The sequence below is a fragment of the Chelonia mydas genome, chromosome 26 (genome assembly GCF_015237465.2).
Source record: "Chelonia mydas isolate rCheMyd1 chromosome 26, rCheMyd1.pri.v2, whole genome shotgun sequence".
NCBI lineage: Eukaryota > Metazoa > Chordata > Testudines > Cheloniidae > Chelonia > Chelonia mydas.
Genome location: NC_057859.1, coordinates 7,976,396 through 8,048,484, shown reverse-complemented (window position 1 = coordinate 8,048,484; position 72,089 = coordinate 7,976,396). Strand labels below are relative to the sequence as shown.

At 43.7% G+C, this 72,089-nt stretch overlaps 1 protein-coding gene across 1 annotated transcript; it reads left to right on the top strand.

The window, feature by feature from the left end:
* The first annotated feature begins 22,716 nt into the window (after positions 1–22,716).
* On the top strand, positions 22,717–63,877 carry ADRA1A (adrenoceptor alpha 1A). The gene is made up of 3 exons (XM_007065507.3): positions 22,717–23,014; positions 24,495–26,208; positions 54,088–63,877. The coding sequence occupies exons 2-3, from the start codon at positions 25,326–25,328 to the stop codon at positions 54,606–54,608; spliced, it is 1,404 nt and encodes a 467-aa protein (XP_007065569.2). The 5' UTR covers positions 22,717–23,014; positions 24,495–25,325; the 3' UTR covers positions 54,609–63,877.
* The last annotated feature ends 8,212 nt before the right edge of the window (positions 63,878–72,089 follow it).

Sequence of the window (72,089 nt, the reverse complement as noted above, 5' to 3'; positions counted from 1 at the left end):
GGGACCACAAGCTATAAGGAAAAGCACCGTGGTTTGCCTTGTATAGAAGTAAAAGGAGGATGTTTCCCAATGTGGCTGAATTGCTTAATAGCATGGAAATGGGGGAGCTAGCAAAAGCAGAGGAATTAAAATCAGGTCCATCTGCTTGGAATTAGCTTCGCACTGATAGGTTGTACTAAAGGAGAATGGGACTGCAGATGGGTGAATTCGAGCCATTTGGAACATTGTCAACTTAATTAAATTTCACCTAAATATGCTATTTTATGAAAGCCAAAACATTTCATGGAGACGTATCCGTTTTGACCAAGTTTTAATCAGGAAGAGGTGTTTGGTATAGGACTCTCTGATCACTTCTGATGAGAGAAAGACAGAAGATGACCCGAATCAAAAAGTTCAGGTTCTGATCCAACAGATGTTTTGACACAATCCCATTTTGTGAAAACCTTCAGAAAAAGCTTGGTTTTCATTCCAATGTGGAAAACAAATTTTGAAACCTCAAAAGTTGCTGCAGAATGGAATTATCATCATTTGGACACTTCTAGTGTGAATGTTCCAGGGCTTAGATTGTGGAAAGGATCACAAACTGATCTAGGTTTACATGGATATTGGAGATCAGCAAGCCCCCCCACCGCCCTGCTCTCTCAGCTAGTGCCCAGATCAGTAGGAAAACTAGGGACCTTAGATGTCTTCAGGGAGGCAGGTTTGGAGATTTGTGGGGGGAGGGTAGAGGAGAAGCAAGATGAGCCATCTCAGGGATAAGTGAGTGTTTTCACAGCTCTGCCTATGGTCACCAAACTTTCCCAAGCAAGGGGGTTCAAGAATATTTCACATAGCTTCGTTAGAAGCCCAAATTTACCACTGCCTACATTGGAAAATAAATCAGGACGCAGAATAATTAACTGGGGTAATTGGGACTACTGTGCTCCGGAGGGAGAGGTGGTCTGAGTAAAGGGCTGGAAGCCGGGAAGTCCTGAGTTCTAATTCAGTTTCTGAACTTGAGCAAGTCATTCAATCTCTCTGTACCTTAGCTTCGCCCATGTAAACTATGGATCTTACTTTGTCTTGCAGATGTGTTGATTGTTTTGTAACGGATTATCACATAGGATCTACAGTGTTGGGTCTCAGCACCATTATCCATCGAACTATAAACCCAAGGCTGGTTTTCTGGTATTCAGGCCTCGTTTAGAAGGTAGTGCGCTGTGCCAAACTCGTAGTTTCTGACAGAAATATTGCAGGAGCTAACAAAGTGCAGCTGGCATATCTTCCTCTTCAGATCAGACCCCGATTCTTTTCCACCATCTCTGAGCATCGCCTGTAATTGTGGGCCTCTCTAGTTACTCAAGGCTTGTGCCATAGGGAGCACATAGGGGGAAGGGGGGAATCTCAAGGAGCGACTTGATTTCATTTCTAGCCTCTATATCACAAAATCCCTTATAGTTCAGCATTGCTAATATAGTGTCCCACCTCTTCCCCGCCCCCCCCCCCAAAAAAATGAAAAAAAAAACCTCAGTTATCATCATCCAAAAGAAAATCATAATATAGCTTTCATTACTAATACATAAAGAGATTGTGTTTTTATTGCAAGTGAATAAGAAGAACCTGCAGGAACCAATTAACTTTAAATGATACGATTGAAAGGAAAAGCTTTCTGTACTTATTAACCAAACCACAAAATTGCCGCGAGACGGTTTTTAACATCAGTTTAACATCTTGTGCGGTTGTTTTTAAATCCAGGAAGAGAACTTGGCCTTTGCCTAGTACCCGCTGTCTTGTGTGTTGCTTTTGTAAAGAAGAATAGTCTAAGAAAGTCACACTAGGTCATCATCATTGGCTTCTTGGGCAGATAAAGTAAATTAATATACCGCTTTTCTCATTAAGTTCCTCTTCTCCTCCTTGCCACCCTCCTTGCTAAAATGAGTCAGAGTTTAACACACAGTAGGATGGTAGCAAAATTAGCACCAGGTTCAATAATATTGTGCTACAGGATTAAAGAACCACAGTTATCGTTAGTTTTTCTCCTTAGCCTAAATTGCTCGAGCATCGACAACAAAGAATTGACTTGCTCTCCCACCTGCCATATACACGCCGTTTTGGGTTGGTAAATCAAACAGGAAGAACAAGAAAACCTTTCTGCCTCTATTTTTCCAAACTAAAATCTTTTCCTGATTGATCTCCCTCTTATTAGCCTGCTGGGACACTATGGCTCCATGCTGCAATGACTGATCTTAACTCAAAGTTCTCACATGGACACAGCACATTCTGTTTAGAGCCTGTCAAGGTTCTTTCCCCACTCTGAACTCTAAGGTACAGATGTAGGGACCTGCATGAAAGACTCCCTAAGCTTATTCTTACCAGCTTAGGTTAAGAACTTCCCCAAGGTACAAACTTTGCCTTGTCCTTGAACAGTATGCTGCCACCACCAAGCGTTTTAAACAAAGAACAGGGAAAGAGCCCACTTGGAGACGTCTTCCCCCAAAATATCCCCCCCGCCCTGCCCAGCCCTACACCCCCTTTCCTGGGGAAGTCTTGATAATAATCCTCACCAATTGATACAGGTGAACACAGACGCAAACTCTTGGATCTTAAAAACAATGAAAAATCAATCAGGTTCTTAAGAAGATTTTTAATTTAAGAAAAGGTGAAAGAATCACCTCTGTAAAATCAGGATGGTAAATACCTTACAGGGTAATCAGATTCAAAACATAGAGAATCCCTCTCAGCAAAACCTTAAGTTACAAAAAGACACAAAAACAGGAATATACATTCCCTCCAGCACATCTTATTTTACAAGCCATTAAACAAAAGAAAATCTAACGCATTTTCTAGCTAGCTTACTTATTAACTTTACAGGAGTTGTAAGGCTTGCATTCCTGATCTGTTCCCGGCAAAAGCATCACGCAGACCCTTTGTTCCCTGCCCCCTCCAGATTTGAAAGAATCTTGTCCCCTCATTGGCCATTTTGGGTCAGGTGCCAGCGGGGTTATCTTAGCTTCTTAACCCTTTACAGGTGAAAGGATTTTGCCTCTGGCCAGGAGGGATTTTATAGCACTGTATACAGAAAGGTGGTTACCCTTCCCTTTATATTTCTGAGAGCGCCATGGCAAACTTTTGTAACAAAATCCTAAAGTGCGCGTTGATTTTCTTGAAGCTTATGAGCTGGATCCAGTTTACGGTTTTTGCATGGAAAACATAAAAGTCAAACAAAACTCAACGACTGGGGTTCGGCGGGTTTTTCAACTAGAACCTTATCCCAAGCCACAAAGTTCAGAGAAGATGTGGATCCAACTTACTTCCCCAAAGTTTGTGGATGTTCAGATAGAGGGTTTTGGTTCAGGCTCATTTTTCAGTATAAAGAGAACTTTAAAATCCCACATCCCTGCCAAAAAAGGAGTCTGCACAACCATCTCGCAAATCAAAGGCCCCGCTCTTACAAAAGGTTGAGCGCACTCAACTCTTATTGAAATCTAATAGCAAGGTGATCGCTACATTAGAAATTCACAGGTGCAGGCCCCTAAAATTGCTTGAGTTTTGCAAACTCTAGGGAGCAGGGATTTTCTAAGGCACAAATAACTCGAGTGCAATTAATTTGCGGAAACACCAGTAAACTGAATGGGTTTACAAACGCAATTCCCATTTTGATTGATCACTGTTGGCAGGTCAAGGGGGAATAATGGTTTCTACTCACAGGAAAACGCTCATCTCAATATGTCAAAAGACTTGACCAACATTAATTAATCCGTAGAACACCTCTGTGAAGTAGATACTTATATGTCCTTTCCCTAAGGCACAGAGTTAAATATCAGTCACTGACACAGCTGGGAGTAGAACATAGGAGTCCCAACTACTAGGCTCAGATCCACAAAGAGATTTAGGCATCTAAACCCCACTATGATCCACAAAATAGTCAGGGCCCAGAGAAGTAAGAATGACACTCTAGCATGGTGGCTTAGGGCACCCACCTGGGAGCAGAGGCACACCTGGATTCCTGTCTCCTGGTTCCAAATATAATTATTTAAACTAAATGATTTATTTAGCGTGTGCATCGTTGTCTAGCCAAGCGATGGCATCTTCAGTGGCGTGATGCAGTTCTTCTAGGCCACCGCTGAGCCTCGTCAGCAGACATTCATCGACAACGTGCAGCATCGTCTGTGTCACGCCATAGCTGCACAAAGGGCTGTCACGAAGGCCCCAGCGATACTGGTTGGCTGCACAGAGACCTTGCCCGGTCCGGAACCTGTTCAGCAGGGACCACTGGCGATGGGGCAAGTCAAAACCAGGCAGGCAAATTGTGGGGTCGGCGATGAGAGACTGGTTGGGGATTATAACAGGTATCCATTCCTCTTGCCAGAGTATTTCTGCCCTAACATCCTGGCGTGGCGGATGAGACCATAATGGGCGATGTGACAGCAAACGTGCACCCAGTGGCTTAAAATGAAACAGCTTCAACAGAAGAGATTGAGGGAGACTCACATCTGACTATCCCGTAGTCCAGAGGTTAGGGCAGTGTCCTGAGAGATAGGAAACCCCTATTCAAATCTTTTCTCTTGCTCCTCCTGCGTTTCTTGCAAGAACGGAGCTAAGGCCATCTGACTCTTGCAGACAGGTCCCCAGTTGTGGATCGCAAGCAGAGATAGGTGCCTGCCTGTAATCTGGATTTTGGCTCCTAAATCCCTGAGCGGGATGAGGTTTAGGACACACCCCTTTTGTCGGCATCTTCCATTGCCTAGCTCAGGCAGCTCCCTGCCTAGCATGCTGGCTTTTGTGGATCCCATAATAGGTGCCTATCTTTCCCCATGCATTGCGTCGGGAATCTAAGTGCCTAACTCCGGGTTTGTGGATCCCATTGTTGTTCCAGCTGTGCCGATGCCGTGTTTGAAGTGTAGACCTGCCCTCAGTGTCACAACGCTGAAGTCCTCTGTGGACCCTAGAGCCTGATTCTCCATTGCCAGGCATCTTGTATAGCTACTTCCCCCTGTGCAGCGTCAGTGTAAAACAATGATGTGGTAGCATTTTACTGCAGCCACTTTGCACTTGCATTGCACAGTTGTAAATGACTACACAAAGACAATCAGATCCCCATCCCGCTGCTCTAACCACAAGGCACTCAGTACCTACTAGATAATTCCCATTTGTTATCACTGTGAGTGGAAGACTGATTCCTTTTATATTTCGAATGGGCATTTAACATGTGGCCTGAACTTACAAGAGTTATTCCTTAGAAAGAATCTCTGAGCAACTAACTAAATTAATCAGCCTTTCCTCCATTGACAGAATAAGAGAATTCGTATTTCTTCCCTCTAATTGTGCCCTTAGTCCCTTCAGTAGCCAGCTATTTGTGATTATGGTTGGGTCCAGAGAGTGATAAATAGCACAATACATCATTCCTTCTTTATGAACTATATAATGCTTTTCCACTGTAACAAACAGCCCATTTCTTTTCACTCCACTATAGCACGGGTAATATGCAATTTCAAATTTAAACTGCTTTGTAATCCATGCGACAATGAAAGTTGTTAGGAATAAATTGTGTTCTCCTGGACTTTCATTCGTTGGCAATAGAAGGAAAATGTCGCACATTTAACCATACCCTTTGGTATACAAGCTGACATTCCCAATGGTATTTGTTCTTCATGCTGATTAGTAGTACTACATTCAAAGTGTCACAGGAATATGAGAGACACGAGGTAGGTGAGATAATATCTTTTATCTAAGCAACTTCTTTTGGTGAAAGAGACAAGCTTTTGAGCTACACAGAACTCTTCTTTCGCTTTCACTGACAGACGTTGGCCCGAAAAAAGATAATATCTCAGCCACCTTGTCTCTCTCATATCCTGGGACCGACAGGGCTGCAACAACACTGCAAATAATAAAGTAATTTAAGAAATCTATTAGAGCTTCCAGTCCTCTGTAAGGTCATCCCTGACAAGGACAGTGTTTTAGCATTTTCTATTGTTCTGTTCTGCTGGGTTTTAAACCACTTTCTGTTCCATACGACTTTCCAAAACAGACACGGATAGGCCCCATTTTCAAACTCTGGCATCTTACAAATCAACTCAGACTTAAGCACATACATGTCAGTTTTAGATGCTGATTTAAATGCCCAAATGTGGGATCTGGACATGCTCTGCTGGGGAAGGGCTTTGCAAAATAGACCCAGTGTATTTTACTGCTAGCTTCTTGAATTGCAAATGAATTTTAAACAGCAAAATACTTCAGGGCCCAAACTAGTTTCATTTGTGTCTTATCGAATGACAAGTACATTAACAAAGCGGGGATCAGATCCAATTACTAACACCCTCAAGGTTTAGGTGTGTTTGGATTCAGGGTTTTGCTTTAATCTATTATAGCAGTAGGGAACAAATGTAACATTTGGAAGTGGAGTTGGCATTTTTACAGCTGCGTACTCGTGAGTATAAAGTATCTCCGTGCGGCTAACCCACAATATTTAAAAAAGGTTTGAGCCGAGTCCAATTCTAGAAAAGGGTGAAGGTTGAAGGAGAAATCTTTTTTTCCCTTCTGAACTTTGTTCGCTCCTTCATTATGTAAACTACTTTGTTTATTGGAGTGTTTTACAACAGATATATTTAAATATCCAATGTGCAGAGCTATAGATAAGATAGAATATTAAGGTTGGAAGAGACCTCAGGAGGTCATCTAGTGCAATCCCCGGCTCAAAGCAAGACCGCACCAACTAAATCATCCCAGCCAAGGTTTTGTCAAGTCAGACCTTAAAAACCTCTAAGGATGGTTTTTAAGATATGCACCCAGTCCAAAGAAAAGAGTCTAGGCACTACTCTTCCAGTAATTTACCTCTCCTTCTGGCATCCACAAAACAGAAGCTAGAAATGAATAGCATCCTGTGATGAATGTGGGAATTTTAGTAATATTTTTATGATTCATGCATGCCTCAGTTTCCCCAGGTGTGTTGTATTGCTACGAAGGAGTGTAAAGGGAAAGGCCCGGGTGTTTGACTCACATACCCACATGATGGGAGACCAGCACTGAACTGAACAGAGGCGATGCATGTGCCTGGAGGAGCCAGAAGAGACAATGGAAACTTCAGATGGCTGAAGGTTATCACCTGCAGAGGTAGCTGAACATGTGACCACAGCACGGTGAAGAGGTGTCTGTGATAAAAGCTGGGCTCACAGAGACACACCAGCTCCCTCCTGGGACTAAGAAAGAACGAGCTAGAGCCAAGAGAGATTCTACAGCAGCTTCGAGTGGTGGAACCCTGACTTTGGCCACTCTGAAGTCTCTAAACCTCTGGCTTCTCTGTGCTGACCAAAGGACTTCTTGATGTTGTATTTCAGTTGACGAATAAACCCTACTCTGTTCTGAAAAGTCTGCACAGAGTCACTGCAGATACTTGCGAACGTGCATTGATCCCTGAAAGGGCTAAAGTCTCTGAACAGGAGTCGGTGTCACTCAGACTCCCTGGGCAGAGCTCATAGTAAAGAACAAGAGTGCTGGAGCCCAAAGGCTCAGCCTTGGAGGTGCTGAGGACACATGGCCTACCCTTGTGGAAGAGAGTGACCCCTTGGGAGACCATCTATGGTCCGGGACATAGCACAGATCCTGTAAATCCATGACGCCCCCTTGGTGTTGCAACATGCAGAATTAAGCTATGGGCTCCAGCTGCAAACTGAGGCTCCATATCTGGACTTTGAAGCTGTCTGCTCGCTCTATACCTCCATGTTCAGAGGGCGCCAGTGCTGGAGTTGGGTTTCAACCCACTATATATTATTATATATATAGGAACCAGGTTTAGCTGCTGAATAACCCCCTCTCTGAACTCCCATAGAGCTTAAGGCGAGAAGGAAGCATTCATCTGACCTCCTGGGTACCACAAGCCATCTATTTTCACCCAGACACTCATGCATTAAGTCCAGACGCTTTGGTTCTACTAAAACATTTCAGCGCTTAGGCAACTGAACTGTGTGTCACAGGGAGAAAACAGGAGATACCGAGGCACCACCGGTCCCCCAGGCCCCTGCAAAGGCAGGGAACTGATGAGATGCGATATACCCACCTGATCCGAGCAGAGAGCCAGGTCCCTGTACAGAGGAAGATGGAGAAAAACCCAAAGGTCCCAGCCAATCTGACGTAAGGAAAATGTCTGGGGGTGTTCAGATCTGCAGGCTTTGATTCAATTCCATTTGTATTCAGACAAAAAGGGACCAGGATAAAAAGCTGCTGTAGTCATCTGCTCATTAGAGCTGGCTAAGGCTGCACTTCAGGTCACTACCATGTTTTAATTTTCTGTCTCACACTTACAATGGTACCAATTATCTACTGAAATAAGGAGACCATTTCTGCTTTGCAAGTCTCCTTGGGAAGAAATACTCTGAGCTTAGGAAAAATACACAGCACTGTTGCATTAAAGTCCCGGCTGGTGTCAAAACATTTTGCCTTTACAAATCTAATTAGTTGTTTTTGCCTGCTGAGGTTTTTAAGCAGAGTAGTTAAATATCATTCAGTCAGGAGGGTTGGTTATTTGCTTTGTTTTTCATGAAATGTTAATTTGCAGTAAATGGTATTATACAAGCATAAGAATCTGGCTCTGAGGAAGGGAATTACTGATGTGTGTATTTGAGCAATAATGGCCAGAGAGCTGGAAAACCTAAGAAGAGGAATACATTACTAAAATACTCACATCTTTAGGGAGAAGTCACAACCTGTTTGCTTTAAGGGTGTGAAAATGAGCATCAAGCCTGCCTCGAATCCCTGCAGCCACAAGCGTGCCACTGAGATGTAAATCACATTCATGTTTTTGATAAGCAGAGTTGATAGCAAATTAGTGGAAGAAAACCAAGAAACCAGCTTAAATACAGAACTGACCCAATGAGTTTGTAACAGCACTAGGAGTCTGGAAGTTGTTGATTAATTCTGCTTAGTGCCATTTGGCATCCTTACATGAAAGAGCTTATAAAAGTGAAAACAGTAAAGAACAATTATTTAGCATTTGTATTCTAGTGATACCTGCATATCCTAATCAGCACCTGACTTACTGTACAGAAATGAAGTAAAAAGGCAGCTCTTACCCCATATCGCTCCGGTTTGTGACAAAACACAATAGACAGATGAAGAAGCAAGCGGATGTCAGAAGAAAGAAGCAAGCTTTGCCCAAGTAGTCAAGACAGAATAATCACCGAGAGGATTTTGTTGGCAACACAGAGTTGAATCTGAAGGAGGATGAAGCAAGGTCTTTACAGATTTTTTTTTTTTTGAGCGGGGGGAGAGAGTTTTTCATGTAAAAACCTCCGTAAACCTGCTTTAAGTCTGTGTTGTCTAGTGGTTAGAGCAGGAGCCTGGGAGCTGTGCATATTCCCCCTGCATAATACCATTTGTGCTTTGAGATCCGTAGCGCTATAGAAGTGCTGAGAGCAAAGCTGCAAATCCCCATGAAATCCCAATGAAAACTCTCTAGTAGTTTAGGGCAGAGAGCGGAGAGCCACGATTGCTGGGTTGTGGGCGCTACAGAAGTGCAGAAGATTCTAACAATAGAGAAAAATACGCTTAGGGCTCTCTTTAAAAAAGGAAAGCAGTTATGGGACTTCCTCTTGATCGATGCCACAGAGTGGGATGGGCTGGGGGGGCGGGGGGAGAGAAGAGAGTCAGACTCTATATTTCCCCCTTGCTCTATTTCTTTATCACTGTGAGGAGGAGAAGGCTCCTGCCTCCTTGTCCTAATAAGCAGATCAGAACTGTAATGCACCTGGGATCAAACTCTTCTCTTCAAAAAGCTTGATGTCACAGGACCATCTCTAGCACCTTAACCTGGATGATACCAACAGGAGCCAACCTATCAGAAAAGCCTTGTCAATAAGGACAGTTGAAAATGTTCTGGTTCTCTAGCCTATTCATTGGAAAGGACTCCCAAGCAGTAAGACTAAATGAGAAAGCATCGCAGTGTTGATTGTTAATGAAGACCAGCAAGTGCAAACTTGTCTGTTTTTTTCCCCCTACAGCCATGTCAGAGGGGGTCATTTAATCAATGGGAATTATCACAGAGGTTCAAGGCGGGGATTGTGGATACATCTAACCCAAAATCCACAGAAATAAAATATCACATGTAGTCTAAACAATGTGAGCAAAACTCCCCTGCTATTTTGGGATGATATTCCCCCTTCCTGTCCCCTCATTGACTCTCCGCCACATCTGAAATCATCTACCTATGTTTTTTGTTCGCTTTGCTGTTATTTTACTATTTCACTGTATAAAATCATCAACGGGATAGAACTCAAATGCCAGGCTCTGTTCAAAATTAAGCTGTATTTGCCCCTTTAAGAAGGATTACACTGTTGCCAACTCTTGCGGTGTTTCTCCTGAGCCTTGGGATATTTGTTGTTGGTTTCTTTTCAAGCCCCAACTTCTGGAGCCCTGTGATTATGTGAGACTCTCTGGAAGAAAGCTTGAAAAAGGTGAACCCTAACAACTGAAAAACCAGAAGGCAAGTTAAAAAGAACTCAATGTTTGTTTACAATGACGGGCGGGGGGGCAGTCCTGACTCATGATTTTTGAATGCTTGGGACTGGCAATACGGTATTGTGGCACATCACAAAGTCATCCTTTCATGTTGGTATTGCGCATGGCCTAGTGGATAGTGCACTGGACAGGGACTTGCACTCCAGGTTCTCCTCCCAGCTTTGTCACTGGCCTGCCGGGTGAGCTTGGACAAGTCACTTCCCCTCCCCATGCCTCAGTTTCTCCATCTGTAAAATGTGGATAACAACACTGACTTCCCCTGAAAAGCACTTTGAGATCCATGGATAATTTCCTAGCTTTCTATTTGTATTAGAGCTCTATTAGAGAATAATGGGCTGCAAGTGGGTGTGCTTTGAGAACGGCTTGGAGAATGGAAGTCGAAAAAGAAGTTATTCTTAGGTGTGCTGCTCCCTGTGTGTGGAGCAGCTGCTATTGTTATGCAAGAGCGCTGGGTGTGGCTGGAGAGTTCAAAGACAAAGTACTCTCAGCAGAGTTTCCAGGGTTCCAGATGTTGACTTCAATGGGTTTGGGGTCATATACTCCGTCCAAGGGATCATGCTGCCATCAAAAAGTTGTACGCCACCAAAATGACTTACTGTTGTCATATTTCTTTTAAAGCTGCTGACTTTCATAGTCATCTGCTGGGTTCTCTTCTTGTTTATGAGAGTCTGGGACAAGATATATGGTCAGTAAATAATGGAAAAACATACTTCTGCAGAAAGACTGGTAAATCAGTAACACCATACATCCTTTTCACATCCCCTCTTAAACACCATTGTGCAATGTTGCTGGCAGAGAATCGCTGCCTGGAGGTGGCAGTGGGTAAAAAAAACTCTGCATTTACCGTCTACAAAGTGCCGGGGGGAAGGGGGCCTCTAAATGAAAGGTCCTATCGATCAAATATAAGTTGTGGTTATGGTCTAAATTGCTTAGGAGGGAAATTCAGGCAAAAGTTGCTGTTCAAACACAACAGGGAGATAGGGACTTATAAGAGATGACAGAACAATATACTAAATTGCACGGCAACCGAAATAGAGGATGGCAGCCCAAGAAGCCCTGGCTCTAGAATGATGATCCCAGCAATCACTGTGACATGAGAGGATAGATAAAACTCAGATTGAATTCCAGCTCCAGGCAGCAAAAGGCATCTGTACAACCAGAAGAGAATTTCTTCCCAAAAAAGTATTCCAAGTTGTGATTATTTAACGTCATCAGGTGATTGTTGTTTTGGAGAGGAACGTAAAGTTGCAGACTTATAACAAACTGCCATAACACACCTAAAGCTAGTTCTGTATGGGGAGCTGATGAGTAATACGTTATTATTTCTACTGCAGTATTACCTAGAAGCCTGAGCTGCAATCAGGACCCCACTGTGCAAGGGGCTGTACATGTAAATAATAAGAGAATAGTCTTTGCCCCAAAGAGATTTCAGTCCGAATGGACAAAACCAACAAAGGGGGTGGGGGGTAGAAAACAGAGGTAAAGTGACTTGTCTACAGTACCAAAACAAAATCAGAAGCAGGAACAGAACCCAGGTCATGTAACTTTGTGTCTGGTATACTATGCACTGGGCCACCCTACTCCTTGATACATGTAAGTGACTATGCAATATACAAATACCTCATTAAAGTGACCATTTTAAGATACACTTCTACAAGGTATGGTGCTCTTTCCAGGTATGTATATATTCCCCCACACTAGAACAATTCTTTTAATATAATACCTTTGAGCCCAAAAGGATCCCAAAGTGCTTAACATACAGAAAGCTAAATTCAAGCTAGAGCAGAGAAAGTGGCACAGAACCCCACCTTCACTGTGAAACAACTTTGTGGAAAAGCCACGTTACTATTGCAGAGACATTGAAGCTGGAAACCTGGGCTAGACGCAGAAGATAAACAAGAAGGGGGGTTGCGGGGGGGGAAGAGAGACACTGAAGTAGATTCTCAGCTCCTGATCGATGTTCTTCAGCAGTAGGTAAAAAAATCAATCTTCCTGAGGTTAGCAATAGGTCTCTCTGTGGTTGGATGTTACTCATTTGAGTCGTAAGTTATGCCAAGAAATTCATTAAAGCTATTCTTCCTGAGTTCCACGCAAACAAACATAGACAAATATCTGTTGGTCAACCTTCAGACCCACAGCGATCACACAATATCCTCTGGGCCAGCTCCTCAGCGGGTGGAAATTGACATAACTCCATTAATTTCAATGGCCCTCTGTCTCTAAATATATCTCCCCCAACCTCTTGTCTCTGTTAAATTAGGGGAGCGAAACCATTACAGGTCGATGCTAGTGGCTCACTTCATTACTAACATTTCTAGGGTGTTCCACAGATGCCTGGAAAATAAAAGTATTTTGCTTGCGTGATTAGCTGTTTTAGAGATGAGGCCACAAATCAAGGGTTGTGTGTTAGACTTGGAAATGGACCAAGTTTGGAGGATGGACCCAGCTTTCCCAAAGGTGGAGCATGTTCCAATCCAGAGCTAGTCTTAAATTCTTTAACAGTGGGATTTTCCTAGGCACAAGTCCCATTGACTTACACTTTTGCCTATGCCATCTTGAACTCCAGGGCTGAGATTTCCAAACACCCATTTCCCGTTGGGGTGAAGAGGAGTTGGGCCTCCAAATCGAGGCTGCTTGGAAAATTTCAGCTCTCGTCTTTTATCAAAGACATTGGTAAAAATCCCATCATTGTTCTTGTGAGTAATTTCCAGCACTAAGTGCTGCTGTCCCGCAGAGAGAATAACTCTGATCTGACTGCATTCAAACAGTCCACATTGATCTGTTCATCAGTGTCTCTCCAGTATGTTATAACGCTTATAGTTAAAGCGACAAGGGGAAAACTAAGTCATCTGTAGTGAACACACATCACACAGTTCCAAGCCTCAGACCTCAGACAGCAGTACCCTCCAGGGCCCATGTATTCAATGATCATCTTCAGCGAATGAGCATCTGTAACCCACCAGCAGTGGCTCCTTTTTAAATACTCTGGAGTTGCAATTTACCTTCTACGAACCTCCAGCTTTCCTCATCTCTGGGGAAATTCTTTTCCTGTGGAATGGGAGAAAGGTTTCCTGAAGCACATTTAAATCATTTTGCTCATCGGTGGGTTTTTCCTTCTTACCCAGTGGTGAACTGAAAAACTTTCCTAAACCCTGGGGGCTGATTTCTCAAAGCAATACTTGCTATCACGTTGTTTTAACAAAGCCAATAACTTGATGGATAAGCTTGCCATGATTTGATTTTTATTGTTTATAATATTGATGGATAATATCAATGTTGATTTTTAAGCATTTGTGTCTATTTTTATTGATTTAAATTTTCACAATTGTGGGAAATTATGGGGTTTAAGCACTTGTTGTTTTTTTTATCAGTTTAAATGTTCACAGTTGTGAGAAATTATAGAGGCATCAGATGACAATTATTTGATGACAGTAGCCACTGAGATTTGAAAACTTAAATCACACTGTTCATGTTGAAGTTAAATTTGAACCATTAAAACACATGGTCAACATGACATCAAAATAAATATCCTGAAATCAATAAGTTTTCAAGCAGCATTTTTCTTACTTTCCCGATATGTAAAGTTCATTTATTGTTGATGGAAATCTTTTTTTCCTTGGTGCTGTGTGCGTGGTGAAATTGACACTTACCAATGTTTACTAGTAAAAAGCTAATACTTCTAAGCCTATTGAAAGGCATATCAAAGGGCTGGCATCTAAACCAAAGATTAAAATATATAGCACCCTAACAGCATGTCATAGCTTATTTTTCAATTAACTCGTGGCTTTTTTCCCCAAAATATTCTGAGATGCAGCTAAAAGACACAATTATCCTCTCACTTACACTGGAGGGACTGTATTGACGCAAAGGCCCAAATTCACATTTATATTCGGGGTATGTGTCACGGTGCGGGACTCACCCCTGCGGCGCCTCCTGCTGGTCTCTCAGGGCATTACCTCTTCCAGCCTCCAGAGCGCCCCCTGCAGGCCAGTGTCCCACTTGCCCCGGCCCCCGTGCCCCTCCCAGACCGCCAGTGCCCCTTTTCCTGGGGTGCGTCCCCCTGGCAGTGCCCCCACAGATCTGCATCTCCTCTTCCCAGGGGAACCCCCCCACCCACTATCCCCACCTCACCTGAGTCTTTGGCTACTGACAGTCACCACTGAGCCCCCAAACACTGGGGCAGACTGCAGTGTATAAGGCAATCATCACAGGCAAGGGGGGTTTGGACCTGCTGCCTCTACCTACCCTTGGGCTGCCCCCTGCAACCCCAGTACCCTTTTTGGCCTTCTGTCAGGCCAGCAGCCTGAGGCTTTTCCAATCTGGTGCCTCCCCGCTCCTCTGGCCTTCCCCCAACCCTGCTCCACTCCAGGTACCTTCTCAAGCTGCCCAGCAGCCAGGCCCATCTCCTTCCACAGCCAAAGGAGACTCTGTCCGCTCCTGGCCCACTGCCCTCTTAAAAGGGCTAGCTGAGCCCTGACTGGGGTTTGGCCACACTTGAGCCTGCTTCCCCCAGTCAGCCTGGGCACTGCTGGCTCCCAGCCACAGCCCTCGCCTGGGCTGTTTTAGGCCCTTCAGGGCAGGAGCGGGTGACCGCTCTGCTGCAGTATGTCAGAGATGTGACTGCCGCACTGTAGCCACAAAGAGGGCTACAGAGACAAAGGGCCAGCTCCACAAGGGGACATAGGGAGGACCTAAAGCCTAGATTTAGGCAACTAAATCCCAGTTTTAGGCGCCATTGTAGCGCACGAAGCCCTCCCCCGGCTTGGCTTGTAGGTACCTCCACACATTCAGTGCCAAGTCAGCCTGCGGGGAGACCAGTGATTTTCAAGGCCCGTAAAAGTCCTTTTGTGGCTCCAGGCCGAAGTGACTTGCCAAAGATCGAACCCAATGTCTGGGGTAGAACCAAAAAGTGAACCCACATCTCCTGAGTCCCGCGCCAGTGCCTTAATGCTGAGACCATCCTTCCCTCTATGAACTGACACTGCTACGACCGAGACCATCTCCGCCTGATGATGTGACGAGGGGTAGGTCAGCCCTGCATTGCAAACTCAGATCTGGGGGACCCAGGTTGGTGTAGTCAGTGTTTCCTTGAACATCCACACTGCGTTGTAAAACCTGGGTTAACAATTGCTAGGCCCAGGTCTCTCTGCCGTGCTAATGCATCTGTACGGCATTACACAGACCTGAGTCGGGTCTGTGGCTTGAGCGGCATCCACGCCTCAAGATCACAGGGGGACCCAAGACTGACCCATCCCCCTAGCAGGGTCCTAGGACCTTGGCCCTGAGCGCTTGCTGACCCAAGTCAGACTGATTCATGTGTGAATGGAAAAGGGGCTTGGGCTCAAATATGAATCAGAGCCCTGGCTTAGTGTGCAAAGTAGACATGCCCTCTAATGGATAGACCATTGCTGGACTCCAACAGCCTCTTTTAAATAAGCATGTAACTGTCATTGTCAACCACTCCTCTGACCTTGGCCTGCTCAATGGTCTCGCTGTATCCGTGAGCTCCTCACTGAAAATGAATTTATGTTTCTTTGTGGATTGGAACTGCAGTTTGGAACTGTCTCTCCAAAAAGGAGTGAAACAGAAGGGTGTCCAAGGACAAGGACGTTAATCTTAAATAAGGTGATTCCTCCTGAGCGTGGCATCGATAAGTGCAGTCATGAATCTAAATTTCTTTTTAATTGTGCAATTAAGGGTGTGGAGTAAGCTTGCAGTGCAAGAAAAGTTGTACACATCTAGACCCCGACAGTGAGGAAACATCAGCTCCATTTAAAATCAGTCTCCCTTCAAAACCTCTTGCTCTTCTCGTTTTGAGACCATTGCCAGTACCTCCAATTCCCCGAACTCATCAAAAGCTAGGTCTGAACCACTTTCCTTCATTACTCATGGAAATGAGGACATCGGTTCAAGTTGATACCCAATGCAGATAGCCAGCGCAATGCTATGAACCACTCAAATCCAACTTAAAACCTCGAAATAGACCCTAAATAGGCTCTGTTTGGCTCTCTGAATTTCACCCTGAGAGCACATCAACAAGCCATGTAAAAGCGATCATAGAATCATAGAATATCAGGGTTGGAAGGGACCTCAGGAGGTCATCTAGTCCAACCCCCTGCTCAAAGCAGGACCAATCTTTATTTATTAAACTTTATTTACACCAATGAGAAAATCATGTTCTGATCTACAAGAGCGTACACGACAGATGTATATTTCTCAGCATGCGTTTATTGCAAAATACCAAAGACGTGTCTTTAATAGAGTTTGTTGGAAAATACCACTTGTTTTTTATAAGAAATTTTGTAGAACTTTTTTTTTTCTAAGCTTCCCTCAAGAATATTTTGGATTTTCCACGAAAAACTGAAACTGCATTTTTTTTTCTAATTGTGGTATTTTGATTTGTCTCCTTTCTCCCCCTATTCCCCCCCTCCCCAGCACCAGTTTTCCAGTGGCAAAGCTTTCTGCATATTTTTGTTTTCAATTTTTCATCAAGAAACTGGAAAACTTCAACAGAAATAAAAAAATTCCACAAAACTGGTTTCCATTGAAAAGTGAGTGTGATGGAATTTTTTCAAGCAATTCTAGTCTTGATCTGTGAACAAAACAACAGCTTTTGATAGTGCCTATCATAGAATCCTAAAAGATTAGGGTTGGAAGAGATCTCAGGAAGGCATCTAGTCCAACCCCCTGCTCAAAGGAGGAACAACACCAACTAAATCATCCCAGCCAGGGCTTTGTCAAGCCAGACCCTAAAAACCTCTAAGGATGGAGATTCCACCACCTCCCTCGGTAACCCATTCCAGTGCTTCATCACCCTCCTCCTGACATAATGTTTCCTAATATCCAACCTAGACCTCCCCCACTGCAACTTGAGACCATGGCTCCTTGTTCTGTCATCTGCCACCCTGAGAACAGCCGAGCTCCATCCTCTTTGGAACCCCCCTTCAGGTAGTTGAAGGCTGCTATCAAATCCCCCCTCGCTCTTCTCTTCTGCAGACTAAACAAGCCCAGTTCCCTCAGCCTCTCCTTGTAAGTCATGTGCCCCAGCCCCTTAATCATTTTCGTTGGCCTCCGCTGGACTCTCTCCAATTTGTCCACATCCTTTCTGTAGTGGGGGAGCCCAAAACTGGACGCAATACTCCAGATGTGGCCTCACCAGTGCCGAATAGAGGGGAATAATCACTTCCCTCCATCTGCTGGCAATGCTCCTACTAATGCAGCCCAATACGATGTTAGCCTCCTTGATAACAAGGGCACACTGCTGACTCATATCCAGCTTCTCGTCCACTGTAATCCCCAGGTCCTTAGCCAGTCGGTCCCCAGCCTGTAGCGGTGCCTGGGATTCTTCCATCCTCAGTGCAGGACTCTGCACTTGTCCTTGTTGAACCTCATCCGATTTCTTTTGGCCCAATCCTCCAATTTGTCTAGGTCACTCTGGACCTTATTCCTACCCTCCAGTGTATCTACCTCTCCCCTCAGCTTAGTGTCATCTTCATTTGACTTTTCTCTTCACTCCAAATGCCAACTCATCACACTGAACGCTCATTCCCATGAATGGCTAGATCTTGGCAAACGCTGCAAATTCTACTCACTGTAAGAATATCTCTTGAACAAGCATTTTCTGGTTGTGAAATGAAAACCCATGACACTTCAGGACTCTGAGACACTGACATCTCTTATGAAAAACTGAGTAGCATGATCATTTTAGTAATAATGCTTCCTTTCTCCCATTTTTGGCTGTCTTCTCTAATTGGTTGTCTCTCACTATTTGTTTGTACTGCACCGAGGGCGCCAAGCAGAGTTGGAGCCTCTGGGCACTCGAGAGTATTACAAATAAGAAATACTACCTTTAAAATACCTAGCAGGGATGAATGGGCAAACCTCAGAAGTTCGAGCATTTGTGAACCTCTTGACCTATTTTTGAGGTTTGCAAGGTTTGAAAAAACTCTTCCCGTCTCAGCTCTTTTTCTTCTGTAATTTACTCCCATGGGATTTTTTGTTTTCAAACTAAGACGGCGATTAAGGAGGAACTGCTACTGTCATAAGATGAGGATGGATTCTACTTTTCAAACTCATTCCCAAATCAAAACATTTGGGATCTTCTCAACTTTTTTTGCTGTTCGGTTGCACTTTTCTTGCCCGCAGTAAAGGCCAGCAGGTGATTGAGAGCAGTATAAAGCTGTGAGAGCGTGGGGTCTCGGAGTCAGAGCTTCTAATAGTCTCAGCTCTGCAATTGATTTTCTCCTTGCTAACTTGATGAGCACTCAAACCTTGCTCTGCCACAGTTCACCAGTCTTTAAAATGAATACTACTCCCCGAAATCCAGATCTTTAGTGACTTCACATGGGTGTTGTGAGACTAAAGGAATTCATGTTCGTAAAATACTTTGGGATCATTTCCATATTAATGTCTAGTATCTATATCATCGCTGCTTCCCACAGGTTTGATGAGAAATTCTATTGGTATCATTTATCTCACGATAAATCTTTAGGAAAGAGCAATGAGATTTTAAGTGGCATTGAGATACATATGGGGCAGATTGTCAGCTGGTGTAAATTGGCTGATGACATTAATGGAGCTATGCTGATTTACACCAGTCTGGCCCATAATGGTCCCTGTGCATTTTCAGTGCTGAAGCCTGCAAGGTGTGCTTTGCTTCTTGACCACTGCGCCACACAAACATTGAATCCACTCTCGATTAAGTGCATGGAATGGAAAATCCAGACCAGTTTTGATTTTCATATCGTAACCTTTGATAATGCTTCAGACCCGTAGAAAAACACTGTTTTCCCCCCTACCTCATGGGAAATTATTCACAAATAGAGCTGTGCGCGCGTGCACACGCACACACACACACACACACAAATCAACCCCTCCTCGGCTGTATAGATTTCAGCTTCATTGCATATTCAGTATTCAGGGCAGGTTTGTCAAAGCACTGTGACTAATCCTTTTGTGAAACCACACATGTGACTGAGGCAATGCTCAGAGCTGGGCCTCATTTAAGCAATGATTTGGAGCTCAGTTCTGAGACCACATCAAGGAAAGGGGATGATCCTGAAAACATTTTCATCAAATTTCTACCACATTGGGTCCGAATAAGAGCTGATTTTTTTGGTTTGCTGGCAATTCTGAAAAGCTGGTTGGGGGGGATCATTTTGGGTGGAACAAAACATTTTTTGGACCCAAAATGAAATGTTTCTTTTCAGTTTTGAGCTTTTTATTCATGTTTCATTTTTTTAATTAAGTTGAAGGGAATTTCTAAACAAAAAGTTGTTTTGAATTGCAAAATCAAAATGTTTCGTTTTGAAAACATTGAGTGAAACGGTTTGATGCGGGGGGAGGAGGGAGGATTTTTGTTTATTTTCTCAAACTGAAACAACTCAGTGAATTCTACATGACTCTGTGAAATGTTTAGTGTGACCTGTCATGGGGTGGTCCCCTTGACAGGCCTTAATCACAGACCACACCACTTCAGGTCTCCTTCACCACCACCATGTTTGATTGTGTTCTTTCAGCAAGCCTCTGTCTGTAGTGCAATTTATATGTCTTTACAGTCCTCCAGCCAGCAATCCCACTTGCTTCTTGAGAAGGGAACAGAACAGCAGTCAGTCCTGCCTACCTTTGCCTTCCATCAGGCTCTCATCTCTCCCCCCAGTACTTCCTTCCTGGCAATTTACATGCTCCCAGCTGCTGGGGTTGCTTCCCCCTCAAATTAGCCCCTCAGCTCTGGCTGCTTTCAGTTAACTGATCTTTCAGTTAAGTCCCATTTGACCTATACTGGGGAGGATTTGGGTGACGGGTGCTGAGTCAGCTCTTGACTCAGCACACCCTGCTACAGACCCAGATCTTCATTTTTCTGCAGAAAAAAAAGTTTCGTTAAAAATTTCCACCCAGTTCTAGTCAAAATTTCATGAGTTTGCCTACTAGAGAGAAGAAAGATGGTCCAGTGGTTATGGTGCTAGTCAAGAACTGAGAAAAACTGACTATAGATTCCCTTGGACAAGTCACTTAGTCTCTATGTTAATACAATGGGGATAATAGCACTGGGGTGTTGTGAGGAGAGATACATGAAAAGTCACGAGGTGGATGAATAGTACAGGAGTGGCGGCCAGATTAGTACCTTAGATGGATTGGGCATACTAGTTGTATTGTAAGACTGCCTAGCGGTCATCATTTAAGGATCAAGGACCTGTTGTGCTAGGCACTGGACTGTCATGCAGCAAAAGGATCATCTCTACCCCAAAGAGCTGACAATCCCATTGTGACAAAATGCAACAGGTAGATCAGGCAAACAAATGCGGAGGAAGGGCTATGGGAACAGAGAAGCAAAGTATCATACAAGGAGGAGTCACAGCTCCCAACCTGCCTAACTATTGACGATAACTTAAAACGTGATTATAACGATTGGAGGATTGCACCATTGTCTCATCAACAGTGTCTTATATAAATAGTATTTAGGTCTAATCTGTCTCTTTTCCATCAAGTACTACTTAATTCCCCAGAGACAATTGCACTTTATCTCACATCTCTCTCTCCCCCTTTCTCTACCTCTACATAATTTTAAGGCAGGTTGTTATGTTTCTTGCCTTGATGTTCAACTCTTGGGAAGATAATTAAAATAGCCAACAATGTTTTGGCCAGCCAGAATCACATTTTGTACTCTGTCATTCCAACTCAAAAAGGGAAACACCTCATTAGCCCATTGTTTGAGCTTTTTTGTTTCAGTGGTCTGACTGACAGATGAAATTTTTCCACATACTGTCGTGAGCGGTTGTCAGTGGTTTCTTGCAGTGCCTTCAGTGAAAACAATCCAATAATCAGTGATATGCTATGTTCTGTGGTGTCTGTCGATGCTGGTCCATAAGGCTGTTCCTCCTTTCTCTCTCTTTCCCTGAGCGGCTGTCTAATAGGTGCTCCTTACATGCTGTTATACAGGGAGGGATTTTAATTCCAGGATAATATTGTGCCAGGATCATGCTAATAATAATTCCTTGCACTTCTCTGGCACCTTCCAAAGCACTTTGCAAATGTCAGTGAATTCAGTCTCACAGCACCCCATTATTCCCACTATACATGGAGGCAAAAAGAGTCAGGAGTCATGCTCAACCAGCATCCAAACCATCTGAGCCTCTTATGTTTCCTCCTTCCACTGAAATCCAGGGAACTATGTGGCACCTGATTGCATAGACTCATAGATATTAAGGTCAGAAGGGACCATTATGATCATCTAGTCTGACCTCCTGCACAATGCAGGCCACAGAATCTCACCCACCCACTCCTGCAATAAACCTCTCACCTGTGTCTGAGCTATTGATGTCCTCAAATCATGGTTTAAAGACTTCAAGGTGCAGAGAATCCTCCATGTTAATATAAGACCAAGGTGACTCTGCCACATTGGAATAAACCAATGACACATCTAGCCCAGTATCCTGTCTCAGACTACGGCTACTGGAGTCCATATAAAAGTCCAACTCTTTTCATCCTTCTCCCTGTAGACATCCAATCTGAAGGCAGCTTTTCACAGATACGCACACGCACTTTTGTGACTCAGTATTTTTCTATTCTCTTGTTAGTTGATACTGACACAGCACAAAACCGAAAGGCAGATGTTCAATAGGTCAAAAGAGCCAGAAGCAAAATGTCAGCCCCCACAATTTATTATCTAAATACAAGATTCTCATGCTTAACTTTCCTGAACTTCTTCCTAAACCAGACACTATTTCCTGATGCAATTCCCCAACCATTTAGTTAAGCTCCACTCCATCTTCCCCCTCTCCAGGGAAAACCTGGGAAAAGAGGAGGATCATTGCAACGTGGACCAAATGGGGAAAGCAGGCAATAACTGTCTATCTTTCTTGAGCTATGGTATGTGTGTATATAGGAATATTTGTCAGTCCTTGTTATTTTCTTCATGCTCATTTTATCTGGCAAGCACTGCACGTTTTATATTCCAACAGAGTTGTGTGAGACTCATGGGATTTTTTTTCCCCCCCATGTAATTTCAGGTGATATTTTGCCAATTCATTTTCAGGCAATTATCAACCCCATAAATTCTGTGAATGTGACATTTCTGCCAACTAGCTATCTTTCGCGTTTGAAAAATACACTTTCTGAATTCTCGCTCCTTTCCCATGCAAAACCCAGTAAATCGGCGCAAAAGACAATTGGGCATCCCATGAGTGCTCTTTGTTTCTGAGCAATACGGCAGTGGCTGGAGATTACGGTAATGGCAGGGGATACTGCCTGCTACAGCAGCTTCTTGACAGTGTGGGGCTGAACATTGCAAGTGGGAGAGGGCGGAGAAGCTGGCCCCGAGCCCCTCTGCCATTGGGACACAGGGCATTAGTGTAATTGTGAGTCATCAAAACACAAGGGGAGTTAAAAAGGGAGGAAAGGCTGGTGGAATCTCCGGCCGAGTGCCCCATCCCTGCATGCAGAGAGGAGACTGCAGTGCTGTGCTATGGGCTGTCTGTGAATGTCCTTCCAGATGCTCAGCAACAGGAGCTGTGCAGCCTTCCAGGAGGTGAGTGTGGGTGAAGGGCAGAGGTAGGGCAGAGTCTCCGGTCTGGAGATCTCTAGCACGCAGGGTGAGGGTCGGGTCAGACGTTGGGCTGCTTGGAGCATATATGTACCATACCTCCTTCCTTTCCTGCCTCGCTTACCGTTTTTCTGCCTTCTCCTTTCCTTTACTTGCTGGGAAGTTTTATTTCATGCACTTGGGAATGAAGTTTGATCATTTAATTCCCTGTTCCATCATCAGACTTATAATAAATAAAATAATAATAATAATAATAATATCAGAAGATGCTTAAAACTATGGGGGTTTCATTTTTCATTTATGTGCTTATTCAAAACCTTCCTTTTCCCTGGAGTAACTCGGGGGCTCATTCCCTCCTGTGGAAAGACAAATGTAAATGCAGCATTGAAAGGAAGGCAAATGCCCACCGTGGAAAAAAAGAGACCTTTTATTCCCCACCACCCCGGTGCATCTGAATTGGCCATCTACAGGTGCTAAAATAAGAATTTTATTTTTATTTCCATCCCTGTAGAAAAATACACACTCCTGGGATTCGCAGATGAGTTGATTTTTGCTGCTGGATTGTTGGGAGTGTGTTTAATCGGACGGGAGAGTTAATTTGCAAGACATAATACAGTGAGCTTGCCCATAAGAATTTACGGAGGTTCTTCTTATCTGGGAACTGAGGTCTGTGTCGCTATTGACGGCCTTTCAAATATCTGATCAGTGCTTGAACAGGAAATCTAGACCATCCCTAGCATTATAAGAGATGATTAGCTGTCACTTATAACTAACCTTCCTGCCCTTTTTGCCTCAAATTCCTATCCTCAGTCTCGCATTTCTATCTTTTTTCCATCTTTATTTGGCTGAGGAGGAATTTGGCCTCCAGATGTTTTGAAATGCTATTCCAGCCAGTAAAAACTCCTTCTTTGTGCAACACCCCATACATTTCACAAGTCACTTTCCCCTGTAGCTTTCTTAAATGTGTGGCTTATCCTAACTAATGAGCAGTTTGATCTGCAAGGGAGTCACTTTGGGGGATTCTAGACTAAATTCTGGACTTGCAGATTTAGTTCACAATCAGTTTCTAGTTCTGATTTCTGTCCCTTTGTATCTTTAATAAATGGTCCCTGTAGGGAAGCTAATAAACAGGGTTGATTGCTTTACCCTCAGGTCAATGGACGGCAGGCTTGTGCTGAATGTATAATATTGTTTCTTAGCTGGGAGTGTGGAGAGGTGATAAGAAAAATTGATCAGGCAACAAAAATTCATATTGGTCTGTGTTGTCTGGAGCAACATCGGCCAAATAGCAGGGCTTCCACTGGGTGGAAGGGACTGGGATATTAATCTAATATCGTAGCTGACGGGGAAGGTTCACTAAAATAGAGTCCCAGGCTCCAGAAAATATTTCTGCTTGGGAAACCACAGCAGTAGGTAGCCATGAGCTGTCTGAATCATGTTGTCCATGTCTCTTTACCTCTCTTAGGCGGGCACCATGTCACGGAAGAGCACAGCATCAAGGTGTCTTTGACAAGGCAAACCTCCCCTTTCCTTCTGAGCCTACAACAAGCTAGTGTTAATAAGCCCAGATCCTGAGCCAGGGGACCAAGTGACAAGACAACAATTTTCCCAGAGGTTCAGAAACTTTTGATCAACCCATCAAGACTATGAAGCCTGCTACGGGTGAGCATCCTTCAGCTGGAAAATCACAGAGCTGACGGAGCATCATTACCACTGCCGAGGTTTCTACAACGCCAGGTGCAAAATAGAATTTCAACACAGAGAGGGCCAGCGAAAGTGTCACCAACTTCCTTTGAGGAGGAATCCAAATTAAAACACTGGGGATTTTTACGTTATTCCCTTCACCTCTGCAAACTGAGTCTTACTGTCTCTAAAAAGCAGGAATGATTTTAGCACTGCAGCTCCATTTCCCCTGAGACAGTTATCCTGGAAAGTAGGAGAAATGTCCTCATTGGTGCCCCTACTTTACACCATACAGCTGAGGCCCCCTCGTCCCAGGAAGAATCCAAAGGAGGCCAGACTTGGAAAGTCTTCAAAACTGGGGCTATGTTGCTAATTGGCTGCCAAAAGCAACCAGAAGAGCAGAAGCTTAGAGAGGATTTTCCAGTATGTTTCTGGATCAGTTACTTATCCTGGTGTTTCTAAGGCATTATTATTGTTGTTATTATAATACCTTTTACCAACGGAGCTGGGCAAATGTTGCCTGCAAAACCTTCAAAGAGTTCATCTCAGCACTTTAAGCAGTAGAAAGTTGAGTGGAGCACAAGAGTTGGATGAACTTTATCTGCCAGCGACAATGGTTTTCCTCCCTGGAAATTCCTCTGACTGTTCAAATTGCACCCAGACTGTAGGGATAGTGAACAATTTTAAGGCCATATTATTAGGGGTTATTTTAGGGGGGCTGATTATATTTGGGGTGCTGGGCAATATTCTGGTTATCCTATCAGTAGCCTGCCACAGACACCTTCAGAGTGTGACCCATTACTACATAATCAACCTGGCCGTTGCGGACTTCCTCTTAACTTCCACTGTCCTGCCTTTCTCAGCAATCTTTGAGATTTCGGGCTACTGGGTCTTTGGAAGGATCTTCTGCAACATCTGGGCAGCTGTCGATGTCCTATGCTGCACGGCTTCCATCATGAGCCTATGTATCATCTCTATAGACAGATACATTGGGGTGAGCTACCCACTGAGATATCCAGCTATAGTGACGGAAAAGAGGGGACTCCTAGCTCTGCTAAGCGTCTGGGCTTTGTCTCTGGTGATCTCCATTGGACCTCTCTTTGGCTGGAAGGAGCCAGCTCCAGAAGATGAGACCATCTGTCAAATCACTGAAGAGCCTGGCTATGTACTGTTCTCTGCTTTTGGCTCCTTCTACCTCCCCTTGACCATCATCTTGGTGATGTACTGTAGAGTGTATGTGGTGGCCAAAAGGGAAAGCAAAGGCCTGACTTCTGGCTTGAAAACGGAGAAATCTCATTCTGAAGAGGTGACCCTCCGGATCCATCGCAAAAACACCTCGGTAGGGAGCAGATCTACATCCTGCACAAAGAACAAAACCCACTTCTCAGTGCGTCTCCTGAAGTTCTCCAGGGAAAAGAAAGCAGCCAAGACCCTGGGAATAGTGGTGGGGTGCTTCATATTGTGCTGGCTTCCTTTCTTTATAGTCATGCCTATTGGTAAGTAAAGCAAAACACCTTAACTTTTTATAAGAACTTCCCGGGGTTGGGGGGGATCTCTTTTTGCCTTGCTGTGGGTTAGAGCTGGTCTGCAAAACTTCGACAGAACCATTTTCCGTTGGAAAACACAGTTCCCTCAAAATTGAAACACGTCTCAAAATCATGTCAATTTCACCAGTAATCTGTTTAGTAAAAACTCATGGGGAAATTTTTTTTCCCACAGTGTTGAAAAATCTCGTTTTGCCATTATTGGAATGAAACGGTTTGATTTTTCATTTTGAAAGGAGGGTTTGTTTTGATTTTTATTATACATTTGTAAAAAGTGTCAACTGAAACAAAACCCTTTTATTGAGCTGAAATAAAAACTTCAAACTCAATCAGAATTTTCCTTCGCAGAGCATGTCAGGTTTTGTGACAGTTTGGAAGGAAGCCAGTTGTGAATTCCTCCACCAAATGGAATTGTTGTCCTCTGGCCACCTTTACAGACATTATGGGCCAAATCCTTAGCAGGCGTAAAGGACACAAGCACCGTTAACTTCAACACCAACGTTTCTCTTTGCAAAATTACGGCTGGATTTTCAAAGAAGCCCAGGGGCCAGACTTTCAATTGCTCAGTACCCACAATCAGGTCCGGATTTTCCATAGTGCTCCCATTGTGACATTTATGGACAGATTTTCCAGAGCTAAGCACTCAACAAGCATCTAAAGTGCTGAGATCTGTTGAAAACCTGGCAATTTATTTTGGTGCCTAAATGAGAACTGAGCTTTTGATCATCTGCCCTTTAGGACTTGATCCAAAGCCTGCTGAAACCAATGAAAAGGCTGCCATTGACTTCAGTGGGTTTTGGATGAGGTCTTTATTGCAAAAGAATTATTTTAGCTTCCCTGGATTTTGTTGCAAAGGTGACCGTTTTTTAAAAAAAACCAGAGCGAGTGCAAATATATTTCCCTTTGAAAAGAGTGATTAACTCAGCTGTTTGCTATTTGCAAATGATGGAATGACACACAGTTTCAAAATTTGAATGCATCCCTTTAAAAAAAAACTTACTCTGCATTTTAACAATGTCTGTGATGTAGCACAGGAGTCTGGTGTAGGTAATAGCTGAATTAGCAGACCAAATGGAAAACAAGAATAAACCACTCAAATTCTAGTGGGTTATGCTCATGGTTATGTTTATTGTGGTTTTTAAATCCAAGGGCCAAGGAGGTGTTGGGAATCAGTATCAGTGTTTCTACTGTTACAGATTTAGCAAACTTCAGCATTGGAAGGTTTGTTTAGAGAAAATTATTTTAATACAGAATTACTTATCTACTGCAATAAAATCCAGGATTCCACATGAATTTCTGGTTTAGATGCCTGCAGAGCTTTATTCCCCTCTATTTTGCGGATACAAGTAAAACACATATGAAAGAAAAACAGGCTATAGTTTATAAACTGCAGTTATTAAATTAGTTCTCGTCCAAACTCTTTAAATCATCCTAACCATCAGCAAACTGATCTCTTTGCAGCAGCGGCCAGTTTATGCCAGAAAATGCTTAAACAAGAGCTTTGAAATTGTGCCCTTATGGGAAAGCCTTATACAACTTCAGAAGCATGAAACCAATAAAGGCTCTACGGCATCTAATGGAAATTTCCCTAAAAAGCTGCAGAGTGAAATGGAAAATGATCTCCTTTCTTCGATAGCTGCTTTGTACCATTCTATAGGACTCTAGAATAGGGACAGGTTTCAGAGTAGCAGCCGTGTTAGTCTGTATCCGCAAAAAGAAAAGGGCTACTTGTGGCACCTTAGAGATTAACAAATTTATTTGAGCATAAGCTTTTGTGAGCTACAGCTTATGCTCAAATAAATTTGTTAGTCTCTAAGGTGCTACAAGTGCTCCTTTAGAATAGGGATATAATTCTCAACGAAATGCGAAGGGAAAGTGTTAAAAAAATAACTTAGAAAGGTGACCATTGTCAATTAACTTCTATAGGATTCCAGCAGAATGTTTCACTAAATCCTTTAGCTGTTGTTGCCTCATGAAAGTCAATGGCTGCAGAATCTATCTAATTCTGTCATCTGAAATGCTGGGCAATACTGGAAAAGTGTCTGAGTAAAGACTTAGTCATTGCATAAGGAAAAACCCTGGGAGGGACTGGCTCTTTCTGCTCTGAGTGTCATTCTGTTGGAATGTTTGTTGCCAAGATGTCCCAAACATACCCAAAAAGGGTTTGAGAGCACATTACACGCACTTTGGTAAAAAAAAAATCCTCAAATGTGGCTGCCCACCCAGAGCTGCTGCTGCTGTTGATCCATTTGGTTTAGGTTGAAGAAAACGTCCTTATTCAACACGGGACTTTGAATCTTTGATCCCTTATAAGGAAAGTTTGCTAAGGTTAGTCTCCCTGTCTTCACATGGTTTCTCTGTTATTTTAGAATCATTTTTCCAAAAATCTGTTTGCCCTTTTTGTTAAAAGAAAAAAGAGTGCTAAACAGACATGCAGCACGAAGACACGTATATTATGCAAAACCACTGGTACGTCTCGATCCAGGCTGTTTTCCTATCTATTTAGTATCACAGACCCATAATGCTTCGCTTTTTTATACAGGGCTTTTCATCCATAGATTACAAAGCGCTTTGCAAGCATCATTATCCCCATTTTGCAGATGGGAAAACTCTGGCCCAGTGAGAGAAAGTGACTTGCTCAAGGTCACAAAGGTGGTTAGTGGCAGAGCAAGCGTAGCACCCAGGGGCCAGATTTCAGACGTGCTGAGCATTAACGATGCTAGTTGAAGTTAATGGGAGCTGCGGGGTCTCAACAGTGCTGACTAGAAAACAAGAATTCCATTACATGAAAAGTTTTGAAGTTCCACAGTTAGTTTGTACAGCACCTAACACCATGGAGTCATGGTCCATGACTGGGCTCCTGGGCATTACTGCAATATGAATAATTATAATAAAAACATTTCCCTACCCATTCTATTTGAAACCTTTGACGCATTATGCAAACATATAAAAATCAGAATAATCCTCGAAATACCCATTGGAGGGATGTGGAAGTAACCATCAGCGTAAGCCCATATCAGTGATGTTGTGAAGTTTGTGAGAAAATAAATGCAACACTGATTCCTTTAGCAGGATACGCAGATTTAAAATATTGAACATCCAAAAGAAAGAGAGCCAACAACAGACCCTTGAAACCTATTGCAATCTTGCCCTTTTATGGAATAAAACAACTCCATGAAGAACTGCTAAACAATGTTAATGGAGGGGTCTGTTCCCATATAGATAGCTCAGTGCAAATTGGGGTCCACAGATCTATCATCATAGGCAAAGGCAAGGTATAGACAGGAGAGCACAGCAAGTCTCTGGACGTAAGGAGAGCATGTCTGGGAAAGCGTAGTGGTGCTAGATTCTCTGGCCGCTGTGTAAAGTGCATGTCAGCCCGGTTCAGACAGGCCAGGTAGGGTGCAAAGCCATCAGAACAGGGTGTAAAGCAAAGCGGAGTCAGCAATCAGAACAAGATAATGAGGAAGGCATCCAGCAACCTGCACGACGTGCTGTTCAGTGACTGATCAATGATGGGCAAAGAGATTCAAGGGAGAAGCTTTCTTCTCTCTGTGTTAGTAACCAATGTGTCCATAACAACAGTGTCTGTATCAGTTACCTGTGCCTGGACTGGAAGAGGGACACTCGCAGGACCAGTGTAGACATTCCACTTGCATGCCTGCTCTCAGGGTGTACGCAGGAATTCAAACATACCCAGGCTTTACGTTGGGGCAGCATGTTCTTGTGGGCTACAGGTAGGTCATTTCATCAGCCACAAGTTGTCATATGTGCCCTCTCAAATACCTTTGGCGGAGAGAGCCCTCCAAAGTCCTTCAAGACCAGCCTCTGAATGGAGAGTGCTGGACAATCTAGGTGAAATTAACACATATAGGTGACAATCAGGAGGGGTTGGTTTAAAATCTGGGTAGGTAATGCGCTCCCAACCTTTCCTGAGGATCTTCCACCGCATGGGCACTCTTTCATTTTTGGCAGAGCTTTTAGGAGCCTTATCCCCAGGATAGATAGCTGCAGAATAGGTGTTAAGCCCATTTTACCCCCTTCTGGCTTGGTTGAGATGCTGTTTAGTAGAGCTAGGGTGACCAGACGTCCCGATTTTATAGGGACAGTCCCGATTTTTGGGTCTTTTTCTTATATAGGCTCCTATTACCCCCCTCCGCCCCCCCCCCCCCACACACACACCCTGTCCCAATTGTTCACACTTGCTGTCTGGTCACCCTAAGTAGAGCTGGCTGGAGAACAACAATTCTGTTTTGTGACAGCTTCAGAGGTTTTGGAAGAAACATTGGATGCATTACACATTGGAACTAAAAAAAAATCCCCTTTTGAACGTTTTGGTCAAAAGGGATAGTGTCAAACGCTGTTTATTTTCTATGCAAAAAGGTCCGGTTTTTTAATCCCCTTGCGCTCTCTGTCTCTGTCTCTCAAATTGACCAGAGAGTCCATCCTGGACCTTGCCAGCAAAAAGCTCATCAAAATCAATATGTCTCCACAAAACATTTTCACTTTGATGAAAACAGCAGGTCTGGAAAACAAAATTATCAAAAATATTCCAGCCAGCTCTACTGTTAAGGTTTGCACACCCCCTTCCCGGACAACTCCCAGCTTTTCCCTGAATGTATGTGCCAAGTGCACGGCAGCAGAATTGTTTCCCTTTCCATGGTTGCTTAGTCCAGGCCAGGACTAAAGGAGACCCAAGTAGAGATTGTCTCTCAGCAGCACAAACTAAATTTAACCTGGAACCAGGAAGAACCACAAGGTACTTTGTGTCCAGCAGGAACCTCTACAAATAGTTTCTATTATTAATACACCTAAGTCCTGTCTCTTCTCTGCCACAAGGGAAACTAGAGTTTGATGGTGCAAATGCCCTTTATAGGATATTTGCACCCTCTTTTGAACTGCTTAAGTCCTTGGACAAACCCTTGACCCACTGCAGGAATTGATCCATTTTGGAGAAATTCTGCCTGGCTTCACCTATGCTCCCCAGTGAACATCACTGCACAGGAGTGACTGAGGACCAGCCTTTGGGCCCTAACGTTTGTGGTGTCCACATTTGGTTGTGAAGGATGGAAGAACAATGTCCATGTAAGTGCAGCCGTGATCCTAACACATGAACTGTGAGTCTGTAGTGGGTCTTCATGGGCCACTTCTTTCTAATGGGCCAGATTGAATCTGGGCTGCGATGGCATAAGTGGGGGGAGAACCAGGATCAGAGAACCTTCCTCCATGTTTCACTCCTGTGGAGAGGCCAGCAAGGACTGCTTTGAGGCTGCTAGCATTGGCTACCCTGTGAACTCGCCCAGTGAGCCGAGGCAGGCATGGAAATCCACCTTGCACTCTGTGGTGGGGCTGCAGCTCCCAGCATGTGCTGTCCTGGAGCTCACAGAAGAATCTGAGCGGAGTCAATCAGAATTCCCAGCTCCTGCTGCACCTTCCCCCACAATGCGAGCTGGGGCTTAAAGCTTGCAGTCCAGCATTATGGGGGGTGGAGGGGAAAGCGGGTAGGGATATGAGGTGCGAGGGGGGCAATGACTGCCTTTTGAATGGCTTGCTTTTTCCCTCTTAGAAACCCTGCAATATTTTCACTCTCTGCCTTTCCACTGGCATGGACTGGAGGCTGCTCCTGATTAGAAATTACCAGGAGACCAGCGACCTCTCCAAGTACAGTTGATTCCTTCACAGGAGGTGGCTAGGAAGAAGCTTTTCACTGCCCAGGCTAGGGGTGTGCTCTCACATGCCGTCTCTCAGTGCAAAGTTTCCTACTGACCTCCCTCCCCTGGACAGCGGGCTCTTGGCCTGATGGCCTCTCTCATCCCAGCCGTTCTCTCCCTTCCCCTGCGGTTAGTCACTTACATTGCACCTGCCAGTGTTGCGTTAGCTGCCCCATGTTGTTTACCTCCATTACAATCCTGCTGGGGGCTGATAACAGCTTTAAATGCTTTTAATACCCGCCCTCCACCCCATGGCTGGTCTGTGATTGACCAGTTGATGATGTGGCTACATTCTGGCATTCTGTTCAAATGGAGGTGATGAGTGCAGGTTGTGTATCAATTAGCCAGGGATTATGGAATGTGCATTGATTTACATAAACAAAAATGCAGCGCCTAATTAAGGAAGGACGGTCTGGTGGCTACAACACAGGACGGGGAGTCTGGAGATCTGGATTCTCTTCCCAGTTCCGCGGTACCCTTCTTTTCACAAATCTGGGCCAATTTCTTAACATCCGTGTGTCTCAATTTCCCCATCTGTAAAAAGGGGATCATAATTCCCTGCGTTGCAGAAGCTTCAAGTTTTGTTCAGGTACTTTGAGCTCCCTGGATGGAAAGTACTATAGAAGTATAAAGTAGCACTGATCATTTCTGCTCTTAAATATTTGAAAATATTTGATATTGGTCTCTTCAATCTGTTAGCCAAAGGTCTAACGTGAGCCAATGGGTGGAAGCTGGAGCTAGACAAATTCAGACTGGAAATAAGGCATACATTTTTAACAGTGAGGATAATTAACCACTGGAACACCAAGGGCCATGGTGGATTCTCATTTTGGGAAACGTTTAAAATCAAGATGGGATGATTTTCTAAAAAATCAGCTCCAGGAATTGGTTTGGGGAAAGTTCTCTGGCCTGCGTTACGCAGGAGCTCAACCTAGATGATCACAGTGGTCCCTTCCAGCCTTAAACTCTATGAGCAATGGCTAATGTAGCTCTGTTCTGGAGTTAGGATTAACAATTCTAGATCACAATAGGTGAATTTCATTCCTCCAGAGCTTGGTTCAGATGACCACATACAAACCTGGATGCTTATCAAAACTGAAGTTGTACAGCTGAGCCAGAAACCTCAGAAGAACAGGTCTCCTGGCAGACTCTGCAGTGTATCTGCATCTGAATGGGCATGCCATCAGAACGGCCTGCCCCAATGCAGGCTCCTCCTCCTGTTTGTCTCTGCCAGAAACTGCAAGGGAAATGTAGGAATATCTCCAAATTGGAGAGCCTGAGTTAGGTTCTCGAAACGGAGGAAGGTTTGATATGTTCACAACTGTGGTGGAACCAGTCTGGAGATGGTGCAGAGCAGGAGATCACACTATGGTATGTCAAAACTTGCTGCAGGGCTGGAGAATGCTGGAGGTGGTAATTCATAGCAGTCTCTAGGAGCCTCCTTCCGGTGGGAGCTATTGAGAGATATCTCAGGCTCTCCTCGGGCAAAGCGATAACACAGGACCTTTCAGGAAGGGCGTCACAGTAGGATGGGGGGCTCCTTAGGTACAGACTAAGTTGAGATCCTTGGGAACCAGCTCCACAGAAGCAGAGCAGCACAACTGATTGCTGGACACCTACTGTGGAAGACTGGACTGTATTTACTGGGACATAACTGTTGCCTCAAGGGCTCAGGAACCGGAGAACAACACGGGTCCATCCAGTTGGCTGAGGATGGATATGATCATGGGGACAGGGCACTATACTGGAAGGCAATTGCCCCAGGAGAGCCCTGTTTATCACTAATCCTTCCTTGTTCTTAGGACACAGCGAGCAGAGCAGAGGATATCCGAGGGGGTATTTGTGTTTGTCACATAGTAGTAAATGAATCTTGGGAACTGGCACAAATACTTTGGAGGGAACCATCAGATGCTGCCTACATGCCTCTCGGCAGCAGGATTCTAATTACTGTTTTGTGGTTGTCGTGTCCAAAGCCCAAGAGAACAACAGCTTGCAAATGTCACCAGCGCTAAACCAAAAAACTTCAGCTGCATCCTTCTGGAGCATGAGAAGCCAAGTGCTGTCTGTGCTGTTGATGGGATGTCACAGGTAGCCACAGGGAGGAGTGCAGTGACAGCCACAAAGCCCGAGATGGCTATGGATTTGTCGGTGATCGTATTTTTCTTTTGGGTTTGCTTTGGCTGAATATAACGCATTGTGTCCTTCAAAGCTGCAGATTAGGGCCTTTGCAGGCTTCCCCCCTCCCTCTGGCCATTTTACAGAGAGGCCAATGGACTCGCAGAACGGAATTCCCAAAGGCCCTGCCGAAAACAACTCGTCCCATCTGTGCTACAGGAGAGAAATCCGCCCGTGGCTTGATATTTCTCTTTAAACAGGAATATCAGAAGATTTGACCTGGGTCTGTCTCGTGGGAGAATCCTGTCCCTTGGGAGCAATTTTTGGCGAGCCTAAACATTTGAAAATCAGTTAATTCAGCCACCCATCCCTTACCTTTCACCCCACTGACTTACTCTACTCCATTACCGCTCACACTCTGTAATGGTGGCCACTGAAGGATTGTGCTGTGTCTCTCTGGCCCAGATTAGGTTCACAACACACATAGATAAAACCATAAATGCTCTTGCTGGAAGGTTGCAACATAACGCGACTTTATTCCTTAGAATTCAGAACAATACCACACAACTGCAGAGACGCACAAGGCCGGCTGCTCCCTAAGGCAGGGTTCACCACACCCTGTTTTAAACTGACTCTTTCCAGGCTGACTAGTGTCTGCTGGCATGTTTTGCTACAGAGCCCCGTCCCCGGCAAGCAGGACCAGGAACGTCCACCCTCTCTCTTAGTTGGCTATTCCAACATAGTCCTCAGTAGACCCACATGGATCACATGACTGGGGGTAGGAAGCTAGTCTGGTTTCTTGCCAGTGCCCCTACTGCCTTGCCGTTTACACCACACCTCTGCCATTAGTCCTGCGTCCTGCCCACCGAGTACATCTGGGCACTGGTGACCTGATGGGTGGAGCCTGGAAGTAGGATTTTTCAATAATGCAAACAGCCAAAGGCATTGGGAGCAATTGAAACAGGATGTTTAGGCACCTAAAGCAAGTGTTATGACTTCAATCACCCTGATATCTGCTGGGAGAGCGATACAGCGGTGCACAGACAATCCAAGAAGTTTTTGGAAAAGGTAGGGGACAATTTCCTGGTGCAAGTGCTGGAGGAACCAACTAGAGGCAGAGCTCTTCTTGACCTGCTGCTCACAAACCGGGAAGAATTAGTAGGGGAAGCTAAAGTGGATGGGAACCTGGGAGGCAGTGACCATGAGATGGTCGAGTTCAGGATCCTGACACAGGGAAGAAAGGAGAGCAGCAGAATATGGACCCTGGACTTCAGAAAAGCAGACTTTGACTCCCTCAGGGAACTGATGGGCAGGATCCCCTGGGAGAATAACATGAGGGGGAAAGGAGTCCAGGAGAGCTGGCTGTATTTCAAAGAATCTTTATTGAGGTTACAGGGACAAACCATCCCGATGTGTAGAAAGAATAGTAAATATGGCAGGCGACCAGCTTGGCTTAACAGTGAAATCCTTGCTGATCTTGAACACAAAAAAGAAGCTTGCAAGAAGTGGAAGATTGGACAAATGACCAAGGAAGAGTATAAAAATATTGCTCGGGCATGCAGGAGTGAAATCAGGAAGGCCAAATCACACCTGGAGTTGCAGCTAGCAAGAGATGTTCAGAGTAACATGAAGGGTTTCTTCAGGTATGTTAGGAACAAGAAGAAAGTCAAGGAAAGGGTGGGCCCCTTCCTGAATGATGGAGGCAACCTAGTGACAGAGGATGTGGAAAAAGCTAATGTACTCAATGCTTTTTTTGCCTCTGTCTTCACGAATGAGGTCAGCTCCCAGACTACTGCACTGGGCAGCACAGCATGGGGAGGAGGTGACCAGCCCTCTGTGGAGAAAGAAGTGGTTCGGGACTATTTAGAAAAGCTGGACGAGCACAAGTCCATGGGGCCGGATGCGCTGCATCCGAGAGTGCTAAAGGAGTTGGCGGATGTGATTGCAGAGCCATTGGCCATTATCTTTGAAAACTCATGGCGATTGGGGGAAGTCCCGGACGACTGGAAAAAGCCTAATGTAGTGCCCATCTTTAAAAAAGGAAAGAAGGAGGATCCTGGGAACTACAGGCCAGTCAGCCTCACCTCAGTCCCTGGAAAAATCATGGAGCAGGTCCTCAAGGAATCAATTCTGAAGCACTTAGAGGAGAGGAAAGTGATCAGGAACAGTCAGCATGGATTCACCAAGGGCAAGTCATGCCTGACTAATCTAATTGCCTTCTATGACGAGATAACTGGCTCTGTGGATGAGGGGAAAGCGGTGGATGTGTTGTTCCTTGACTTTAGCAAAGCTTTTCACACGGTCTCCCACAGTATTCTTGCCAGCAAGTTAAAGAAGTATGGGCTGGATGAATGGACTATAAGGTGGATAGAAAGTTGGCTAGATTGTCGGGCTCAACGGGTAGTGATCAATGGCTCCATGTCTAGTTGGCAGCCGGTGTCAAGTGGAGTGCCCCAAGGGTTGGTCCTGGGGCCGGTTTTGTTCAATATCTTCATAAATGATCTGGAGGATGGTGTGGATTGCACCCTCAGCAAGTTTGCAGATGACACTAAACTGGGAGGAGAGGTAGATACGCTGGAGGGTAGGGATAGGATACAGAGGGCCCTAGACAAATTAGAGGATTGGGCCAAAAGAAATCTGATGAGGTTCAACAAGGACAAGTGCAGAGTCCTGCACTTAGGACGGAAGAACTCCATGCACCGCTACAGACTAGGGACCGAATGGCTCGGCAGCAGTTCTGCAGAAAAGGACCTAGGGGTTACAGTGGACGAGAAGCTGGATATGAGTCAACAGCGTGCCCTTGTTGCCAAGAAGGCCAATGGCATTTTGGGATGTATAAGTAGGGGCATTGCCAGCAGATCGAGGGACGGGATCGTTCCCCTCTATTCGACATTGGTGAGGCCTCATCTGGAGTACTGTGTCCAGTTTTGGGCCCCACTTCTTGTAGAAGGATGTGGAAAAATTGGAAACAGTCCAGCGGAGGGCAACAAAAATGATTAGGGGACTGGAACACATGACTTATGAGGAGAGGCTGAGGGAACTGGGATTGTTTCATCTGCGGAAGAGAAGAATGAGGGGGGATTTGATAGCTGCTTTCAACTACCTGAAAGGTGGTTCCAAAGAGGATGGATCTAGACTGTTCTCAGTGGTAGCTGATGACAGAACAAGGAGTAATGGTCTCAAGTTGCAGTGGTTTGGTCTCAAGTTGCAGGGGGAGGTTTAGGTTGGATATTAGGAAAAACTTTTTCACTAGGAGGGTGGTGAAATACTGGAATGGGTTACCTAGGGAGGTGGTGGAATCGCCTTCCTTAGATATTTTTAAGGTCAGGCTTGACAAGGCCCTGGCTGGGATGATTTACTTGGGGATTGGTCCTGCTTTGAGCAGGGGGTTGGACTAGATGACCTCCTGAGGTCCCTTCCAACCCTGATATTCTATGATTCTATGACTTTGCACAAAGGGAAACACCAAGAGGCATGAAGCTGTCAATTCATCCACCTTGCATGGCATAACCAGCACGTCAATGGTAGTTGCCATGCCATAAGAGATTAATGGGCCCAGCTAATCTGTGATCTCTCCCCAACACTGGTCAATGCTAGCTGCTCCACAAGAAGGCATAAATCCAAAGTCTAATTTTTCAAGAGGCCTTTATTTTATGATCATGATACTTTGCACTGGTCACAGAATCCCAAAGCCCTCTGAATGGAAGGACCTGCCGAGTCCTTTTGTGAGGTAAGGGTGGTTGTTCCCACTTTGCAGATGGGGAAACTGAGGCACAGAGCAGTGACATGACTAGAACAACTTTTCACAGCGAGTCAGCAGTAGAACCAGGGACAGAATGCAACAGTCCAGACTCTCAGTCTCCCGAGAACACTGCCTTCCCATACTCATGGACAGAAATAACAAGGGGGAAAACTTGAATGCTGAGATTTTTCCACATTTTTTCACTTCAGGTGCTGTGAAATCCTGGGGTGAGTTAGGAATGGATCTAAATAGCAAACCTCTCATTCTCCTCATGAAATCACAGCAAGAAAATCAGTGACAATGAAGAAGGGAATAAAGAACAGAAACAACCATATATTTTAATTGGGGCAGTGTAGCACTGGACTGGGAGTCAAAGACTTGTATTCTATTTCTGGCTCTTCCACTAACCTTAGTCATGCCACGGCCCACTCTGTGCCTCGGTTTTTCCGTCTGTAAAATGGGGATAATGATATTGACCTCCTTAGTAAAGTGCTTTGAGGTCTATGAATGAAAAGCACTATAAAAGAGCTGGATATTATTGTTAATAATAATAACTTAATATATGTGCTAAACTAAATATTAGGTATGGAACATCCAAAATCCTTGCATGAGGGTTCTATCCCATCTACCTGGGTGGCGGAGTGGTCTGGAAACTTTTCCTGAATTATTCTTTTGTCTCATGTCATTTCAATGTCCTCACATTTTGCTTTGCCACAAAGTGCTGTCTAAAGGGTTGGGTTTTTTTTTTTTTCCACATCAGATATGTACAAAATTTCCAACCTGAGACCTTTTTGAATGTTGCAGTTTGGAATTGGGCCTGACGGTGCTGACATTTTTTGGCAACACCGATATTTTTGAGCTCTTCACAAAATGCAAGAATTTCTGTACTCCAAATAATTTCACTTGTGTTGCACATCTATTTGTCTATTGCACATGTCACCCCCCCACCATGGTATCTGAGCACCTCACAAGAGCCTGTGTGGTAGGGAAGTGCCCTTATCCCTATTTCACAAAGGGGGAATTAAGGCACTGAACAAGGAAGGGCCAGACTTTCAAAGGAATTTAGGCACCTAACTCCCATTGATTTTAATTGGAATTAGTTGCTTAAATACCTCTAATATGCTAGCCCTAAGTGACTTGACTAAGGTCACACAAGAAGTCTTTGGCAAGGCAGGGATTTGAACCCACGTTTCCTGTGTCCCAGACGAGTATCTTAGCTACATGGCATGGATCAGCATTAAAAGCCATCGTAGTTATTGCTAGTTTAACTGACAGCATGGGACAAATATAAGTGCAGCAGTGAAGAAAACATGATGGCTTGAGATTAGAAGTTAATGTGAACCTTTATTCTCATTTCACGTCCCTAGGCGCCACATCCTTGGAGTTTCCCGAGGAGTGAAACTCGACTGACACTGCTGTGTTTTGTTTGAGTGGGAGTCACCCAAGTTCACTTGAACAGGGCTCAAGCTCAATCAATATATTGCCTCCAATTCTGAGTAAGACCAGCCACAGTACATTTTACCTGCTTTGAGGTTTCATTACGAGAACGTTTCACCCAGCTCTGGCGATCACTCTCTTCCCATAGGAAAAGGCTGTTTCCCTTTTTTGAAATTTATGATGGTTGTCAGGAGAACGTGCATGTCATACAATAAGAATCTAAACCCAACATAGAAAACCATGACTGCCAAAGCTTGCGGGAAGTCATAAAATGACTAGCAGCGGTGACATCGGTGTGCTTGGTTTATATTTTATTCCTATTCTACAAAATACCATAGGAGCCTCTTCTTTTTCTGAAATATACCATATCACATCAGGAGAGCCTTCTGCCTTATAAGCACTATCAATTTAATGCCAGATTCTATGACCCTTTTTCATGGTGAGTAGTATCTTAAGTATCTGTTATCGCTGTTTAGAGGGGAATCTCTTCAGGGCAGGGACTGTCGCTCAGTGTGGTGATGTTTGTACAATGATCCTATCTCACTTGTGGCCTCTCAGTGTTATGGTCATATCATTAATAATGGTTCCTCACTGAGTTATAAACTGAGATTCCTGATTAAATTAAATTCTGGTGGAATTATGCAAAGAGCTCAGGTAGAAGGATTGGTGGCTGATATAATTATTAATAATTGCCCAGGACCGTGCTCGGAATTTGACCAAGAAAATAAAGACCCATGATGTGAGCCTGGCTGTGCAGAGCTGACAATCGAGTGTCAGATGTGACTCAACGGAGTGGAATAAAGGAGACACAAGGACTGAGTATAGGACTGGGTGGCTAGTTATTTATGTGCATGCACCTCTTAGTTGCATCGTTTTTCTTTGCAGTAGGATAGCCCTAGTATAAAGTGGTCATCCAGGAGCTAACTGGGTTAATCAGAGTGTTATGTGCTGGAGCCACCCATCCCTTACTGAATGTTTAGTTAGTAGCTGACTCTGGGGTGGCATGTAAAAGCAACCAGAGAATGACATGGGACTTTCTCCTCTGCTCCCTGTTTGCACCAGGGAGGGAGTGAAACATTTTGCCCCTTTTCATGCAACAGCCCCCTCTCTCCTGTATATCCTGCCATCTGCTCTGACCAACAACTAACCTGGTGGAGCCAGGGGTCCCCCCACTCCATGCCCCTCTCCGCCCCTTCTGGCTTGCCAGTTACTCCCTGCTCTGCAAGTAGCCTATGCTCTCCCCGAGTCTAGCAGACGTCACAATCTAAGCAGGGCTGTGCAGAGAAGAAAAGAGGAGACCTTCCTCCCCCTTGATCCCCTGCACAGCGGAATAAAGGCTAAGACTATCCAGCCCTAAATGGTGTCCATGTCGGAAAATATTAAATGTGGGCCCCAGAGACAGCATTCGGATCGAGACTCCCTCTGTTAACATCTCAGCATGTTCCGTAATGACAGAGAAGCACTGCAGCAAAGCAGGGTGGCAGCAGGTCAGTGAGATGGAGCACATTTGTATGCAACAAGATCTGGAAGGTACACGTGCATGAGTGTGGAGCCGTTGAATATAAAGAAAATAAAACCAAGAAGAACAGCAGCTGGAATATCTCTTTGGAGTGTTTCTTCAACACAAGGGGAATCTGCCATAAACATGGATTGCAAAGTCCTTGTTAGTTTTGGGATGAAATCCTGGCCACATTGAACACAACGGCAAAAGTCCCCCAAGTCATATTCCAGCCAGTTTGACCTAAAAATGAAAGAAGAGATTTTTAAACAACGTTTGCCTTTTACATGGTAGTGACTTAAGCTCTGCATGTATGGCTTTCCTGGCTGATTTACCTGTCAAATGGGAAGATTTCCCTCCCAGTAAAAATGTTCTTGTCTTCTACAGGGATGATTTCAAGTCACCACTTTTATGCCCCTAGAGTACGTGAGCCAGGAGGAATGTCATTTTCCACTCAAAAAGATGTCAGAGTGCTTTTTATGCATCATGCATCAAGAGTTGGGAATGGGTGATCCACAAAAGTTTGGATTCAGTTCAAAAGTTTAAGGGACATATATTATTCATTTGCACTGGGGTGCGAATCCCAGTATTGCCAACCCCAAATGTTCAAAAATCATATTAGCTGCCCCCACTCCCCGAGTGGCTTGGAAATAATGAGATTTTTTTTAAAAAAAAATGTTGGGCTCTTTTTATTTGCCTTCGGGGTTTTGAGCCTTTAGGGTTCATGTTTTCAAGCTTTTTCTTCTGAAACCATGAGGACTACTTTTTTAATAAAAGCTGGGAGTCTCCTTTAGTCACATGACTCCAAGAGCTGGAGCCTTTAGGGAAAACATAAATACCATGATAGAATCACAAGGGTTGCAATACTGGTATCCCAAGTAATTTCACTGTAACCAGTTTTTTGGTTTGTTTCTTTTCTTGGAATTTCATCAATAATGGAGTTGATCTATCAGTTGCTCCAGATTTACAATGGTGTAACTTAGAGCAGAATTTGGCTCCAAGTGTTTAGCTGAACATTCTGAGTCTGCAGATCCAGGCTGCAAATCTGGCAGTTACTGGCTTGCATATGTGATATTTGGTGTTTGTTTCTTATGCCAGAAATATTTATTTTATATATATAACTGGCACTTATCGTAACTAGACACATAGAACATAACATAAAATACCCCTTTAAAAAATCCCAACAGAGCACCCAGATCCAGGGACACCTGTAGATTGTAACCAATATTTCCCAATTCCAACACCCAGCCCAGCCTCCTCCACTCACTCAATCAATCCAATCCATCAAATGCCTTCCCCTACACTGTAGCAAAAGTGGTGGGGAAATAGATGAGTTCTACTGCATGATCTAGTGATCCTTGAATTCAAAGTCTGGTGCATGAGAGCAGCTTTTCTCTTGCTATTTTGGCATTTCCGACATGCAAAGAATTGGAAGGGGAATAAGAATGAACAACTTACCCAAAACATTCCAGAATCCTAGGCACTGAGGTTTAACCATTCTGCATGCCCACCGGTATTAAGAAATAAACCGCCCTTCTGTATTTGGTACATTAATTTCATGCTACAAAAATCTGGCACATTTCCTACTTTTCAAAGCTTATTTGATCTTATATTTGTTCCCACTAAAGATTCTTTCCATAGAAGAGGGCTGGGTGACACTTGCTTCAGGGCAGTAAAAGTACAGAGCACAGCCGTGATCACTCTTAAGAAGTAAGATATGTATATTTCTATTTGATCTGAAAATGGGTGTAGGTAGAGTGGTCACATGGAATAAAAATCCAGTGCAAACTCCAAGCTTGGGAGCAAGGGCAAAAATGCGTTTAACCATGTTTGGTGACCTCCATCTCGCAAACTGCCTCACTTTAGGTGTAGAAAGCCCTAGATAATACAGGGCCAATCTGCCTGAGGGAATGTCTGCTGCTCAGCCTTCTGTCTTCATGCTTTTTAATTTGTTTTAATTTGTGTTTCCACTGGAGCCCTCAGACACCTTCAGATGCAACCCCCCGATCAAATAACACTTAATAATAAGCCTCATTTGTTTCTGTCTTCTCAGAATGTGTTTATGAACCACTGCACTTTACTGGATGGAATGTGGCCATTGGTGTGTTTGTGATTGTCTCCCACTCGTCACTGCGTCTTGCAGAGAATATAAACCCTAATATTTCTACACAAGCATGAATATTTCACAGGTTACTGCTTGCTCCTTCGATCATCCCTGTGCTCTTATTCCACCACTGGACTTTGAACACATATACGGAAGAAACAAAGTGGGGAACATAACCTTGAAAATGATGTTGTCTAACATCCACGATTCATAGTCCTCTACGTGTTTTCAGAATATTCACCAATATACCATTCCTACAAAAGTCCTAAGGACACAAAGATTTAAGGGTTACTAACCTCATCCTGCTTCTTATAATATGGAAGGCCAGAAACCTGTACAGTTTGGGGACTCCATATGCCATGTGCTTTCCATTAACACATGCATACTTGACATCTGTACTGATTTTTGAATACACTGTAATCAAGCAACTCCATAACTTCCAAGTAATTGATTTACAGAGAAATCAGAGAGTGCCTTTGCGCCTGTCTTGGCATTTAATCAGCAGCAGGATGTGGAAAACATACAGCTGTTGGCTCCAGAAAACAAAGTTGGCAAACATAAAAATAAAAGCTCATATTGGGAAAAACAAAATCCTCACACGTTGGGGGAGGGGAAGGAGGAGGGGTAAATGATGGGAAATGTTTAATCTGGAAAGCAAATTAAAGAACTGACAACACTAATAACAAATTTTATTTCTGAATAAGAGGAGACTGAATCATGCTAATGACTCTCTTAATAAAACGTATCTGTTCGAATGCACAACATAAATCAAGGATCATTTAACCAATTTACAATGCATAGGAATTAAAAGTTGAGTTAATTTTTCATTCCTGGTTGTCAGCACGACCTGGTGGGCATTTAGGTGTACCGGCATGATATGCACATGGAAAAGCTTGGAGCCTGATTCTCTCGTGCCTTGTACTTTGTGTAGTCATTTACACACTTGAAAAGTGAGTGCAGAGTGAGTGTAAAACACAACTGGTGTGAATGGAGAATTCTGTTTTGGTAACATTTTTTCACTCCCTTTGCACAGAAGTAAATAACTCCTCAAGAAGGAAGGAAATGAACAGTGGTGTTTACCAGAATTTAACCTTTTACTTCTGCAAAAGAAATACGAGCTAAGACATAAGAGTCCATGAGGGTTAGACTGAATTGGATTTGTTAGGAGATGTAAAGCCTTTCCTGGCTTGATCGCTGGCGGTGATCCAATCTATGTCAGCAGTCACTTGAAAAATGGTTGATACTGACAGCTTTTTTGGCCGGCCTACATCAAACAAATTAGCGTTCTCAACCCAGGCTGCTAGTGGGTGAAATGTTCAAACCAAAATTGTGACTAATTGGCAGACCCAACTAGGTGGCCAAGGACCGAATGAATCTGGACTCTGAACTCCCTCCTCACTTCCAGGGAAGATGATCCATCCAGAACAGGGTTGCGGCACAGTGACAAGAAGCTTGCTCTGCCGTTGCTCAAGTTGTATCTTGTTCTGTGCACAGAGTTCAACGGAACCCAGAGGATTTTAAAAAAGAACAGGACGACTTGTGGCACCTTAGAGACTAACAAATTTATTAGAGCATAAGCTTTCGTGGGCTACAGCTCACTTCATCGGATGCATAGAATGGAACGTAGAGTAAGAAGATATATATATACATACAGAGAAGGTGGAATTTGCCATACAAACTGTAAGAGGCTAATTAATTAAGATGAGATATTATCAGCAGGAAAAAAAAAAACTTTTGTAGTGATAATCAAGATGGCCCATTTAGACAGTTGACAAGAAGGTGTGAGGATACTTAATTTAAGGAAATAGATTCAATATGGGTAACGACCCAGACACTCCCAGTCTCTATTCAAACCCAAGTTAATGGTTTCTAGTTTGCATATTAATTCAAGCTCAGCAGTTTCTCCTTGGAGTCTGTTTTTGAAGCTTTTCTGTTGCAGAATTGCCACCCTTAAGTCTTTTACTGAGTGGCCAGAGAGGATGAAGCGTTCTCCTTCCGGTTTTTGAATGTTATGATTCCTGATGTCAGATCTGGGTCCGTTTATTCTTTTGCGTAGAGACTGTCCGGTTTGGCCAATGTACATGGCAGAAGGGCATTGCTGGCACTTGATGGCATATATCCCATTGTAGTAGCAGTTATCCTTTCTTAACTCTCCGCTCGCTTCTTCTCCCATCCTTTAGCTCTGCTAGGAAACTTTGCAAGTGCACTGTGGAGCACTCACATATGCTAAGCAGTAGCAGCCACAGTATGGGGAACTAAGTAATTAGCCAGATGGTGAGGAGGAAAGTGGATGAACAATTCAAAGTGACTCATTTATTTAACACTCTTTTTTTTCCTGTCTGTGAATTATCCTCAAGCAGACTTTGATTTTTACTAATTCATTTATTATCCAAAATTGTTTCATGGATTCAGTTTTTACAGGCCGAAAGGGCCATTAGATCATTTAGTCTGACCTCCTGTATAATGCAGGCCAGAGAATTTCACACAACTACCACTGACCACCAACTAGATTGTATGCAGGATCAGTCCAGGTTGGATTTACAGGATGAACAAGCCATTGACAGGAATGAATGGTGACACTGTATTGCTCCCTGTGTCTGCAAAGATGCCCTGGGATGAAGAGAAGAAGATAACCCAGTATTCAGCCCATTAATTTGTGTTTGGCTAAAGCATATCTTCCGGAAAGGTAGTCTGTTTTGATCTGAAGACATCAAGTGATGGTTTGTTCAATGATTAATCATCCTCATTGTTTAAAAAGGGTATTACAGTAAAAGCTGTGTTATCCGGCACTTTACCAACCGGAAAGCTTTATCAACTGGCATTTCTGATATCTCCCAACACAAATCTTCAGTCTCGTAACCGGGATGAGTGTACAGGAGGTTATGCAATTACACATTCTGCACTCTGCGTTTATGCAAAAGAGGCAGAAGACAAGTAAGCAAGCAAGCTGGTATCAGGGATTTATTCAAAAAAGCAGCTTCCAGGGTGTGTCGTAGGGTCATTACAGATTCAGCCCAGTCTTCTACACCTTCCACATTTACAATGATGATTGATGTTGATAATGATGATCCTGAGGCACTGCAAGATCCCGAAGTGCCTCCTGAATCATCAAAGAAAGATTCAATTATGTTCAGCATAGTTTTAGTGTTACGTGTATTTTTAGTGATCTGGGTGATATGAAGTGTCATAAGATAACCTACTGTATAGAAAACTTTATCTGTATACACCTAAGTGCTTCAAGAAACCAACCACTCTTCAGTGAAGTACTACTACTGGATTGGTGAGTACCTGTAAACTATTTGATACTTTATCCATTTTATTGAATTCTAATTCTTTGAAAAGTGGTATTCCATTGTTAAATGTAACTCTTAGTTAACCAGAATTTTTGATTAACCGGCACCTCCCATACCTCCCTCGTGCTGGATAACAAAGCTTTTACTGTATTTCTAACCTGAATTTGTCTTGCTTTAACTTCCAGCCATTGGTTCTTGTTATGCCTTCAAATGCTCTGAATGAAATACCTTCAGATACGTCTTACCACCACCAGTTAACGATAACTTCCATTCAGCACTGAATGCATTCACCTCTGGTCTTAAACACATCAAGTGTTTAAATGCATACAGTGACTCCGCACAATATTAAAGGACTGGAAGAAAAATACCATATCCAGTGGGTTCTCAAGGTGGAGGTCATGAACTCCACTGGTATCACGCTGCCCAACCCATTCAGCTAGATGGGAAGGGAGTGTAGGGATGTGGAGAAGTCTCATGGTATGGAAGATGTTGATAACTACTGCCATAACCAGTTGAAAATGCTGGGAGAGTATAATAGGCAGAATGTAATTGCCCTGTATTGGTGTTTGTGCAGTATGTCAGGGCTAACACATTTATTGTTGCAAAATGTACCATGGCTCTACAATGACCAGAAATAATGAAGCCCTTGAAATGAAGCCCTATATGAAGGTTTCATAACTCAGTTGAACAACTCCAAATTTTTAGAGCTGAGCAGGAACTGCAATTTCTTGTTTTGTGGGACATTTCACCATTTCCGAATATATTTTTGTTCCAAATCAGGGGAAAGTGGTGAATTTTGGAAACTTAACATTTTAGGTCAGTTAAAACATCTTGTTTTGATTAAAATCAAAACATTTCATTTCAATGTAGACTTTTTATTTAATTTTTAATGTTTTTATCATATGCAATTAAATTTCAAAACAAAAAGTCATTTCTAAATTAACATTCTGTACTAAAAATGTCTAAATGGAGCCCTTCGATGTTATTAAAATGATTAGCTTTTTAATGAACATTTTATCAAAAGGACACTTTCCCACAGAAAGTTTCGGTTTGAACAAAACAGTATTTTCTGACAGACTAGAATGTTTCTCCGGGTTTTTTTAAAGGATGCGTACGTACACTGCATATCATATTCTTTTGTAAATTATTATGCTTTTCAACCAAATTCCTATATATTTGCCCTCATGTTTTTTACACAGTAGCATTATGGAATAAGAGCCAGTGCTATTATAGTCTTTGAGCACTCTGTGTGCTCATTTCTCATATTTATGGTGCTATTTTTGGACAGAGGATTGGGCCTTTATATTTATTGGTAATGAGTTTATATAAGTCATCAAATAAGTGCCATAGTCAGTGGGATTCCTGTCTAGATTTTTCCAAGCAATGTGATTTCGATTCACTCTTTCAAGGGCAGACAGTACAGCACAATCGTGGCAGGAGATTACATTAGTCATGTCAAGCCTTCACTTGGTGCAGAATAAAAATTATACTGTTTTTGCACTTCATTACCCTTCGCTGCTTTGAGCACACTCAAGTGGCAAAGGATGTCAGACCTCACAGTTGGCACATTTCTCCTTGTTTCACAGGGCAGGCGGGTGTAACACAGTGCCAGACTCGTGAACTGGTAAAATCACACTGTAGAATGTAAGATTTGTAAATGCTGTACGGGGGATGGTTTCGTGATGAAGGCATAGGATGGGGAACCTGTAGATCTGGGTTCAATTCCAGATTTTGTGAGGAACCGGGGAAATTCACCTAAACTCTGTGTACTTTAGTTTCCCTAGCAATACAGTGGAAATAATTTTTGTGTCATAGGGGTCTGATGGGGGTTCATTCATTAATATCTGTAAAGTGCTTTGAAACTCATGGATGAAAGATAAATAAAACGTCTTTCCGTCCGTAGAAGATACATCAAAACATCGCATTCTCCTATCACTCACGTCAATTGACATCACTAGGGACCTTAGGGCTTCTGTCTGTATTAGCTGGGGTGTAATAATAGTAACTTGACATGGACATGAGCACCAGCCCAGATCTCGGTAACAGGACAATCTAAAATGTTGGCTCAAAATATATCCCTGGCTTTGGGGTGAGTAAAGTTCTGGCTTCAAGTTCTGCAGCATGAGATTAACATTTTATAGCCACAAAGCACTACACAAACACTAATTACACCAATAGTCTTGTATTATGTCCATTATACAGACGAGACACAAAGCTTAAAAGGTCTTGCCCAGACCACACAGTGGTTTAGAATGTAAGTATCCTCAGTGCAGTTTACCATTGCTCTGCCCTTGTGCAAGCCATTTACACTGGTGTAAAGAGGGTGAAAAATGCTACTATTTTGATTGGGACAAATTTTACATTCCCTTTGACCTGATGTAAATGATGCCCGTGCAACACCACTGAAGTAGACATACCAGATCTTCAGCTGGTGTCAATTTGCAAAGCTGCATTGATGCCTGGCCCAGTCCATGTATGTGAAAGCACAATTTTGTCTAAAATGTGCAAGTTGCATCTACCATGGGAATGAAAGAGTTAAGAAAGGAAGATGGTGGATTCTACAGATGGCAACCCATGTTTACTGTTAAAGCTACTCTGTGTCCTTTTCATGTACAATGTGCTGTTCCTAGATAGGAAGTTGCTACAAATCCCCCCACCCACCCAGAAAAGCAGGAACCTGGCTTTGACGCTGGCTATTTTCTATTTTTAACAGTCTTTGGCAGAGCGTTAGCATTCCATTTAAAATGAGCCAAAAGTCACAGCAAACAAATTTTTTTCACCCACTACTACATTTGGCTTAATAGAGCACTTCCTGGACTTGGATTTCATTTACCTTTTGCATTGAAACAAAAGGGGAAAGGAATGGACAAACTGATGTCACATTAATTCAATGGAATTGGGGCATCGTGGTCTCCTTAGGTGCCTTTGAAATTCCCAACCAAAAAGAATCTGTCAGAGAGATAATGAACAGCTGTAGGGCATTTTGTTATTACAGGGAAATAGCATTTGTATACTAAGAAATGTCTGGCATAGTCACGAAGAAAAATCATGAAATACTGATCTGATTTCTTTTGTACAACAGTTTGGATGAGTCACTTGGTAAAGAATTAAAATATTATCAGTGTTACATTGAATAGGAAAGGTATTTTCAATCAAAAAAGGCACATTCACATGGGCAAATCACTGTAATGTGCAATGCACGAGTAGCAGTTGTGATCCACAGCCAGACGTCTACCTGTTTGAAAATAAAGAGCAAGGTTCTCTGCTGTGCCTAGCCTGACTGTCAGGGAATCAGCTACAACTCTCTCATATGCTGCCTCAGTCATAGCCTGGGGCATCTTAAAGCAGCCTAGTGGCTGCTCTAATTTGCACCAATTGGCTGTGGTCCCTAAGAGACCTTGCACCAACTGAAGATAACTAGATTACACTGCACTCTGGCCACATGTCCCATTCCTCACTTGCCCCTAAGGTACTTCCTGTGCCCATCTTTTCAGCTCAGAAAGTGAGGGTTTGTGTCATGGTGGGTAGACATCGCTTTGCATTTGACAATAGGGATTGCAATCAGCAGAAGCAGCATGAGAGTCATTAATCATTCTCATCATTTGTGTGTCCGGTTCAGGCAATATCCTGATACCTTCTCACACACACATTCACCCAGAAAAACTCTTTTCAGTGCATGCAGCTTAAATAACTTTTCTGAACCTTCTAAGTTTCAGTTTGAACACGTATCCAGAAGCAGTTGAGTTCAGATCCTACAGATGAACCCATAAATTCCCCTACATTTTCAAAAGTCGCCTTGTCTTAGGCTCCCCTGAGACCAGAATGAAACACTGTCGAGTTCAGGAACTGCTTCCTGGCATGGGTCAAGAGCAGAGAAGCATTAATACAATGAATCCAAACTTCTTCAGCTTGGGGGGTTTGGTTGGGCACACAAAGGTCGGGGGGGTGATCTGAACTTCCCCAAAGTTCAGTTTGAATTTGAGATCTTTTGTCTTCATTCAGGCCCATGTCTCTAACAGTATCGTTGCATGTATGATTTTGGAGAACAAAAATGATGAATGTTTGTTTTCTGGCGAACTTCATGTGTTGTGCAAATAACTACTACAGTATCCCTATCAATCTAGGCATGTTTATGATTTCACAGGGCGGGGGGGGATATGTCAATGATAAAAGAGCTATTGATCAAAATCTTGGCTGTAAAGACCCAAACAAGCAAATTGTGTTTTCTGGGAAGTTGGGATGATGTTTATATCTAAGATACGTTGTCCAAAGTAATCACAGATTTGGGAACGATCGGGTCACATTATTGGAGGCAAGTACTTTGAAAGCATAATAATGAACCATCTTCCCCTCAAAAACCTGTTAAGGATTTCATGCGATGGTGGATCTGCAGCAGAAAGTGGTCCTAGAGGCTTTATTATTTACCACGGGCCCCCAGAACAGGTAATATTTTGACAGCATGGAATCCAGTTCCCTGTTTCATTCACAGCCAGACGGCACTGTTTTCATTTCCAAGAAACTTGAGCGTCTGAGCGAGGGCACTGTGGGATCTTATTACAGGCGAATTTCTAGTGTTATTCTGGAACCGCTAACCAGCAGCGTTGTAAACAATTCTCCACAAGCATCAGTGTGCCATCTTGGGTATCCTCACGGCCTTTCTATATTTTGGTCATTATGGCCCTGATTCAGCAAATCACTTAGGCACATGCCTCTCTTCATGTTACAAGCATCATTTGAATAACGTCGGTAAGCTTTCTTACGATAACTAACGTTTATGGGTGAAGTGTACTGTCATGTAGCAGGCCAGTCTGAAGCCTATGCACCACTTACATCCTCGGAATGAAAGAATGCCACACATTCTAGCAACACTTTTAGTCACTTTCCTTAAGTGGGACATGCCGGATGGGTAGGCGTTGTGCTGGGCCTCTGCCCAAGAATGAATTTTACTCTACAAGCGCCAAGCAGAATTATTAGTAAGGGTGGCTACAAACAACACTAGAACATGTGACATCCCTGGCAAGAAGACACAAATATTTATAAAAAAAAAAAAAAAAAAAAAAAAGAGGAGTCCGGTGGCACCTTAAAGACTAATAAATTTATCTGGGCGTAAGCTTTCGTGGGTAAAAAACCCACTTGGCATTTTACCCATGAAAGCTTATAGCAAAATAAATGTGCTAGTCTTTAAGGTGCCACCGGGCCGCTCGTTGTTTTTGTGGATACAGACTAACACGGCCACCCCGCTGATACTTGACAAATATTTATGAATTAATTAATTAGTTAATTCATTAGTGACTTGGGTAATGGAATGGACGGTATGTTTATAATATCTGCAGAATACACCAAGCTGGGAAGGGTTGCGAGCACTTTGGAGGACAGGATTAGTATTCAAAACAACCTGGACAAATTAAAGAATTGGTCTGAAATCAACAAAATGCAACTCAGTAACGACAAGTGCAAAGTACTTCACTTAGGAAGGAAAAACAAATGCACAGCTAAAAAATGGGGAATTGGCTAGGCGGTGGTGGACTCACAAATTGAATGTGAGTCAACAATGTGATGCAATTACAAAAACGGCTAATATTCTGAGGTGCATTAATAGGAATGTTATCCTGAGCTACTTGGCACTGGTGAGGCGTCAGCTGGAGAATCGTCTCCAGTCCCGGGCACCTCACTTTAGGAAAGATGTGGACAGATTAGAGAGAGTCCAGAGGAGAGCTAAAAAATGATAAAAGGTTCAAAAAACCTGATCTATGGGGAAGAGTTTAAAAAATTGAGCAACTTTAGTATTTAAATAAGGCTGAGGAGAGCTCTGATAGTCTTTAAATACGTTAAGGGCTCTTATAAAGAGGATGGTGATCAATTGTTCTCCATGTCCACGAGAAGGTAGGACAAGAAGTAGTGGGCTTATGCTGCTGCAAAGGAGATTTAGGGTAGATATTAGGAAAATCTTTCTAATTATCAGGGTAGTTAAGCACCGGAGCAGGCTTCCAAAGGAAGTTGTAGAATCCCCATTATTGGAAGTTTTTAAGAAGAAGCTGGACAAACACCTGTCAGGGATGGTCTAGGTTTACATTGTTCTGCCTCAGCGCAGGGGACTGGACTTGATTTCTCGAGCCTGGCATTTCTAGGATTCTATGTCAAGCTGGTTGAAAAAACAGTTTAAAAAAAATCACTGGATTTGATAAACCTTTTTTACTGTTTGTTTGTTTTTAATTTCAACAAAAAAATTTGAAAATCAAAAAAATTTATCCAGCGCTACCCCGACCAAATAACTTCTTTTTTTTTTTTTAAGTGGTGACTTTTTTGAAGGGGTAGAGGTGGCATCAGTCAAAATCTGAATTTTTGGCCATTTTAAAAATTTTGAACCGCTCCAGTAGGAACATACTCAGGCTAATCTTTCTGCTCATGGGATAAAATCTTTTAAAATGGAAAAGTTACAGTAAGAATTTTATGTTAAGTACGTTTGGAATAGCTGCTTTTACAATAAGGTGAAAAGACTGCCTTCTGCCAAAGAGCTGAGTCTCAAAGATTAGAGGAATGTAGTGAAATGCAGTGAAAACAGCATAACACCGTGGTCATTTAGAGACTACACAACTGTCCTCCTGCATGACCGTTCAGAGCCTCAGAGCAACAGCTGGGATAGACCACACAGCTCCTGGCGCTTACGCTAAAGGAAAGTATCTAGTAGGTATTTGTAGTACAGGGTTTATGATACACATGCAAGCAGTTCTGGTTCCAGCCTGGAAAATGACAGGGATAGGTATCTACACAAGCCAGTCCATTACAATAGATGTCCCATGCTATTAGTCAAAAACAAATCGCTGGCGTGCTTTGTGGCTTTTGTAAATCTGTGGGGACCGAGCGTACCCCGAACGGCTGGCTGCTTTCTTTGGCAGGAGAAGGTTTCTTAAAAATCAATACGTTCATTGAACAATTGCTTTTTTTTTTTTTTTTTTTTTTGGTACAGAGTGTTAACCAAGCAGGGAGATTTTTAGGTCGGCCTGTGTCTTGCACACATATCCAAACATTTCCCCACGTTGCAGGCGAGCTGGAGCCCACGGCTATTAAGCAGAGGGAGATGGGTCATGTGATCTCTTCAAAAAATGATACCTGGACTGGCTTTGCACTAACAATCAGTGTTCCCTGTAGCCGACTACAGTTGAACAAAGTATCGGCCCGTTTTGGCTTTGAGCCACCCTTTCCCTTCCCTTTTTAATTAGCTCCATGAGAAACAGCCTTACCATTCTAGCAGCTTCAGTTAACCACTGCTAAGCACTCCCACTGCAGTATAGTAAAGACGTTTTGCGACTCCTACGGTTTATACAGCTATTGCTCAAGGGCCTGGTCCGGGCTGGTTGCAATCAATGGGAGCCTTTCCATTGGCTTTTGTGAATTTTGGCTTAGGCGCATGATGCTGAAAAATCTGTGGGCTGGGATTTTTGAAGGATCCTAAGTGAGGGAGGCATCCAGGTCCTTTAGGATCCTTTAAATATTCCTGTGTGAACGTGGTCATTGGGCTGCCCATTAGCTGGGATCCCAGAGGTGGTGATTCCCGGGCCATTTCAAATCCCGTTAAGTTGTCTCCTTGCTTATCCGAGCAGTCTGGTGCATGAGCTCCTGGGAGGAAGTAATTTCCCTTTGTCACCTCCTTTCACCAAACTATGGACTCTGTAGAACCTAAAATATGAAATTACTGCTGCATCTGTAACTGAACAGATAGGGTCCCCTGGGACAGTTATTACATACTGTCTATGTAATTGTAGAGCACCATACATTCTGAAATGTTCTCTTCCCCAGGAGGAATGAGTCTGTTTTCGGAGCATCCAAAAATCATGAACTTGACTTGTTTTCATTGTTATCTCTCTTACACTTTGACTATCTGCAATTTCTCGCCAGTTTTGTCTTAACACTCCCTGTATTTTCCATTCCAGGCGTTTTCTTTCCTGCACTCAAGCCCTCAGACACGGTTTTTAAAATAACGTTTTGGCTTGGGTATTTGAACAGCTGCATCAACCCGATCATCTACCCGTGCTCGAGTCAAGAGTTTAAAAAAGCCTTCCAGAATGTCCTGCGAGCCCAATGTCTCACAAGGAAGCAAGCAGCCAACAAGCATTCCTTTAGCTTCAATCTGAACCAGCCAGCTAGGCCCAGTATGGACAGTGCCAAGGATGTTGTCTGTATCCCTGTAGGGTCGGGGGAAACCTTCTATAGGATTTCCAAGTCCCATGGGGTCTGCGAGTGGAAGATTTTCTCCACCATGCAAAGCATGTCTACAAAAAGTGCAATCTCTAAAGACAAGTCCAGCTGCACCAGAGCCAAAGTGAAGAGCAAAGGTTTCCTGAGGACATGCTGCTGTGCTGGCCCATCAAGGAGCGCCGCTCGGGAGAACCGTAACGTGCCGACCATTAAAATACACACTATCTCCCTCGGTGAAAACGGGGAGAATGTCTAAAGGTTCGAGATCTCTAATGGGATTGGGGGGGGGGGATCTTTACATGCAACTTTTCAGCTCTGGCAACCCTGCTCTGCTGGAATAGTTCTGCTAGCAGGAAGTTGTTCTTTTTAATGGGAAGTAGGGTCGGATACTGAAGTAGGGGGAGTGGCCTGAATCAAAGGAGCAGCACGTCTTAACACAGTGTGGATCAAAGCTTTTTAAAAGTGAAGTCTTTGAGAGTTGTGGACTTGATTCAAAGCCCATTGAAGTCAATGGGAATCTTTCCATTTATTTTAATGGGCATTGAAGCCCCAAAGCACCTTTAAGCACCGGCCCCTTGAAATGACTGTAACATCATTTCCCTACCGCTTAAAGGCCTTGATTTTCACTGTCTCTTCTTTTTAAAGCTCCGGCGATTCTGATTTTGAAGTGCAATGGGGTGGAGGGAAGGGGCAAGAACATCTAATGCATCTTGCGAGAGAGAATTATAAATATACCGTGGTGGTTTCAGCATGGGTACATTCGGAGAGCTCAAACTTTAAAGCCACTTCATGATATAACCTTTTTTTTACGGCTGGACCGGTTGATCCAACAGCAACAGCAGTTAAGGGAAATGGGGAAAGAAAGCATTCATTGGACTATTATGTATCTCTGAATGGTCTCAGTTAAGCGAGTTCTGACATGAAGACTTTTCAACTTCAGATCACCTCTGCTGCTCAGTTAAGGTCCAGTGAGCACCCTAGATTCCTGCTGATGCAGATAGAGAGTTGACAACACATTGGGTCAGGTCCACAGTTGGTGCAGATCAGTGTAGTTCCATTGACCTCCGTGCCCATGGAACTATGTTAATCTACACCAGCTGGGGATCTGGCCCTCTGTAACTTGCAGAAGTCCCCTGACCCCAAAGCTGTCTGAAGTTCAGTGAGTTCAGCTTCCAGGGCTTCGTGAGGATAGTCCCTTGCGCTTTGTGTTTTGGAATCTAGTAAATTCCATCTCAAGGAGACACTTGATGAAAGGGGGTGAATTTCACCTCGTTTCAGAAACTTGCCACAATATTCTTTTCTTTTTTAAACACGCTAGTCATCCCAGACTCATTCAAAATGTTTCTGAGCCTTACTGCTTTTATAACAAAACTCGAAACCAAGCCAGATGTGTGTATCCTGGGGTTTCCAGGAGACCTTTGTACTCAGTCATATTTTCCAGTCTCTAGAAGGTCCAGGGGGGGCTCTTTAAAAGTTCAACACTTCCTGCTCCAGCTACTTGCCAGAGCCACAAAATCTTCCTACGATGTAGCGCACAAGAGTTGCAGATGTGAGGCTGCCCTGCTGTGTATTTGTAGTGCATTCTCTTCTTGATGCCTTCTCTGCAATGTAGTGAGCCTCTCACATGGTTTTGAGCACCAGGCCCTTCATTCCTATTCAGATCAATGGCAGATACATGCACAAATGAGTTAAGGATACACCCCAAGGAGAATGGGCCCTCCCTTGTAGATGTGGGTGAAAAAAGCATTTGGGAGCCTGTTATATTTTCCCTTAGCTATTCAAACAAATAAGCAATTCAGGATCTGAAAGAAACAGTGGGAGGAATTATTTGCACAATATCAGATATAAGCAGCGCATAACATAATTACCCACTGAGCCTGCCAAGTAATAACGCAGCTTCCTTGGCATGAAGCATAGACGTCTTTCCCAGTATGGAAGGGCCCGTTACTGTGAGGCACTGAATGCCGATTGATCTGAATGGGAATTATAGGTGTCCAGCACATCGAGAGGACATTTGGAATTTTGCAGGGCAAGGCTTTGAAAAGGCCCCTGAATAATATCGATGAGGCATCATTATTCATTCATCTCTCATTCAGTAATAACTCCAACATTTGGCAGGGTTTGATCCCCACTGCATGTCTTTCATTTGTGCATCCCTGAGACACTTGTTAGCTTCTGAGAACCCATGCAGCACCATCTGGTCCTTAAGAATTGTCTTGGAGACTTTGCAAAACTAGAATTTACAAAGTCGCTTCACATAGTTCTGGCAGCGTAAAGCGGCCTTGAGGGGAGTGTAAATGTAATTTGCACCCACGCTGAGGCTCCTTTACACAGCCAGAGTGGTATAAACAGTCCGAGTGTCAATGAGAATTGAGCCCAAAGTAAACAAGCAGTAAAAAGAGCTAAATAGGAATAGCATTTTCTGTTCAATAAACTCCCAATCAAACCATCACCACACCTTGGGGACAGGTTCACAAAGGTATTTAGGCACCGAAAGATGCAGATTGGCACCTAGTGGGAGTTACAAGAATGCCTAAGTGAGTTAGATGCTTAACTTCCATTGACTTTAGGTACCTAATCAGCTAAGAGCACTTTTGTAAAATCTAGTAGGGGCCCATCTGCATATTTAGGCATCTAAATCTGGCCGTTGGTGTCTGACCATCAGAGGTCAGATTCCAAGTGTACTCACAACAAGCTTGCTCACAAACGATCTAGAAGCCATGAATGATTTGCCCAAATGAAGTCATTTTGAATGATGAATTCAAGAAAATTTGCAGACAGTTCACAAACAGAGGCAAAATTGTCCAACTAAAATTTTCCCTAAATTTTTACTCTGCTCTACTCTAAATGCATTAAATCGTTGTTTAAGGTTACTGAAATCACAGTTGTTAACACAATACAAAGTGCCCAATCCCATTGAGGTAAGATCCTTGCTACCGATCTCAAAAGGGATCAAAAGCGAAATCTGTAAAAGGAAGGCGGGGGGAGGGGAGAGGAATGTGCTTGTTTGCAGATCCAATTGCTGCTATGATGCCAGTGTGATTCAAAGATTTCACAAAGGTGGAGAGGCATGAACCATCTTGAGAAGCGAGCATTTTCTTTCCTTTATAACAATCAAGAGCACTTTAGGCCCTCTATGGGTGCCTGTCATTTTCCTCACAACTGTGATTGCCTCAGATAAGTGTTTTGTGTGAGTTTACAGGCGCTGAAAGAATACCATGTGTTCACAGCAAATTTGCAAGGTGGCAGTAGACCGACTAGGGATGATCCCGAGGAGCATAGATTCTGCTTCGCTCCTCATCTTAAAACAATTTGCAGATTTTCTTAAGCAGCTAGGCAAGAGGCAAAACATAGGCCTAGCCATGTGCTTGTTCCCGCTACGTGATACGTCGGGAACATGAGTTGTGTACAGGTCTGTGACGTAAGCAGGGGAGAAGCAATTTGCAGTGGCAAGGGGTCTGAATCCCTGTAGGATCAGGGGAAGCTTCCAAAAGATTTCCTAAAACAATCACATATTCCAAACCTCAGATGTTACAGAGGGCATACACACAGACAGGTCACTTCTGAATGGAAGTCGAATTTCCCCAAAAAAGGAATAGACTAAACCAAGAAAAAGGCTAATCCGTGAACACTTCCTGTAATGTAGTCATTACTCACTTGATTAGCCCCCGTTAATTTTACTGGGATTAAGGGCTGCAAGATCAAGCCGTTAATGGCCGTCCTCGTTACTAGATCACTGATCATAATGGGGAGCCCAAGTTCTCCAGGTAAATGACCAAACAGCCAACCATGCACCCAGTGAAGCTTAAGGGGATCTTCGTTAGGCTGCTGCTGTGATTGCCTTTCTTGCCTTTAATCTGCAACACCCAATACCATTGCTTTTCAAGCTTCAGGCCTCTGTGCTGTAGTCCTTTAGGCTGGTCACTCTAACAATGTTTTGGGCACCCATCTAACCCTCCCAAGGGGCTGCCTTCCTGCCAGTGACGATAGAATGTTGCTACAGATTACGGACAGGCCTCTTATTACCATCTGAGTTTAGGTAGAAATTCTGTTAACCTAGCAGTGTTAGGGCTCATATCCTCTGTGGACCAGCCATGCGGGGCCCTGTTGACCCCAACTGAGCAAGCTTCACATTCTCTCTAGTAGAGGATAGTGGTACAAATATACACTATCCTGTATGTTATAGCACAATGGGGATACTCTCTGGGAATGCAACTTGTTTGGGGACAGTGTGAACTAGAGTCCCTGACATAATTAAGGCTGCTGTTTAGCCCTTCAAGCATACTATTTAGTAGTGGTATAATTGCTAATCTTGCTGACATTAATTCATCTCTGTTTCCACCTATAAAGATGCTACCTATAAATAAAGGTTGACAGCACACTTGAGCTGTCCAGCACGAGAGCTAAATTAAATTATAAGGGCAGTGCTGAGGTTTTTCCAATTCATCAAAGCTTCATTGTATTCTGCAGGTCAGTAAATGACACTTCATAGCTTTCTTTGCACTGAGGGAGTGAGGCAACGAGTTTAGTTGATTGGACGAATTAAACACCGCCATTTGTTCAGTTCTCCCATATGGATGTTGTATAAGAAAACTAGAGAATATCTTAAATACTTTAAATTAGAGATGGGATTAAATCAAAACCCCGTATCTGAACCCCTCTGACTCTCAAATGGTATATAAGCCTGGACCCCAAATCTGTGGCACTAGCCCATCTGTCGTTAAAAGAAGCAGCCCACCTTTGCTTTAAACCACCCTTTAGAACTGAACTGAACCTTTCTAAAGATTTGGAAATAAAGTCCAGGATTTGAAACCAGCAAGTGTTGAAATATGCCATGAAAACATTTATTCTCATGGTATTTCAAGCCAAGACGAGAAGCAGAAGAGATGGAAATCTCACAAGAAAGCCCTGCTCTTGTGAGGTTCCCAGCCAAGTTTCGCAATCTCAAGGGGTTCAAATACTTTGGATACCAAACCTGAACTCTAAAACATTTGAAAAGTGCCCATCAGACTTTCTTAACATGAATATTACTGGCTAGAGCTTGAAATCTTCAGAAGTTGGATGCACAGTCAAAGCCTACGTGACATCAAGTTACTGACCAATCACATCAGATGGACAAACTGTTGTTTCCGTCACTCATCCCCTCATGTCTTCTGGACTGCACGGTTTACACTGTTGCTTTTTCAGAAACGTATATTTTTATATGCTGTACAATGGGGGATTATTGTACAGCTATAAATAGTCTGGAGCAGATGGGACAGTAATTTCAGAGTAATCTTAAAATAATGTTATTTTAAAAACCTGAAATGTTATTCAAAAGATGGCATCATGTTCACGTGGTATAAAAATAGACAGGCAGTCAAGGTCATCTCTGACTCAGAATGCCCCTACTTGTGAAAGTCAAAAGCCAGAATGATTAAGAGTTTAACCCCAAAAGTTCCTCTTCAGCCATGTCGAGATACTAAGAATTGACTCCACGTAAACATTGGCTATTTTACTATTGGGACATGATTGCTCGTAGTCTAGTCTCTCAATGCACTACATCCCAAGAGTAAACTGGGATAAAACCACAAATCCGGAATGGCAGGAGGCCATTAGAAACTGATGGGGGTGTGGTATCTCTCCACCAGAGCTGCTACTCCCTGCTGGTCTGCATGTTGAGATATTGAGCTCAGAAGCTGAACTTAGATTCTCTGCACAGCAGTGTAACCAGAAGGTTACTAGTCTGCTTGGCCTGGTTTAAACACCTCCCATGGAGCGGGAGAGGCTGAGGGAACTGGGCTTGTTAAGTCTGCAGAAGAGAAGAGTGAGGGGGGATTTGATAGGAGCCTTCAACTACCTGAAGGAGCGTTCCAAAGAGGATGGAGCTCGGCTGTTTTCAGTGGTGGCAGATGACAGAACAAGGAGCAATGATCTCAAGTTGCAGTGGGGGAGGTCTAGATTGGATATTAGGAGACACTATTTCACTAGGAGGGTGGTGAAGCTCTAGAATGGGTTACCTGGGGAGGTGGTAGAATCTCCATCCTTAAAGGTTTTTAGGGCCCGGCTTGACAAGCCCTGGCTGGGATGATTTAATTGGTGTTGGTCCTGCTTTGAGCAGGGGGTTGGACTAGATGACCTCCTGAGGTCTCTTCCAACCCTAATCGTCTATGAGTCTATGATTCATGGAACACTCTTAGAAGAATCAATTTGAGGAACCTCCCTTTCAGTCATAGTCACCGTAGGCTAACATGGTGTATTTGCCATTCTGTCACCCTCTGCAAAGGCAATTTGTGATGACAGAACAAGATGCTCCGCACACATACCCCTTTTAGGTTCCATTCAGAGGAGGGGATCAAATTTCTCTTCTTTCCGAGGATCCTGGAAATATTCAAACCATAACACTAGCCACTTCTCCACTAACACTATCGCTGCTGTCACATTTGCCAGCAAGTATAAATGCACTCATTTGGTTTCGCTCACCCAACAGGGAATCTCTGTATGAAAACTGCCAAAAACTTGCTGAACACAGACGCTCGTCAAGTTGACGGACATTTGCATTGATGGTTTCCAAAGCTATTTCGGGAACTCTGAGGAAAATAAAATGACTGGCAGCCCGTATGTTTCTTGTTTAAAGTGAATTCGGCATTGAGGAATGATTGACAGCATTGAGCAGTGAAGGTCTCTATTATCCGTCACATAGGCATTTGCAGTGCAGCTTCCCTCAATGCCCTGCCAGTTACTATTGTTTGTGTTACCAGAGCACCCAGCTGAGATCAGGGCTCTGTTGTGGTAGGTGTTCTTTGAACACATAGTGAGAGAGAGCTGCTAGCCCAAACAGCTTACAATCTAAATAGATCAAGGGTAGGAGGGGAAGTAGAGGCAAGTAGGGCTTGCCCAAGGTCATCGACTGAGCTGGAAACAGAGCCCAGATTGCCTGACTCCCAGTCCAGTGCTCTGCATACCAGACTATGCTACCGCTCTGATTTCAGTGAACCCCACAGAAAGCGGAGAGAGGAGTACTGCCCATTCCGTCATTTTACTGAGTCAGACAACCGAGGCCTCGGTCCTGAGTGGAGCTGAGCATCTCCCATGGAGCCCTGAGCATCCTCAGCTCCCAAAGTCTCTGAGAAGAACTCAGCGTTGTCAGCCCCACACAGGAGGCTCTCAGCTATTTGCTGGCTTCCAATGTATATTGACACCATTGGCCAAACAGAAGCAAAAAGCCACAAAAGGAAGCAGAGTTTGATCAGCATTCCACCACCTGGAGTTTGGTCAGACTTTATCATCTATTGATTTTTCGGGTTTATATTCCCTCGAGCGAACACTTTTAGAATCCTATTGTCTGTAACTGTGGATTTTTTTCTATTATCCCTGTAAATGTCTGACACTTTTTCTGATTCACGCTAAGCCTTGGCCCCAGTGGTATCTAATGGGGGGGTGAGTCCCAATGGTTAATTAACCATTGTGTAAAAATTATCCATTGGGTAAGTGGGTTTCTTTTGGCACCTCCAGTCTTACTATGATAGTAAAACGTCCCTGCCTCGACCGTATCTATTTTGTGGAAGGGACGAGTTTATTGAATTGGATGTTCTGTGGGTCACATCCTGCGCCCAATGACGTCAGTAACGTAACTCCCATCGATTTACAGCAGGATTTATTTTAATTATAGGCATATCTATGATGCTCATCCCGCCACACCAGCTGAGCACCTTGTTAATGAGTGAATTCACATAATGCCTATGTGGGTAAGAAAATGATGTTCCCGTTTTATAAGTAGAGAAACTGAAGCACAGAGAAGGTAAATGACTTGCCAAAGGAAGCCTTTAGCAGCCATGGGGGCAGAATCCATATTACCTGGCATCCCGTTGCATGCCCGAATCACAAATTAATCCTTTTCTCCTAAAACTGTTTGAGTGAGATAGAGGATTTAACCCCAGGCATGACAGGTTACAGCCAATGGCACTTATTTCTCCTAGTTGGTTATTTCAATCCTTTCTGCAAAAATTCCAGCCATCATCTGTAAGAACTCAACAATAACCTATAAGTGCTTGCCAAGCAGCAGAGAGATGGGAGGGCATAACAGCTAGCAAGAAAAAGTCTGGTAATGATCCAGCCTTGTTTACTGAGCTGCTATTTATCTTTGTTTACCACATTAGTTACATTCTATTTCAAATCATCATTTCACTCAGTGCCCTTTTAATCTCACTGGCATTTTGGTTTTTCATTTGTTTTTCCACCAAGTCCAATAGCCCTAGAACAACTCCCATAAACCCACAGCCAGTTGTTTACAAGGCTCGCTTTCTTGCCAGATTAAAATGAGACACTCCACGAACTCAAGGGGGAAGGGTGGAAATATCTGTACAAATAATCCAGTGGTTTCATAGCTAGACACATAAGTGAACGGAATCGTCAATATCTATAACCTGCAACTCAATCAAAAACGTAATCAACTCGTTTTAAAGGGTATTCACAGGTAGATATTGTCGTATTCGTGACAGTATTATGAAAATCCTAGATTCTGGGAGAAAGTTTATAGTGCATTGAAAATAAAATTCTTCTACCCAGTTTGATTAATGGAATTGAATCACTGTAGCTCCCAAGAGGAGATTCAACATTTGTATTAAAAGTTCAAGTAAAAGGTCATGCCTTATATAGAGAGTCACTGCATATTATTCATGCTGGCGAAGAAGCGGAAAAAAGAGAACACACGAGCTATGGAGGAAATGAAAAGATAGAAGGAAGAGCTATATATTGCACTCTACTGAAGTATGAAATAATGTATCTTTTAAGGTCTGACACACAGAAAGGAGCTAGGGTAATGTGGATTATTATCTCTCTGTTATAGCAAACATAAATCCATGTTGAAAAATATCTTCTGCTTTAAATATCATGACACCTTGCAATCTCTTGCAGCATAGTGCAGAATGGCCACGTATTTATACTAAAAACAATACAAAAATATGAATTCATAGTACTCTGTGTTTCAGACTGAACAGCAAAATGTGTGCCTATTGATCCATGTTTATCCGGTAACACTTGGGCCTTTGTAAGACAGTTCTGTGAAGCAAGACAGAGCTCAGAAATCCAACCAGCATTTCTACAATTTTCCACATGAAAAACCCTGCCCACTGATACGTGAGATCTCAGCTAATGATCACAGCACCGTTATGTTTTGTGAGACTATAAATATCTTTGCTGAATGTTGCTGGCCGGTTATTTGTACTCTATATGTTATGACAGTCAGAATTATGGTTTTAACGCTTACCTAGTTATTGGTTGCAGAAATATGCTTGGTTTCCTTCCATTGATTGCAGCATTTTACATCCACACCGTACAAGATGGGCTGCCAAAATTTAAGATATTTCACTCTCATGGAATGGGCACCACATATTCTGAATATGGTGTTTCAATGCTATTGAATTTTCTATATGCTGTTTTTATAGACCCAGTATTTGATATGTGACATGTTTGAACGGTCATGCTGGTCATTTTCTTGAACAAAATTGGATGTTTATGAAATATTACCAGGTAAACAAATAAATTATTGGGAAAAAGAAGATATTTTGTGAAACGTCAACCACGGTTTTTTTAAAATTGTTTGGGTTTCCTATAAATGTGAGTTATCCCCCGTTACAGACTTTTCCCTATGTGCCGGACCGAGATTCCATGACTCACGTTGAGTCATACCTTACTCCACAAATGATCCCATTGATTTAAGTGGTGCTGCTCTGTGATAGGGTGTTCACCCCACACCAGAAAGGAAGGGGTTAAAAGCAGGCTAGGGAGGCTGTGCAGGGAGCAGCTAATTGGAGGGAGGCTGCATGGAACAGCCAATCAAGGCCCAGCAGGCTCACATAAAAGGACCTGTGGGGCTAGAATGAGTCAGTTGCTGCAGGGAGCCCCAGGAGGGAGGTTTGTGTCCTCGTGGGCTGCAGAAAGGTAGCGCATTGGACAGGGCAGATGCTGGGAGGGAGCGGGGGAACTCCTGGCTGGCTACTGGGACTTGCGGCCTGGTGGCCCTGAAAAGAGGGCAAAGAAGGTGCTGGGGTCTCGGGGAAGTGTCCCAGGGAATTGAAGCAGCACTGGTGGAGAAGTTAAGGAGAGGCAGCAAGAGGCTGCTAGCTACAGGGAACCTGGGCCTGGACCCAGAGTAGTGGGCAGGCCAGGGTCCCCGCTGCCACTGAGGAAGTGGGTGGACTATTTGGACTGTTCCTCTGGCATGGAATCAGAATCAGTCCCTTCATATTTATTGTTGTTGCTGTTTGTATTGCAGTAGTGCTTGAGAGCTCCAGTCCTAGACCTGGGCTCTGTTGTACCAGACACTGTACAAATACAGAACAAAAAATATGGCCCTGGCTTTAAAGAGCTGTCAATCCAAGCCCCTTGATCTTTTTCTTGAAGGTCACAAGTTGAGGCTCTTTTCTTAGGAGATGCCTAAAGCCCACTGAAGTCAGGGAGAATTGAGGGATCTGGATACCGTGCAGAAGTAGGGCTTTGTAACATGGAATTACTTCTGCTTAAGAATAAATGATGCTAAAGCACTTGAATATCTAATGTATCATATGAAGCCTGCCAACCTGACCTTGACTGCTGACCATAACTATAACCATAACTACTAACGTACAGACTTAGCTGTGCAATATTTAGATTTCCTGTCAAAGGGGAGGGTTTGGAGTTATTTTTATAAATGGTGGGAAAGCGATGCTGGAAGTGCATTTTTCTGCTTAGTCTCAGAGTATGTGGATTAGGCCATAACATCAGTTCAGGTAATATTGGAATATGCCCCTCCTTCTAGCACTGTGATGGTAGCCCTTGCTCTTGCTATCTATCTGTCTTGCAATACATTCCCATCTGTTATACACAAATCAGTGTTTTAGGGTAGGAAGATGGGTAAGTGGCTAGCACATGGGACTTGGATGCAGGCAATCTGGGTTTGCTTCCTAACTAAGGTTTCAGAGTAACAGCCGTGTTAGTCTGTATTCGCAAAAAGAAAAGGAGGACTTGTGGCACCTTAGAGACTAACCAATTTATTTGAGCATGAGCTTTCGTGAGCTACAGCTCACTTCATCGGATGCATATTGTGGAAACTGCAGAAGACATTAGATACACAGAGACCATGAAACAATACCTCCTCCCACCCCACTCTCCTGCTGGTAATAGCTTATCTAAAGTGATCATCAAGTTGGGTTTTCTCACCCCCCCACCCGCCTCTGAGAAAACCTGGATTTGTGCTGGAAATGGCCCACCTTGATTATCATACACATTGTAAAGAGAATGGTCACTTTGGATGGGCTATTACCAGCAGGAGAGTGAGTTTGGGGGGGGGGGGGGGCGGAGGGTGAGAGAACCTGGATTTGTGCTGGAAATGGCCCAACTTGATGATCACTTTAGATAAGCTATTACCAGCAGGAGAGTGGGGTGGGAGGAGGTATTGTTTCATGGTCTCTGTGCATATAATGTCTTCTGCAGTTTCCACAGTATGCATCCGATGAAGTGAGCTGTAGCTCACGAAAGCTCAAGCTCAAATAAATTGGTTAGTCTCTAAGGTGCCACAAGTACTCCTTTTCTTCTTCCTAACTAAGCAACCGTTGTGTTGAGTGACTTTAGACAAGTCAATTAATCTACAGGGTTTAGGGTGACCAGATGTCCTGATTTTATAGGGACAGTCTCGATATTTGGGGCTTTTTCTTATGTAGGTGCCAATTACCCCCCAACCCCTTCCCGATTTTTCACACTTGCTATCTGGTCACCCTAACCCTGTACTAAATTCCCCACCTGTGAAGTTGAGAGGGAGGATGGTTTAGTGGTTTGGGCACTAGCTTAGGCATTGAGAGCCCTGTGTGCATTCCCTGCTCTGCCACAGACTTCTTGTGTGACCTTGGGCAAGTCACTTAGCTTCTCTGGGCCTCAGTCTCCCATTTGTGCAGCGGGGATAATAGCACTGCCCTGCCTTCCGGGGATGTTGTGAGGCTAAAATTCCATGAGGGATTGTGAGGGACTGGCATACTAGAGTGGCAAGGGCCTAGATGAGACCCATTGATGCTTTTTTGTTAATTTAATTACGTTTACACATTAGGTACTAATCCCTCCAGGGCCTATGCCCTTTGTTAACTTATTGTCCTAATTTCTGCCTCTTCACTAAAAGCCTGGCACTAGCCTCGTGGCAGCTCCCATCCACTCAGTTTCCTTTTTTGTAAAGGGAAACATTTAGGGCCAGATTGGAACCCTTGCTGTATCACGAGGCTGCTACTCCCACCCACTGCTGCGGGGCGTGGGAGAGCCTGGGGCTTGATTCTACCTCCCCAACATGTGGGCCAGCACAGTTGAGCCAGGGAAGTAATTGGTACCTGTTCTATGGCAGGGGCAAAGTATTTCCCCCTCCTGGGGGCAAGAGGGGAACCGAGAGCCACATTGTAACTGCAGAGAGTCAGGAAATGATTTCTTATCTTCCATGAAAATAAATTTCAAAGACGACAAAAGTTTTCCTTCCAGATTTTCATTTCTCTGAGGAAAATGTGAAAAAATTGCAACGGAACCCACCGACTGTTTGCCAAAATGTCACCTTTGGCCAAACGCTGTTCTTTGTTGATTAAAAAGTTGAAACAAAAACATTTCAGTCAGCCCCAACTGTGACTCCGGGTTCCTGAATCAGCCCAGCTGTGCACTGCCCTTGCTTTGAGCTGGTGGCACTGAGCCCTTAGAGAGCCAAATTCTGATCTCACATCAGGGCCAGTCTGCAGTTACTTCACCAAAGTCAGTCAATTACTCCAGATACATACGTGAGTTCAGAATCTAGCTAAATCTTTCTGAATCATTAACTCGTTCTCCCTCACGCTTGCTGACGTTTTTTTCCCCCTCTGCTGTACTGTCTCCATTTCTACAATAGCCTCTTTGATAGAAGACGAGCCAAGTTGTGCTCAGCATTCCAAAAAAGCAGAATCAATCTTCAGTCCAGAGCTTTCCTCTGATTTACATTTGATCCATCGACAAATCCCAGAGTTTTATTTGAGTTTCTTACCATAAACATGGTACTACAGAGACGAAAATAATTTAAAAATCCAAAATATTATGTGTTTGGTACACTTCATCCAAGTATCTCAAACTGCTTTTAGAAGCATTGTGAATTAAATAAGTAAATTCCACAAGCTATTTCCCGTGGAAGAACCCCCAAGCTCTTTTATACACTTAAACTGATACACAAACTACGCACGAGGACAAATTTGTCCTCGACTGAAATGTAGCCACCTCTCGGGTAAAAGAAGACAGCTATTCCACAGCTTATATTAACATTCTACTTCCGCTTTGATTGGGAAGTGTAAATTGCCCCATTCAGTTGAAACTCCAGGGGAAATGTAGATGGCAGAATCTAATTACCTGAGTCAGAATTGTCCAAGATACCCAGTTTAACAGGATAATAATTCCAAAATGAAAGATATGTGATATTTAATGAACACCTGGGGTATGCCAATACTCTGCGCCACTCAGTCTCCCAAAGATATGACCGTGATTTTTGCTAACATGCTAGAGAACTGGTGCTTCTATTTTACACAGTTCAGACACCACAGAGAGTTTTAATAGAGGATTAATCATGGTCCCTTGCAGAATCCTTATGGTCAACAGACATGACAGCCAGCTGGCTCCCCAAAGAGAAAGAGACATATTGATTAAAGAGGAGAAGAAAACCAGAAACACGCCATCTTAATGCTGCAGCTTCTGTACAGTCAGTCATCTGAGTGCAGTGTAAGGTCGAGACATTCCTGGACTTCCTTGGGGCTCAAATGCTTTTATGATGATAAAAGTGACTGTGTTTGCAACCACGTGAGCACATAGGTGCTGGATCTGCTGCACCCCCTGGCTTGAAGCACTAATAACAACCCCAATACGTGGTTTCTGCCTTCAGCACCCCCACTATTAAAATTGTTCCAGCGTCACTGATTGAGCAGCAAGTGTTAATGAAACATCCGGTTGTTTTTAACAGCCACATATTTTATTCGGCTAATGCTGCAGCACACTTCCCAGTGTGATTCTTTCGCTGTTCGTTAGAGCGGTAAGTAACCCAAATGTATATCCGTTAATCCATTAGGTCACGTAATGCATTTCCCAGCCACCACTCTCTGTCTGTACACTGTGGACTGTTGAACTGATTGAACTAGTCCCGAGAAGTGTGGTTCTTTACATTTATGTTGTACAGCTGCCCCACTGTCTGCAAAGCCTTCCCAGAATTTGGCTTTCAGCATGCAATCGATAGCATCCTTTGTGTAAAAGCAAATGCATTTTCGCAGGCTGTTCATACAGCTGCACAACAATCTATGGGGCTGGGACTTCTTATTTCTAGAATGCTTTCGACTGTGGTGCACCTACTCTGATATCCTGTCTCGGACAGCAGACAAGCACCAGCTGCTTCAGAGGAAGTTGGAAGAAACCCTAAAGTGGCAGATGTGGGATTGTTTCCCCTGTAAAATGCCATGCCTAAAAGATAGAGGTTCGTATGACCCTGAAGCATAGGCGCCAACTTCCTCTCTATCTGGGGTGGGGGGGGGGGTGCTTGACGCCCCCTCTGCCACAGGCACCGCCCCCACTCCGCCCCTTCCCCCAAGTCCCCACCCCTCCCCGCCTTTTCCCGCTCTCGCTCCGTCCCCAGCCCTGCCCCCGCTCCACCCCTTCCTCCAAAGCCTGTACAAAAAAATTGGAAAGCTTTTTTTGCCAAAAAATGCAGAATGGGTGAAACTGAAACATTTCCTGACTTTGGGTCAGATTTGCCAAATAGTTTCAGCAAAACCAAAACAATTCCAAAGAATCAAAATGTTTGGTTTCAGCATTTTTTAAATGAAATGTTCTGATTCAAAAGGGCTTTTTGTTCTGAAATTTACTTCAATTTCATTTTCAAAAAATGTCAGAGTTTAAAAAAAAAAGTCAGAAATGAAAATGTTTCATTTGCCCCAAAACTAAATGTTTTCGACACTTTTAGTTATCAAAAAATTTTGGTTTTCCGTCAACCCACAACAATGTTCAGCTTGTCCGGTGAACTGAAAATCAAATATTTGCACAGCCCTAACGTTGCTTACACTTCACATCACCCCTGTGAAGTAGGATTACCCCCAGTTGGGAGATGAATAAATTGAAACTCAGAAGATTCTGATCCCTTTGTTCCATGATTTTTAATGGAGTTACTCCTGATTTACATTGATCTGAGCTCAGAATACGGCCAAACTACCACCGTTACTCACATAGAATAGTAATATAAGCTCCAAATTCAGCAAAGCTTAAAAGCATGTACGCACATGCATGACTTCAAGCACATGCACTTCTAGCTTTGCTGAATCAGGGCCAGATACTCCAGACAGTCCCACAGAAATCAGCGAAGCTACTCACAGGCTATGTCTACACTACCGCTGAATCAATGCTCTGGTGTTTGATGTTCCGGGGGGTCAATTCAGCGGGTCTAGTGAAGACCCAATAACTCGACCGCCAGTCGGCCCCAGTTCTCTACCTGGAATAAGAAGAGCAAGGTAAGTCGAAGGGAGAGTGTCTCCTGTTGACCCAGCGCGGTATAGAGGCTGTAGTAAGTCAACCTATGCTTTGTTGAATACAGCTACCTTATTCATGTAGCTGGAGTGGCGTAACTTAGGTTGACTTACTGCGGTAGTGTAGACATAGCCTATAGCATAGGGGACTATGCAGTGAGTAAATGTATGAGAATCTGGCCCATGAGTTCAGAACTTACCCAAAATCATTCAAGGCCACTGAGATTGGAGACTGAATCACCCCCTCAGTTTACAGCTATTCCTTCTAAGGACAAAATACCCATCTGAGTGAAGTTAATGCCAAAAATCCCTCTGATGACCAAGAAGCCAGGGTCAGGATTTAAAAAAAAAACAACAAGGAGTCCTTGCGGTACCTTAGAGACTAACAAATTTATTTGGGCATAAGCTTTCATGGGCTAAAACCCACTTCATCAGATGCGGAAATTCCACTTCATCAGGAGTGGAAAATACAGTCGGCAGGTATAAATACACAGCACATGAAAAGATGGGAGCTGCCTTACCAAGTGCGGGGGGTGGGGGGGGTCAGTGCTAATGAGGCCAATTCAATTAAGGTGGTTATGGCCCATTCCCAACAGTTGACAAGATGGTGGGAAGCTTGCACTCCCTTTTTCTGTGTCATTCCTGCTCTGTCCCCATGCCCCAGTGCTACGAGTCCATCAGTTTTCACCAGCGTAAAATTCACCTTGAAAGTTCATTAATTATTGTTGTTTGTTTATGTTGCAGTAGTATTTTAAAAGCCCCCAGTTGAGATCATGGCCCCATTGTGCTAGGTGCTGGACATACAGTGAGTAAGGGCTGGTCTACGCTACGGAGGGGATCTAAGTGAATAACATAGCTGAAGTAGACGTACTTAGATCTACTTACCGCGGTGTCTTCACTGCGGTGTGTAGATGGGAGACGCTCTCCCGTCGATTCCCCTTGCGCTTCTCGTTGAGATGGAGTACCAGAGAGGACGCTAGAGAGATCGGTGGTTGATTTATCGTGTCTATACTAGACACGATAAATTGACACCCCCCCCCCCCCCGCTGGATCAATCGCTGCCCGTCGATCCAGCCGGTAGTGTAGACAAGCCCTAAGAGACATTAGAAATGTGGGGGGGAGATCCTCAGCTGGTGTGAATTGGCATGTTGAAGTCGATGGAGCTACACTGATTCGCCCTAGCTGAGGATCAGGCCCATACACTGTGAAGAAGCAGCAGCCTGAAAAAACAGTTCTCGCTCAGCACTCCCACACCAGAGCACATAGTTTTGACATTCCAACTTGGTCCTTAAGTTGAAATGTTCTGTTAAAGTTTCTAGACAGCAAAGTGCCTGGCACGTTTCCTGCTTCCTGGAAGCTTTCCTGGTGTTTTGCTTTTGCTTTTCCCTCCTGACATGTTTTTGGCAGAACGCGTGCACAAAAACGAAGAGCTGACCCCCTTTCTCCATAACCCAATTAAAAAAATACATGTTGAAGCAGCATGCCTTCCCCTCATCAGCTGTCAATCGCACAAGTAATCCCATTAACTCCACTCAGGCTACTCACGTGAGGAAAGGTTGCTACCTCCTCCTTCTCCTTTGGCAGCTTCGTGCTAAAACAGCATCAGGCACCTAAGCTCTAAAGAGGGTTCCCAGCCTCAGAACTGCAAACAGAGCTGGGCAACTCCTTGCAGCCCACACTGAGATGCCTCTCTCTGTGAGAGGGGAGAAGAGTGGGGCTCCACACACACTGCTCCGACTGGCATCTTCCATCGGCTAGTGTGACGGCTTTTGTGAATCACAGTCTAAGGGGCCTCTCTCTCCCCATTCATTGTACAGGAGTTTACACACCTCACACAGGCTTTGAGAATCAGAGTGATTTTTCCAGGCGCCTAAAAGATAGGCAGTGTGATGCTGAGCATCCGAACACTTAACTTCTTTTGAGCCTACAGCCCCTAAGTGACTTGCCCAAGGTCACACAGAAAGTCTGTGGCAGAGCCAGGAATTAAAGCCAGGTTTTCTGAGTCCCAGTGTAGTGCTTTAGCCACAAGACCATCCATCCTCCCAACTGACTTTACTAGGATTACACTGGGTGTACACAGGGCACAATTTAGCCCAGTGTTTGTAGGCATTAGAGCAGGCAAATGGGATTCACGTAATTTACATTCTATCCCCAGTTTGGACTCAGACTATGATGGAGACAAAGAGAACATATTTATAGTAATCTATGGACCTGATCCTGCAGTTTTTCCT

Coding starts and splice junctions, on each gene's coding strand:
- ADRA1A (XM_007065507.3), top strand. CDS start 25,326: ATGGTTTTCCTCCCTGGAAATTCCTCTGACTGTTCAAATTGCACCCAG. Junction 26,209..54,087: donor CTTTATAGTCATGCCTATTG/GTAAGTAAAGCA, acceptor TTTCCATTCCAG/GCGTTTTCTTTCCTGCACTC.